Source organism: Equus asinus, chromosome 23 (assembly GCF_041296235.1).
Source record: "Equus asinus isolate D_3611 breed Donkey chromosome 23, EquAss-T2T_v2, whole genome shotgun sequence".
Taxonomy (NCBI): domain Eukaryota; kingdom Metazoa; phylum Chordata; class Mammalia; order Perissodactyla; family Equidae; genus Equus; species Equus asinus.
In genome coordinates, this window is record NC_091812.1 from 19,383,595 (window position 1) to 19,455,683 (window position 72,089).

Below are 72,089 nucleotides of genomic sequence, written 5' to 3' on the forward strand. Positions count from 1 at the left end.
TGCTTATTCATCTGTGCCCCATGCCCCTCCACTAGTGACCACTGACCTTTTTATTGTCTCCATAGATTTGCCTTTTCTAGAATTTCCTATAGTTGGAATCATACGGTATGTAGCCTTTTCAGATTGGCTTCTTTCACTTAGTAATATGCATTCCAGTTTCCTCCGTGTCTTTCCATGGCTCAATAGCTCCTATCTCTGTAGCAGTGAATAATATTCCACTGTCTGGGTGTATTGGTGAACTTTTGAGACTGGGAATGCTCAAAACCATGATCCTTAATTCACCTAGGAAATCTCAAACCCAATTAAAGAAATTTATAATTTTTCAAACTGCTTACAACATCACTCCTAATTTCTGCAATCCCCACAACAATCTTAAAAAGCTAGTGTTGTCCTGTTTTCATTGACTGACGTTAAGAGACATGAACTTACCTGATCTTGATTAGAAACCAACTGCCCCTGGCTCCCCCCCGCCCCCCCCAAGCCCACTGCACTACACCAGGGGGTTGGGACTAGAGTTTTCCTGTTTAGCAAATTAAAATACAATGTTTTATCTGGCGATCCTAGTTGGCATAAAGGGCCCAGACATCTAATAATGGTGGTATCAGAGATACCTTCAGTTTTTCAAAAACCCTAGTAGAAAGTCGATATGTACGATGGCATGGCCAATGATAATGCCAACTTTTGACCACTCTCCCACCCCACCCACTAGTCAATGTATTCTCTCCTTTGTTATCTTATCCTGATTAGAAGTTTTGAGCAGCAACTATGTTTCCCTCTGAAATGGAAAAGAGACAATTAATGATTGCTTAAATGCAGTCTCTTTGGAAGGCTAATTCAAAGATGAGAGTCAATAGCAGATGGGTGAAGAGTGGGAACCAGTGTATGCTAGAATTGCAAGGACAGCCTGTAAGTGGTGGGAGGGACAAAGGTGGGCATCAATGGGGTTCTAAGAGTCGGGGTGTGCTCCAATCTGAGCAACCCTTCCCTGATTCATTTGCATAACAAGATTCAGCCTAAGATGGCATCTGAGGAAAATGGTCTCCTGCTAAAATACCACCTGAAGCCATTGTTCTACTTTAGAATGTGCTGTCCAGTACACAAGCCACTAACCCCCTGTGGCTGTTGAGCACTTGAATTGGGGCTGGTCCAACTTGAGTTGTGCTATGAATGTAAGATACATTGGATTTCAAAGACTTAATACCATAAAAGAATGTATAATAGCTCTAATTTCTATGTTGGGTACATGTCCAAAAGATGTTTTATATATAGTCATTAAGTAAATATATTATTAAAATTAAGTTGACCTGCTTATTTTTTTCAATGCAACTGCTAAAAATTAAAATTATATGTATGGCTTGTGTCATATTTCTGTTGGGTTATGCTGATACCCCATGCTGGGAGATAGATCAAAGAAACTCTAGGACTGGTATGACTAGCACGTTCCCACGCGCAGCTTAGTTTAGATTGTCCACTAGTCTAAGCACGTTCTAGCTAAGAGTAATATCACGTTTGTGTTACTGAGAGTCACTCTAAAACAATAAAAAACTGTTACTGTGCACTCTCCAGGTTTTTCTTTTCCTGGTGTGTTTTTTCTCTCAGTATTAAGACTGACTTCTTTTGGTTACCGTGGCAACCAGCTGAGGAAGGCGGGGCCCTGCCGCTGGCTGTGTTCCAGAGACATGCACAGATGGCAGCCCAGAGCAGGAAGAGGCGGCTCCCAGCTGAAGGTCACCACCAGCGCCATCCTGCCTGGCCTGTCCTTGGCTCTGCCAGCAGCTCCGCAGTCAGCCTGATGGACCACAGGTTCCTCTGAGCCAGCAGCAGCTTCCGCTCTTCTAGTTTTGTTTTTTTTCTTGTAGCTTTCTCTGCTCCGCAGCTTGTAGCTTCTCAAGCTTTACCTGATTCCGACAGAGTTCATGGTCCCGCTGCTGTTTTTCCCTCTTGCATAGCTTCTCCTCTCTTTTCCTTTCTCCAATTCTCTGCCATTTTGTTCTCCTCTTTGCTGCCATTTCTTAATTGAGGCATTATTCAGGTGCTTGGTTGAGTGAAAAGAAACCTTGGGGACTGGCCCCATCTCCGAGAGGTTAAGTTCCTGCTCTCCACTTCGGTGGCCCAGGGTTTCGACGGTTCGGATCCTGGGCACGGACAAGGCACAGCTCATCAGGCCATGTCTAGGTGGTGTCCCACATGCCACAACTAGAAGGACCAACAACTAAAATATACAACTATGTACTGGGGGGATTTGGGGAGAAAAAGCAAAAAACAAACAAAGATTTGAAACAGTTGTTAGCTCAGGTGCCAATCGTTAAAAAAAAAAACAAAAAAGAAACGTTGGTGTTGCAGGTCACAGCCTCACCATCCTCGCCTGTAATGTGAGCTCTAGCCACCCAAGACGCTCAGGGCTTGGATGAAGCCCACGTAACCACGGTACTGGACATATGCCTTGAAGTTCAAGTGTCCCCCGAAACTGAAGGTGTGGAAGTTCAGGCAGGTCATCTCCTCCCCATAGGGGTCCAGCAAGGGGATGTCCACTTTCCCTATCTCCCTAAACTTCTCAAACGCCTTGACTAGAACCTCCTTGCTGGGCTTCTGTGAGCCTGCCTCCTTCAGGGTAACCATTTGCAGGGCAGCCCCTCCAGGCGAATCGTGTCCAGCCTCTCCTGGCAGCATTCATTCATATCTACCTGTGGAAGAAGGTGTCCCAGTTGTGGTGCGTGGGGAAGTCGATTTGAACTCAGTGGCCCGTACCTGGAGTGTGTCAGAGAAGCCCCTGAGCTGGATGGTCTTGGCCACCAAGGCAGGCCAGGAAAGACTTGACCAGACCTTGTTCTCCCCCTCGCCCTTGAAGTCCGGGGTGCTCTTAGAAATCCGGAGGATGGAGAACTAGTGATTGTGTACCATGCCCTTCAGCCTTTCCGGCACCTCCCAGTTGGAGATGGACTCCCAGGCTGCTGCAGCTGTGCGAGGGCCAGGCTGATAGTCATCTTCACCATGGGCTTGACGTAGAGGCTGTACAGAAAGCAGAACTCCAGTGCATGAGACATGTGGTGTACTGTGGTACCTGCTGCCATAGCTGGGGCATTGGTCCCGCACAGGGCTTCAGCTGTGTCCCAAGCCACTGCCCATGTGGCCCAAGCTCGCTGCCTTCTCCCAAGGACCTCCACAGGCACAGCCTCTTCGTCAGGCATCACCAGTGTCAGCCAGAGGCTCGCCTGAAGGGATCCATACCTCTGTCACCCTCTTCCGTGATGGTGCTAAGTGCTGGAGATATGAAGGTAAGACATTAATTTCCGCCTTTGAGAACCTCAGTCTTAGAGACAAAGAATAAGTAGCCAGTTACAAATATGCCCTCTGGGCTAAAGGGAACTTGACTGTCTCATTCACAGTTGTATCGACAATGTCTGGGCCATATGCTGGATAAATATTTGATGAATAAATAGATGAATGAATGCAGAGTACTACGGGAACACAGAATGGAGAGTTAGGGAAGGCTTTCTAGAGGAATTGCTGACTCCAATGGTCAGAAAGAGGTAGCCCCGAAGAGCAGACTGGAGAAAGTATTCCAGAAGGAGAAACGGCAAGGTTGGCTCAGGCGTACATAACAGTTATGCCTGGATTAGAGGCTGGCAGAGGAGATCATGAGAATATGAAGAGACTCCCATGATGAAGAGCCTCATATGCAAAACTACTAACTTAAGATTCTATCCTAAAATCAATGGAGAGTCATCATTGAGCACAGAAGCAACATTATGAAGTTTGTGATGTAGAAAGATGAACCTGAGAGCATAATGGAGGGCTGGTTTGTTATAGAGTGGCTAACACTGGAGGCAAGAAGACCAGTTAAAGAACTGGCAAATAATTCAGGCAAGGGAAGATAAGAGTGTAAGCTAAGGCAGTGATACTAGAAAGCCAAGGAGGAAATAGGATTAGGAGATATCTAGGGGGTAGATTTGACAGGACTTGGGGACAAACTGACTGTGGGGATTGAGAGAGGAGGAGCAGAGGATAATGGCCAGGTTACTGTCACAGGGAGATGGGTAGGTGGAGGAGGCGCTCCTTTCCCAGCTGGAACCAGCCCAGTGGGCAGGAGAGGCGCTGCGTGCTGTGTCTTCTTCACATGTCCTACAAGAGCTGTGGCAAGGGCACCTCTACCTGTCCTCACGACATAGTAGGCCTTGGGGCAGTCCTGCATGCATGTCACATCTGCCAAGGGAAGAAAAGTGTCTGTCTTGGTATCAAGTATGACAGGTTTCCCAACCCTCCTCTATATACTCCCCACTGTGTACCCCTTGGTACACACTGTGTACCTGGTACAGTGTGTACCGGGGGAGACAGGATGCAGGAGGAGTGAGACAATGTCCCTGTGGGCTGATGGATGTCCTTGGGAGCTGAGATGAATGTCCAGGAAATAGAATCGACCACAAAGCCTTTAGGAGTTGAGAGGAAACAGAGGTCAGAGTGGACTGGCCTTGGTGGGCAGGACAGAAACCACAGTCCGTCAATATGAGCCCGAGGATGTACGGGGCATCCCAGGAGTGGGAGTCCACATAAGGCAGTGCTGGGGCAGCAAGTGTCAAGGCTCCACTGAAAAAAACAAAGTTCAGGGCCAACGTGATGACCTGTCCCCACAACTTCAACTTTCTATTTCGAGCCTTGAATGTGTTCCCTCCAAGATAAGATTTTGACCTCGATTCTGCTGTGCTGCCCACACTGTGTGGCTGTTGAAATTAAAATGAAAGGAAATTAAAACTTCAGTTCCTCATTTGTGTAAGCACAGATATAGAAAGTTTCCATCATGACAGAAAGTGCTATGGACAGTGAGTCTGTTTTACCTGGGTGTTTAAAAAGTAGATCAAACCTTAAATTCTCTGCTCTACAAAGCAAGGTGAGCTGGAGTTGAGTTGTTCAGCCTCGCACCACCCCAGTCCTTTCTCCACCCACCCCAGTGGAGTCTCTGATTCTTCCTTCTTCCTTAGGAACATTTAGGGGTGGAAGGTGAGGGCAGGTTGATTAGAAAGTAACAAACTGAGATTTGCTGGCTCTGCAGTTTAGGACTCAGTCCTTAGAGGCAACTTCTTCCCCAGCTTCTGCTCAACCTCGTGGACTGGCAGCCAGGCTCTCCTGCATTTCTAGTGTGAGCCACTGGTCAAGTCTAGACCAGCAGCCAGGCTGTGTCCATGACTCTAGTGAGCATTAAGCACAGGCGCTGATGGGAAAGCTAAGTGATATTAGGGCTGTTGCAGAAAGTGCTGTGGACTCAAACTCTGCTGGGAGACTCTCTGAGCTCCTGAGGACAGGGCCATGTCGTGCACTCTGAGTTCCAGCACCCAGCAAAGGCCAGGGCTCCAGTGAATGCTTGTTTGGTGGTTCTTGTATTAAAGATGTATATTAGCAACGGTTCATTGTCCAGCTGATGTATCTGGTTAACCAGGGGGGAGCCCTAATCTCCTCAAGATGAAAAACCTCTGGATTAGTTTCCTATTGCTCTTGTAACAAATTACCACAAACCTAGTGGATGAAAACAATACAAATTTCTTATCTTACAGTTGTGGAGGTCAGAAGTCTAAAACGGCTCTACAGGGCTGTGTCCCTTTTGGAGGTTCTGGGAGACAATCTATTTCTTTGCCTTTTCCAGCGTCTGGAGATCACCTGCATTCCTTGGCTTGTGGCTGCTTCCTGCATCTTCAAAGCCAGAGCACAGCATATTCTCTCTTTGTTCCTCTGCCCTGTCATCACATAGGCATCAACTACTAACTCTGATCCTCCTACCTCCCTCTTGGGAGGACCCTTCTCAAAATGTAGGATAATTCCCCCATATAAAGACCATTAATTTAATCACACCTGCAAAACCCTTTTTGCCGTGTAAGTGACATTCACAGGATCTGGGGATTAGGATGTGGACATTTGTAGGGGCCACATTGTTCAGTCTACCACAACCTCCAGAGGAATTACCCAGTTTATAAAAACTAACCCTGGTGGGGTGGTGGTGAGGGGCAGGGTGGGAGAACGTGAGAAGATCAGGCCTGAGACATCCTGTGCCCAGCCCTTGGGGGACTACGGCTCTGTGTTATGCACCAGCACCGAAGTCTCATTCTAGTCTAACTCACATCCCTAGTTTAAGGGAAGACCACCTTGTAGTGATGACGTCTTCCTGTCTGTCTGAAGGCTCCTGAGAAGTTCACTGGAGGCACTCTAGATTCAGGCAATTAGGAAAGAAGGTCTGGGGTTGGGATGATATGGGAGATCTGGAATGTTCTCATGAAGCAGCAGCTTCTGGGAAGGATGGTGACTGAGATTTGTATAAGAGGAGGTGAGATGGATGGACAAAGAAGACTGGGATCTTCGATTGTTTTCTGCTGGAGGGGACCAGGAATGGTGAGGAGGATAGCTATCCCTGTGTCTTCGCAGGCAAATGGTGTCCTAGCAAATGACTCCTCAACAAGAAGAGGAAAAATGGCCACACATTTCTACCCTGAGGGTCTTGCTTCTCAGGTCTACTCTGCTGGGCTGGGGAGATCAATGCTGGCACTTTCCTGGTCTTCAACATGTTCGTCCTTCCTTCTCTCTCTCCTATACCCTCCACTGCTCCTTCTTTCAGTTGAGTTGAATTTTGTTTCATTTTCCTTCTCCCCTTCATGTGCTGAGACTAATCATGGCATCCCTGGAGACCTGAGGGCACTGCCCCACGTTAGCGGGAACCACTATGTGGGATCTGCTGGAGGCGGCCAACCTCAGAATGGGCCATACTCTGTTCAAGAAGATTCATTAAACAACAGATGCTAAATCAAGGGGAAACTTTGATGAGGAGCTGACCACCTGCATTTCCAGAAAGTGTCTCTCCACAGACTGCTTATTAATCACAAGGGAATTATAACTGTGCAGTGGAGAAATGGGACAGCGCCCTCAACAGATGACCACAATTAGCATCACTGATGAGAGGCAGCTGAACATGTGGTGTCTCCAGAATGACACAACATCACCCGTGAGGAATTCTGGCTGAGAATGCATTATCTCCATCTAATCGTGGGGAAACTTCACACAGACCCCCCATGGAGGGGTAGGGACTGTCTTCCTCTACAATGTTAATACTATAAATGATGAAGACAGCCTGTGGATGTGTTTCAAATTAAAGGAGGCTAAAGCCACATGGTAACTAAATGCAATACCTGCCCCACGGCTGGACCCTGTCCTAAAGGGGAATTGACAAAATTATAATACAGATGGGATATTGAAATATTGTATCAATTGTAAATTCATTGGACTTGACAACTGGGCTGTGGTTATGTGAGAAAGTATGTTGTTCTTAGAAAATACATTCTAAAGTGTTCTTGGGAAAAGGGCGATGATGTATGTAACATGTCTGCAAATGGTTCTGAAAAAACTGTACCGTAGATTCTGTCTGCAGATACATTGAGAGCAGGGGACCAAGAGCAAGCACATGAGAAAGCAGAGGGGGGTCAGAGGTGAATGGTGGGGACGGGGTAAAGGGCACGTGTGCCTGTTCTTCGCACTGTTCTCACTCTTCCATTTTTTCTGTGGCTTTTTAAGTTTTCCAAACACACAGTAAACAATTAAAAGGAAAGACACCAATATCTACTGGGCACCAAGCATCGTGCAAGGTCATTTCTCAGATGGAGAGAAGGACAAAGCCCTTCTATGAGGAAAAGCAACTCACTGGGAAGAAGGCTGCCCCACAGGTGCGTGTGACACTGGTCCTCCGAGGGCCCCATGCAGCAGAGCACTTGGCTTGACAGGGCTTGCATCCCAGAGCCCCTCACCCCAGCACTCGTTGGGGGTGCATTCCTGGTGGGCACACAGTCCATGTGGTGGTTCAGCCTCAAGCCGTCCTGGCAGGGCATGCAGGTCCCAGACACGGGCAGGTCCTGCAGGACTTGTGGCAATCTGTGGGTGGGATGGGGCTGCCGACAGAGTAGGAGAGGCCATGCGCCCCTCTAGGGAATCAGTTCACTGGAAAGTGTGGCATGAGCCTTCCTCGTTTCTTCCAGAGATTTCCAGGGCTCTGTGCCAAGGGTATGGGGCCATGAGTTGAGGACAGCCCTTGGGCTCTGAGTGGAGCATTCTTGTGACAAAAAGAGAAAAAATGTGTGTTTTGTATTCTCCGTAATATCCAGAGGCCCTTCCTGCAACAGCCCCTCAGAAATTTTAAGACTCATTGCAACTACCCGAGATACAGCAAAGGAACACTAAGAGGCCTTGTGGCAGCATGGCCACACACTGGTTGGTGGCCTTTTCACACCGTGACTCCTGTTCTGCCGTCCTCCACTGACCTCCCAGAATGCCTTGCACTTATCATTAATGTAGCCATTGTCCAGATATGTTATAATTACCTGTTGAATGCACAGCACCTATGGGAGGGCCTGGCGTGTGACAGACAGTCAGTGAGTATTTGTCAGACAAATGAGTGAGAACCATTCACGCCCCCTCAGGGTTTTAGTAGTCACTGCTCCCTCTGCCTAGAATTCTCTTCTCCCAGGTATAGCCTGGTTTGTTCCCTCCCTTCTCAGAGACATCTTCCAGCCTCCTTCTCGAATTTCAGCTGCATCCTGCCCAACATCCTCTCCCCCTTCCCTGCCTTATTTTTCCTTCTGACTTATCTTCTGTAGAGTTGGCCTTGCCCAGTAGAATGCAAGCTCCATCAGGACAGGGTTCTGTGTGTATTGTTCCCTGCTGTTACCAGGCCTGGAGGAGCATGTGGCACATAGGAGGCCCCCAAGAAGCACTCACTGAATGAATAGACCCCTGGTGTTATCGTTGTGATTGTCATCATCTCATCTTATCTATCCAGGAAATTCCTTCTCAGGAAAGGCTGGAGGAGCTCAGTCACTTGGCTGAAAAGGGCAGAGTCACGAGTTGAACCCAGGACCTTAAGAAGAGCTCTCGCTATTTCTGCCCTGGTTCCCCGGGAGAGCTGTGGGACGCTTAGAGGTGTCTCTGCTGTCTCGTAGGGGATAATTTGGGGTGATGAGAATGGATTCCCAGTCCTTGTGTTTCTTAGAGGAAGTCCAGCTTGGAGATGGCTTGGTTCCAGGAGCTTCTCCACACCAGCCAAACCTTAATTTTCAGGTCAGGTCCTTTGTTACTTTTCCTCTCTGGAAAGTCAGGTGGTCACCCTGTTTCTTCCCTCAGCCTCCCCGTGGACTGGTGGAAGGGGCAACAGCATTGCAAGGACAGACTCAAGTCACTTTCCAGCATTGGGTGGGTCTGAGGGGAGCCCCGGCATCTGTGGTTTTAAAGCTCTGCAGGTGACTCTAATGGGCAGCCAGGGGTGAGATCCAGGGCCTTTCTCAATGGGAAAATCAAATCAAGTAAATTAAGGAACCATCCTCTGAGACCTGTAAAGCTCTCTCGATGGCAAGTTACGTCTGTGACTGAGCCCCAGAGAAGGGCCCGAAGTCAGTCCTGAGTTCCCAGCATGGTGCAGGCAAGGTGGTCCTGCAGGCCTTGATGAGTCTCTGAACTTCTCTTGGAAACAGCTCCACAGCCTGCCTCCCGGGCTCCCTCCGCCCTTTGCTGCACTGCACAGCCGCCTGTCTCCAAGCCCATGTTCTTCACAGCTTGTCAGCTGGGACAGTGACACTAGAAGCTTCACATGAAACACAGAAAAAGGTAGATCCCACCCACAGGCTAGAACAGATAGCCTTCCAGGGAACCTATGTCCTCCTGTCCTCCCAACACATGTCCCTGAGATGCCCTAGCACGTGGGTGGCCCAAGGTCTCTCCTGCCCCGGGAGTCACCCTCAAGCTCTCGCTGAGGTTAAGGGCCTGCCTCTGGGTGTCTATCTCGTGTTTGGTTGGAGGCCACAAGGGGTGAGATTCCCACTGAGTGCCGAGCTGGAGTGGATGCTGTGACTGTAGTTAACAGGACAGGATTGTACACATGCACGGTGCTAAGAGAGTAGATCTTCAATGATCTCACCAAAACAAAGGGTAACCATGTGAGGAGATGGGTGTGTTCACTGGCCTAACTGATCATCATTTCACAATATCCATGTGTATCAGATCATCGTGCTGTACACCTTAAACTTACAATGTTCTACATCATTAAAACTGGGGTGGGGTTGGGAGTGGAGAAAATTCCCTTCCCCAGGATGCTTCTCTCACTTGCTGGAGAATTCCTCTGGTAATGGGCAATTTGTTTAATTTTTCTGTTCCCTGATACCTAGTGAGAGGCAAGAACTCACACCCAGTTCAAACATGAGGAGGCATCAGAAGAGCAGACCCCTCTTGACCGTGTAGGGACTGACGTGCCAAGTGGGATGGAACAGGGACCCGGGGCAGCAGAGCTGAAGGTGAGGAGGATGGAGGAAGCTTTAGGGAGGCGACGGTGAAAGGGGACAAGGGGCACCAAGAAAATCCTCTGTGGCTTGGCTTTCCTTAGGCTGCTGGAACCTATTATGGCTTAAAATTTTGGGAAAAATCTTCCATTTTGGGGGGCTTTTGAAGGCTCCTCATCTCCGTTGTAAATCTTCACCTGAGGATCCTTTTGGATCAGCCACTTTTGTGAGGAGGGTCAGCATTAGCCATTGTAATAACAGTTACATGATCAAAGGCAAAGAATGATGCCTTTTAAAAATAAATAATGAATTAGAGCAGAGTCACAATATGCTTCCGTGAGCAGGAGGGAAAGGCTGGGACGACAGCTCGGGAGTGGGAACTGTGCGAACCCAGGAACCTGCTCTGTCTCAGCAGAATCCCATAATCCTGTTAGGATCCGTGGGATGCAGCGCTCAGCCCTGTGCCCAGAAGTCTTCCCCGTGCGGTCCTTAGTCTCTTTTTCATAGTAAGTTCCCGCTGCACACTCATCCAAACACCCCTCGTCGTGGAGAACTGAGGACGCCTCAGCACAGATGTCGCAGTCATCCGCTGAGGGGCCACTGCCCTCCAGTCTTCATGGCAGAGGACACCCTGGCGTGCATCTTTATAGGAGTGGTGGGGACAGGACTGATGGCACATATCCCTGCACAGGAAGGACCCAGGCACGCACTCTGGGGAAGGGGAGAGCAGCAAGCGACCCCCAGTGGGACAGGAGAAAGGAATTCATTCCTTCTGCAGAGGACTGGCCTCTCCTCCCCACTTTGGCTCATCAGACATGAGTGTACCTGCATCTGCCCCTTCCCCACCCTGCTGGGGCTCCTCCTCCATGTGGCACAGGCCCTGCTTTGGGAGAGGAGACCACATATGGTGGCCCGATTGCATGGTGATGGGTTTACATCCTGAAATGATCTTCCTCTTGGAGATGCACAACTTGTGGTGCTGTGGCAGATGAGTGATGGCTGAGATGCTGGAGGGATTCTTCTGAAATCCCAGGAAGCAGTAACAGATTTTTAAAGTTGTACCGAGCCCCTTAGGCTCTTTTTAGTAGGGAAAGCAGTTTAGGAATTCTTGGATTAGTTAATTTTTCATTCACTGGTAGGGTAGACCAATGAAATATACATAGTTGATTAGCATGATAAATGCATTGTAGGTATATTTTCTTTGTGTTCATTCTCTTATTTCGGGGGGAATTCCAGAAAACACTTTGGTTAGACCAAGAGAATCCCTTGGATAAGACAGCACCAGTTATGAGTCAGTCTTATCCTTGGTAGGAAATTAGCCATCCTTTCTTGGGAGATAATTCCAGAGAGAAAGTTCCCAGCCAGAGCACTATTCTCAGAGTCTTAGTTTCCCCCAGCACTTGGGATAGTGCTTGGCACCCCTAAGTGCTCAGTACACATGTGTGGAAGAAATCGGGCAAAAAGGGGCTCTTGTCTGTCTTAACCTGCAGAGTCCACAATGGAAAGGCTTTCTCTCCTCCTCAGCTTCCTCAGTGATGTACACAGTGATGGACACATTTCTGTGAAGGTGGGGAGACTGGTTCCCCCAGTTCTGCTTGGACATCCCACCCTCAGAGAGTCGGCGCCCAGCTGGGGAGGCTCCACAGAGCCACGCTTTCTCCTGGGATGCTCCCAGCTACCTCTGCATGTTTTCTTGTGGGTGCAGTCCTGACACATCTCTGAGCAACACTTGCACACCCCCTCCACAGCCACATGACTCTTGAAGCAGGTTTCCTGTCCCCCTCCCTGGTCCAGGATGAGGCCCCCTTCACAAGAGTGGCTGTTGGTGGCATTTCCTCCACATGTTCTGCAAGGAGAGCTGCAGCGTTCACAGGTGCCGTCTTCTGCATAGAAGCCCCTGTGGGGAGGAGAGAGCAACTGGGGAAGCCCCCACCCTGGGAGAAGATTCCCACCTGGAGACAAAGGAGTCAGGGCTGTGAACAGGAACTGCTGGTGCTGTCGACCCAGACGAACCACCGGATCTCCTGAGGAAGTGTGGTAAGAGATCATGTCTGCAGAAATGACACGAAAGGGACAGGTGTCATCCTGGGGAATTCGATTTGTTTGGAAACAACTCGTGTTAATTCCTATCTAGTTTAGTCACCTTCTGATTTCCCTATTTTGTCTCTTGTTTTTCATTTTACTTTTTTTTTGGTTAAAGTAGAAAATGCTTTTTATTCAATCTAGTACTTTTATAATGAAAAATTTAACAAATTAGAAAAATTATTGTTTAAAGCCTCAAGAGGTTTAATGCCCTATAAAATGGGAACCGCTTTTGCTTCTTGATGCTCTGAGCCAGCGTCTGATGGCTTCTTTCAAACACACATGTAATGTTTACACACAGTATCAACCACATCTGGAGCACCTGTCAGTGGAGTTTGTATTTGTGTGACTGTCTTTCTTCCAGGTGGAATGTGGGGACTGTATGTGTATTGACCTGTCACACTATAGATAACACTCACTGCTGTGTGAACACAGTAAATATGAAAAAGCCCAGCCCTCTCAAATGTAATTGAGAGATGAGGGACGTACAGACGATGTTTCTTTGGAGGGAAAACTGAAGAGAAGAGCTTGTTTGAAGCAGGACAGTCATAAACCAGTTTAGAGAAGATGGACTTCGGATATCATAGGTACCTAGTCCAAATGTTTTCTATAATTCTCCTTGTATTTCTCAGCTGTTGCCATAAGAGTGCTGTGCAAGAAAACACCCCAAACTCGTTATCACTCATGTATCCGTGGGTAGGCAGAACTAGGCTGAGCCTGCACTCAGAGAGGCACACGTCCTTGTACAGGAAGAACTCAGGCATGCGCTCTGGGGAAGGAGGCCTGACTGCAAGCTGCACACTGGGTCTGATCTTCACATCCCTGTATCCTCTCAGCACAGAGGACTACTGGGGCATGTTCTCTTAGCTATGACAGAAGCACAAGAGGGCAAGTTCAACCAGACCAACACATTTTAATCCGCTTCTCTCCTGCTAACATCCCATTGGCTGAAGCAAATCAAACAGCCCAGCCCACAGCCAAGGGTCAGGGAAGGCCATTCCACCTCTCCTGGGAGGTGCTGCAAAGTTACAAGCAGAGGGCAGGGCTGCAGGGAGGGGTGAAGAATTTCAAGGAATAACTCAATCTCCTAGAGTCCTCTGTGAACCCTAAAGCCAGTACGGGACTCCTCCTCTACGGCATCTGTACTTGATGTTTCAATTAATCAACTCATTCACATCCATTTAACCGCTATTTCAGTCATTAATTTCTTGTGTTTATTCAGTAAACAAAAATGTATTGGATGCGTCAGGAAGAAATAGGACAGGGGTGAATAAAAGTCATATTTCTAATGTCATTTTAAGAAAGAAAAATTGAGGAAGAAGCAGTTTACGTCGAAGAGGGGGAACTGAATAGTAACCAGATGAAAGCTAAGACCAAGCTTCCTCACACAATGGCATCCTTAGCTTTGGGACCACGATGGAGAACACTTGAAGAACAAAGACACTGCTGCTTTGTCCAACCAATATCTTAAAATGAATTTGACTTTCAGTTCTGTTCCATTGATCTGTGTGCCTGTTTTTGTACCAGTACCATGCTGTTTTGATCTCTCTGGGTTTGTAGTACATTTTGAAGTCAGGGATTGTGATACCTCCAGCTTTGTTCTTTTTTCTCAGGATTGCCTTAGCAATTCGGGGTCTTTGATTGCCCCCTATGAATTTTAGTATTCTTTGCTCTATTTCTGTGAAGAATGTCATTGGGATTCTGATTGGCATTGCATTGAATCTGTAGATTGCTTTGGGTAGTATGGACATTTTAACAATATTAATTCTTGCACTCCATGAGCACAGTATATCTTTCTATTTATCTGTGTCCGCTTCACTTTCTTTCCTCAATGTATTATAGTTTCCAATGTACAGGTCTTCCACCTCCTTAGTTAAATTTATTCCTAGGAATCTTATTCTTTTTGGTGTAATTATAAACAGGATTGTTTTCTTAATTTTTCTTACTGATGGTTCATTGTTAGTGCAAAGAAATGCAAGCAATTTCTGTATATTTATTTTGTACCCTTCAAATAACTGAATTCAGTTATTAGCTAGATCTAATAATCTTTTGGTGGAGTCTTTAGGATTTTCTATATTTAGTATGGTGTCATCTGCAAATAATGACTGTTTTATTCCTTCCTTTGCAATTTGGATGCCTTTTATTTCTTATTCTTTCCTGATTACTGTAGCTAGGACTTCCAACACTATGTTGAAGAAGAGTGACAAGAATGAGCCTCCTTGTCTTTTTCCTGTTCTTAGAGGAAATGCTTTCAGGTTTTCACCACTGAGTATGATGTTAGCTGTGGATGTGTCATATATGGCATTTATCATGTTGAAGTATGTTCCCTCTATACTCAATTTGTTGAGGATTTTTATCAGAAATTGATATATAATTTTATCAAATGACTTTTCTGTATCTATGGAGATGATCATATGATTCTTATCCTTTGTTTTGTTAATGTGTATCATGTTGATTGATTTGTATATATTGAACCATCCTTGCATCCCTGGAATTAATCTCACTTGATCATGGTGTATGATCCTTTTATTGTATTGTTGAATTTGATTTGCTAATATTTTATTGAAGATTTTTGGATCTGTGTTCATCAGGGATATTGGGCTGTAGTTTTCTTATTTTGGAATGTCTTTGTCTAGTTTTGGTATCAGGGTCATGCTGGCCTCATAGAATGAGTTTGGGAGTGACCCTTTTCAATTTTTTAGAACAATTTGAGAAGGATGGGTATTAACTCTTTTTTAAATATTTGGTAGAATTCACCTGTGAAGCCATCTGGTCCTGGCCAGTTGTTTGTTGGGAGTTTTTTGATTGCTGTTTCAATTTCATTACTCATAATAAGTCTCTTCAAATTTTCTATTTTTTCATGATTCAGTTGTGGAAAATTGAATTTTTCTAGGAATTTATCCATTTCTTCTAGGTTGTTCAATTTGTTGGCGTATAATTGTTTGTAGTAATCTCTTATGGTCCTCTGTATTTCTGTCGTATTGGTTGTGATTTCTCCTCTTTCATTTCTGATTTTGTTAATTTGAGCCCTCTCTTTTTTCTGGATGAGTCTGGCTAATAGTTTACCTATATTGTTTATCTTTTCAAAGAATCAAATTTTAGTTTCATTGATCTTCTCTCATTTTTTTTTTAAGTTTCTATTTCTTTTATTTCCACTTTGCTCTTTATTATTTCCTTCCTTCTGCTAACTTTGGTCTTTGTTTGTTCTTTTTCTACTTCCTTCAGGTATAAAGTTAGATTGGGTATTTGAGATTTTTCTTGCTTCTTGAGATAGGCCTGTATCACTATAAACTTCCCTCTTAGAAGTGATGTTGTTTTATCTCATAGATTTTGGGCGATAGTGTTTCTGTTTTCGTCTGTCTCAAAGTATTTTTTGACTTCCTCCTTGACTTATTGGTTCTTCAGTAGCATGTGGTTTAGTCTCCACATGTTTTGTGTTTTCTCCAATTTGCTTCTTGTAATTGAGTTCTAGTTTCATGCCATTGTGGTTGGAAAGGATGGTGGGTATGATTTCAGCCTTCTTAAATTTACTGAGACTTGTTTTGCAGCCTAACATGTTATCTGTCCTGGAGGATGTTCCATATGCATTCAAAAAGAATGTGTATTCTGAGGTTTTTGGGTGGAATGTTCTATATATATCTATGAAATCTGTTGGTCTAATGTGTCATTTAAGGGCAATGTTTCCTTGTTGATTTTGTCTGGATGATCCCTTGATGTAAATGGAGTTTTAATGTCCTCTACTATGTTTGTGTTACTGTTGATTTCTCTCTATGTGTCTGTTAATATTTGCTTTATGTATGTAGGTGCTTCTATGTTGGGCACATAGATATTTGCCAGTTTTGTTTCCTCTAGTTGGATTTTTTTCTTTATCATTGTGTAATACCTTTCTTTGTCTCTTGTTACAGTTTTTGTTTTAGTCTATTTTGACTAAAGTAAGTATTGCTACCTTAGCTTTCTTTTTGTTTACTTATGCATGGAATGTCTTTTCCATCCATTCACTTTCAATCTCTGAATGTCTTTAGATCTGAAATGTGTCTCTTATAGGCAGCATTTTTTTAATCCATTCAGCAACCCTATGTCTTTTCAATGGACTTTTTCATCTATTTACATTTTAAGTAATAAGATATGTTCCTATTGACTTTTTTTTTTTTATAGATTTCTGGAAGTTTTTGTAGTTCTTTGCTGTTCCTTTCTTCTCTTGCCCTTTTCCATTGTGATTTAATAAGTTTCTTCAGTGTTATGTTTGGATTCCTTCCTCTTTATTTTGTGTATTTATTAGAGTTTTGGTCAGTGGCTACCACAAGGTTCATATATAACAGCCTTAACATCTTACTGTAGAAAGAGTATAACATTCTTAGTACTTATGTTAATGTAACATGTTAATAAAATATCCCTCTAATTCAAGAAAGTTGTTATTTCTGATGTTTTGTTTTATAGACAATAAAGCAATTAATTTGTTGAGCTGTTAAGTTGTTGCTCATGGGTTTTTTCTCCCCTAAATTTAGTACCAGAAATGAAGAAGGAAGTAACAGGTAGACTGTTTATCCACACTTAAATTCTCTACCTTAAGTTCTCTTGTTTCAGCTAATGCACTTTAAAAGAACAATGGAACCTCTAGAAATGTCAGGTACCCAGAGACCCTAACTTATTCTGTGGCCAAGTCAATTGGTAACTTCATCATACTTTTAGATAAGAAATATTTCTTTTCTTTTTTGTTTTGGTCTCTTGAAAGCCCATTTTTATTCTAGGTCAGTATTTGGGTCTCTGTGTTTCTCCAGAGTGTGGCCACTGTGATAGGAACACGTGATGGGACTAGATCAATTCTTACAAACACCTTAAGTGAAGGTGCTCATATACATGACACAATGCATTGGTTTGGCCTCGGCCACCTCCTGTCATGCTCCCAACAAACTTTTTGGACATGTACTGCACAGGGTTGTAGGTCCATTGCTGGTTTTACAAGAAGAATGACAAGGCTGGTGTTTTCCCAAAATGCCTGTGTAGGGAAAGACACAACAAATCAGTCTCCTTTGAAGTGGTTCATGGTATTACAGTGTTGGATAAGGTCTCATGGGTAATCTGGGCTCCCTTCCTGCTCAAAATAGAATCTCTATAATTTTACATTAGCTAAATGTTGGCACCCACTCATTGCCTACTGTGTGGACTTCATTCATTTATTTTTTTCTCTTACTTCTTCATTTACAGTTGATTATCAAGACTTTCTTTGCAAACTTCTATTGACAAGATAGCTTGAAATACTAGGGGGATATGTTCTCTAACAAATCTTACATCTTTCATAGATTAAAAATGTGCGAGTGGGGGCCGGCCCTGTGCCCGAGTGGTTAAGTTCACATTCTCCACTTCAGTGGCCCAGGATTTCACTGGTTCAGATCCTGCGCATGGACATGGCACTGCTCATCAGGCCATGTTGAGGCAGCGTCCCACATGCCACAACTAGAAGGACCCACAACTAAAAAAATATGTACAACTATATACTGGGGGATTTCAAGAGAAAAAGCAGGAAATGAAAAAGAAGGTTTGCAACAGTTGTTAGCTCAGGTGCCAATCTTTAAAAAATAAATAAATATATAACTATGTACCAGGGGTGCGGAGGGCTTTGGGGAGAAAAAGGAAAAAAAAATTCTTTAAATAAATAAATAAAAATGTGGGAGTGAGTGTGTGTGCTTGTGTGTATGCATGGATGGAAGAATTTTCACATCAAAAATGATCACTTATTTCCCAAGATTCTCAGATGACCACTTCTCTTCCCTCCAAAATGATGACTGAGAATTCATTGTGTCTTTTGTGAAGAAACATATCTTCTTTTTTGTGTCCTTTGGAACTAGATTTTATAATTGGTCAATGTTTTGGTCTCTGGGTTCTTCAGAGTAGGTACTGTGGAATACAACTGAAATTTATCTCATCTTAATTTGTCCGAAATCATCCTTAAACATCAACATAATGGAGCTACTCTTGAACTTTCTTATTCTTCAGGTGATAAGCAGGCCATCCCAGGTTAGTGATTATCAACCTGGGAAATATTAGAGCTGTTTCCCCTCTCTCTTTCTCTTCAAGAGCATTCGATGGGTAGACTTTTCCAGGAAGTCAGCAACTCTACGGGAAGCTTCCAAAGACACACATAACAGCCTCAGTGACATCACTTAATCAATACACATTGAGATCTTAACTAAATTTTATTAATTGCTCCGAATCAGTATGACTCACACAAGGGAAAATTAGAAAAGATGTAGCTCAGAATGTGTGATACGAATGACCCTGACACTCAGTCAGTTATCTTTGTTGGCATCTTACCATTCTCTTCTAATACCTCCTTCCTCCCTTGCCTTTCATTTCCTCCCTTCTCTCCCTCAGAGTCAGGCTGGCAGAGTTGGCTTTCTAGTCAGACCTGCCTTCAGACCCCAGCTGTGCTGCTTATAGGTAGGGTAACCACAGATACAGTAACTCTCAGAGTCCTGCTTTCCATGTCTCTACAGTGAGAGAAAATGATTCATCCCTTATGGGACTGGTGTGAAGACTAAATGAGAAGATGTGTGTAAAGTGCACACACAGTGGCTCAGTAAATGGCCATTCCTTCTGCTTCCTTTCTCTGCTCTCCCAATTTCCTCACTTGTTGCCATTCTACCCCATTTCTGAGGCTTTTGCTTTATTTTCCACTCTCTTTTCTCTCTGTTCCACACCTGGAGTGACACCAGGAAGTATTGCCTGGTTTCTGTGATGGCACTCAAGTTAATAAGCCTTTGAGCCTTGCTGCAGAGAAAACTAGATTCAGAGGGAGGTAGACCTAGATCTCGATGATAGTGATAGAGATGAGTAGAGATGGACATAGAGAGAAGTGATTGTCCATCCTGCCGTGCTGGGTGGCAGTTTTCTTCCTAGTTTAGAGAGAAAAATCTTCTCTTGTTATCCTGTAGACTGACTGACTGATGTATTCATCCTGGGGGATATGATACAAACACAGTTAGCCTTGGCAGAGCAATGCTAGTCAGGGGATTGTCCCAAAAGTGGTCTGCATGACACCTGACATGAGGGAGTCCTTCCCTGAAGGCCTTTTAAACCTGAGAAGTCCACTTAACCCAAGAGAGAAGGCAGCAGAGAGCTAAGCAACAAGTCTGTTGCCAACATCAGTCCTCACTAATCACCAGGGAAATGCAAGTCAAAACCACAATAAGACCTCACCTCATACCTCTCTGAATGGCTATTATCAAAAAGCAAGAGATAATAAGTGCTGGCGTGGATGTGGAGAAAAGGGAACACTTGTGCTCTGTTGGCTGGAAGGTAAACTGCTGCAGCCACTATGGAAAACATTTTGGAGGTTCCTCAAAAAATTAAAAACAGAAATACCATTAATCCAGCAGTGTCACTTCTGGGAATATATCTGTGGATATCTGAGCCCCCATGCTAACTGAAGCATTATTTACAAGAGCCACCTCATGGAAATAAACTAAGTGTCCATTGATGGATGAATGGATAAAGAAAATGTGTATATTCAATGCAATGGAATATTATCCAGCTATGAATAAAATGAAGTCCTGTCATTTGTGACAACCTGGAGGAGGGTTAAAGGCATTATGCTAGGGGAAATAAGTCAGACAGAGTAAGACAAATACTGCATGATCTCACTTATTTGTGGAATCTAAAAAAAAAACTAACTCATAGATTCAGAACAGATTGGTGGTTGCCAGGACTGAGGGTGGGTTGGAGGTTGGGGAATGGGTGAACTTGGTCAAAGGGTACAAGATATAAAGTAACAACTAGTTGCCCCAGTCCATACAAAGTAGTTAATTCATCTTATCAGTGTCAATCAACAAGCAAGTAATTTCTCCAAGCCCAGTCCATTTTAAATCCCGACAAACTTGCTCTTCCCTTGTAGTACCCTGAAGGTATTCCAGGTCCTTATCACTCATTAAGTGGGAGAGGCAAAATTATTGTCTTTATTTTTTGGACCAGAAAATGAAGCTCAGAGAAGCGACTTGCCCAAGGTTCCTCAGCTAGAGTGGAACAAAGCTAACTTACAATTCAGCTTCTGATTCCTAGTGCAAGATTATCTGGTACTCTACCATAACACCAAAGTATTTGCCAACATTCTAAATTCCTATTTAAATTTGATTTAATTCCTAAGTCTGAGGAACTTTGTTTTCATGTATCAGAAGATATCTCTGCAGTTGGTCAGAATTAGGATTGAACTCTCCTATCACATATACACCATCAAGAATACTTACCACATCAGAAACCTGAGCTTAGTTTCATCCTTCACTTTACTTTCTGAGTCTCTAACGCTGGGGCCTGAGAGATTCTCTTGGGTGGCCAGAGGCACTCAGGTTTCACCAATGTCAATGGGATGGAAACAACCCCCAGGGGATTGGGAGGTGTTCAGGCTAGAAAACCAAATGGCCAAGTGTCTATTTCTGCCTACTTTATTTTATGCAGTGTCAGCTTGCTGTATTGGACTACACACACTCCCTGCAATTAAGAAATCCCATACATCCACCCTAAAGCGCCCTATTAAATGTTGCCCTCACCACTGCTACTTGTTAACACTATGTCCACGACTGAGGATAATGCATCACCAGCCTTTCCTCAATTAGACCATGAAAAACTTAGTCTTTATTACACTAATATTCCTTCAATATCTTCTAGAATAGTGTTTCTAATTCTCAGTACAGATTCACACACGATAACGACAAAAGTTTCATGAAGTATACCTTCCATCACTCTGTGTGATACCCTCTGAGATGTCCTCTTCTCCCTTTTAATGAGGGTTATCATGCCCTGAGTGACTTCATAACCCACTAAGGGGTCCTAACCGACAGCTGTAAAATACTGTTCCAGAAAAGCAATGTACACTCCCATTGCATTTATCCAGTAATTCGACAAATGCCTGTCAAGCATCCTCAGTGTTCCACGTGCTGGTGCTGTAGGGTTCACACACATCCATTTTCCAGGAAGTTGTAGTCAGTAAAGTCTCCATAACAAAACGCAATCAGAGAAGACAGTAGGAAGAAAGTGCAGAAGATGCCTCCGCCTGAGCAGATGCAAGAAGGCGTCATAGAAAGCAAGAACTGAGCTGTGCCCTGAAACCTGAAGGGAGCTGAGACCTGGACATGTGGGCATGCCTGTGGGAAGGAGGGGACCGGAGGCCTTAACCAAGGGCAGGGGTGGTCTGAGCTAGGGCCAGGGTCCTGTGAGGTCCTGCAGATTGAGAATCTTCTATATGGGATGAGAAGTGCTTGTTTTATAAATGCTGTCCAGTGGCCTGGAAGTGGCAATGGTTAAATGTACAAGTAAACTCCTTCCATCCAGCCTCTAGCAGGAGAAGGAGAGGCTTCTGTTAGATGTGTCATTGAGGAAAGAGGCACCTGCAGGGAAGCCAGGTCTCAGAGCAGGTGTGGAGGGGACCAGGAGCATCCCAAGAGAAGTAGAGGACAATCGTTGTGGGTACAGCCCTGTGGCCTCTCCATACTCACTTACTGGTGGACACCTTTCTTCCCGGAAGAAATGATCAGATACAAACATTGCTCCCACACTACTTGTACAAATTGCCGACCCAGATGGGCCCTCTGTCCCCCTGTTCTTGCAAACATCCGTTTTCCAACAGATGGAGAACACGTTCACGATCCTGGAGGTTGAGCCTCAGGGGGAGGGACTCTCCTCTTTGTGTTGGTGCTGCCAGCCTGCCATTGCTTCCCCATCAGGAGACCCAGCAGCCACTCTGAGCATTTTGCTCCGAGAATCTCTCGATGCAGGTCAGTGGCACCAACCCCACAGCACAACTATAAGCATTATTTCTTTAAGTTGTCTCACAAAGTCAGCTGCCTCAACCTTGGGTTAAAAGCAGCCTCTCAGCCTTGGGTTCGAGTCCCAAGGTTTGTGTGTTGGAGCCTGGCTTCTGGGTTCAGGTCCTTGTCTGGAGGTGGCCTGGCTCAGGAAAGTGGAGTCCCAAAGTGGTTGGAAGGATTGTGCAACTTGGCCACCCCGGAAGAACCGATGCTCAGCTCTGGCCAACTGGAGCCATCCCTGCTAACTAGTCACTGGGCAGTGAGGGCTTGAAGCCCATTTGAGTTTGTCACTGCTGGCACTTGAAGCCCCTTTGAGGGCCCTTTGGTGTTTTGTATTTTGTGAGTGACAGAAGGAGTTGGTCTCTAGACTCACTGAGTCTTATCTTGTAACTGGAACAAGGCGGAGTTAGGTCCTTACAGTCTGAATGTTAACCTTTGAGCTGTGTGGAACAAAGTAGCTGGCCACACCCAGCAGAGGATCCTCATAACCCTCTGTTTCCTCAACAGACAGGCTTCCAGGCCTCTGGGATCTCTCTGTCTCAGTTTCCTTACCAGCCGTCCTTGGGGAAGCTCGATGCCCCTGTTCTTCTTTCCCCCTCACTTCCTGCTGGAGAGGTTCCATCGGCCTCTCCTCTCCCAGATCGGACCTTCCCAGGGTCCTTAGTCTCCTTAACCTTCCTCCTCGAGAGGGCAGCTTGGCTTTTGCTGGTGGAGGAAACAAGGCTCGGAACTTGAGAAGACGTCTGTGGTGAGTCACGGAACTCGTGCATGACAGGGGCCAAGGTACTTGCCCTCCTAGCACTTGGTCCGGTTTTTCTTTTACTGGATATTGGATCTGTCAGGGTTTTTTTGTTGTTTTTTGCTTTGCACTAACCTTTTCCAACAGGACCTGCTAAAAATGATGAGCTTTATTTAAAATGATTACATTTCTTTTGCCTAATTATATTTTAAATTAGACTGTGGGGATTGTGAGCACATATAAATCCACCCATCAGGCAATGTTAATTAACCATGGTAAGAGAGACCTCACCTTATATTGGCCAAAATGGGGCAAGCTCATTTGACTGAAGCTGGTGTATTTGCATATGTAATTAGAAACAAAGCGGGCCATGAAAAATTAAACAACCAATGGGAAGTCTATTTAAATTGTTTTCTTTTTTGGTGAGGGAGATTGTCCCTGAGCTAATATCTGTGCCAGTCTTCCTCTATTTCATATGCAGGATGCCACCACAGCATGGCCTAATAAGCAGTGTGTAGGTCCACACAGGAGATCTGCACTCTCAAACCCCTGGCCACTAAAGGGGATCATGTGAGCTTAACCACTATGCCACCAGGCTGGCCGTGCCTATTTTGATTTTTGAGGCTTCTAAACAAGAAAAAAAAATCCCATGCTGCCTCTTTAAGAAAACCTAAATAAACAAATGTGCTGGGGAAAGAAGACCCAATCTGCTGCTCCTCCCTCCTCTCCTGCTGGGCTCCCCCACTTCAACTTCCCCAAAATTCCATATCTGAAACTAAGGAGTGAAAATAGGTAAACTTTTAAAATATTTTAAAACTGTAATGGCCATTTTGGGAAAATTTTGTTCCAGAAAAGTCCACCTTAAAAGTGAGGATTCCAAACCTCTTACAATGGCATGCATTCTTTGATTAATACACAGACGCTGCTAAAAGAGAAAATGACCTTAAAACCAGCTGTAAAAAAGGATCCTTAGAGCAAAAAGAAAAAAATCTTTAAGACAAATCTTTAGCCATCTGAAGAGGTCACAATTTGGATCCAGCATTTTTTATATTTTGTTCCTGAGACATGGCTGAAATTTTTAAAGTTCTGTTTCTGATTGTCCAAATGTCTCTGCCTGTGTGTCTGGATTGTGTCATTTCTAAAGGAGGTGTATTTAATTGACTTAAAATAAGCACTTACGTAAATTATTTCTAAATGTGATAAAAACTAGCCCAGATGTCTTTCCAGTTAACGTGATCTAAAATGATCTTTGGTAAATAAAAACTTGTTTAAGTCTATTGGTTTCATTAAAATAGACATGTCCACAAGTTATCAACATAGGATGTAATATAAACATACAGCCTTTATGAGTCAAAGAAACTCATGTTGTCTCTCTTACAGAATTTGTCAACAAAACTAATAACTTAAAATAATAGCTAATTTTGTCTAATTCATAAGGTTTTTATAGGCAATCTAAATATTCATTGGAAACAGGTAAAATAAATAGATGTGAAACGGTAAAAGCTTTGGGGAGAACTTTTAACAATAATCGTGATTTAATATACGTATATACAACAACTTAAAATGATGGCGAACTGCTCTGGTGTCACATAGAGACTTTGTGAGTAATCTGGACATGATTGTTAAAAAAAAATGGCTTAAATGTAAGTGAGGTAAGAGTTTATGGATAGAATTTTAACAATAATTATATTTTATAACATATGTATTTAGAATAGTTCCAAAATCTTTTTTGTAAGTTAAAACTTTGAAGTTTTACTCGATTAAATTAAATGATAAAAAATTCGTTAAATAGCAAGATAATTTCTAAAAGAGATAAAATGTCAGATAAAGGTTAATCTACTTTTGCCTTCTTACTACAAAACAACTAAAAGATGTTCAGGTCTATTAGTAAACACGTCTTATGTTATAAAAGATTATACTATGAAGTATCATGTTCCTAAATCTTATAAAAAGTATTTATAAATATGCCGACCTACAGAATACTAATGTAAAAGATAGTATATAATTACTTACTTCTTAGTTTTTGCAAACACAGTCAAAGTCCATAACTGCTAAAAGTTCTATTAATACATATGATTAAATTTGGGCCCAGCTTTGTGGCTGAGTTGTTAGAGTTCCACAAACTCCACTTTGCTGGTGCAGGTTCATGGGTTCAGATCCCAGGGGCAGACCTATTTTGCTCACCAGCCACACTGTGGAGGTGTCCCTCATATGAGAATATAGAGAAACATTGGCATATAGAGAAAACATTAGCTCAGGGCAAATCTTCCTTGGCCAAAAAAAAAAAAAAGCTACTAAAAGTTAGTAAGGAAACATCTTTGTATTCAAGGAAAGTAAAATGTACGTTTTCAGTAAAGAAGACATAAAGACTAGAGATATTTTTATTTGTTTTGTTAAAAAAGATAAATTTGTTCTACAGTACTAGAAAAAAAGGGAAGAAAAACATGGAACAAATTCTAAATCTAAGAAGCAAGTGACAGAAAGTTTGTGAAAGTAAAAACCCAGATAAAAGAGTTTTACACATAGTTAAGAGGACTAAGATTAAGACAAATTCAATTAAATAAATGAGTTTCTATATCAAAAGTAAGTTAAAACAATTAAACATTTGACTTTCTCCCTCTTAAAAGGATAATCTTCTGAAAGCTTTGGTCTACTCTTGACAAAGAGATTATCAAAGGTAAAATTTCTTTATTTTTGAGTGAGTCTACTTACAAGACAGAAAATCTATGTTTCGTTAAAATAATTTCCTACGCTTAAGGAGGCTGAATTCCCTATTTTAGAGTCTTCTTTTTAGACTGTTCCACTCTGTCTGTGACAATTTCTGTTGTCACCCTGATTAAATGGATAACTAAACATTATTTCCAATGTGACCAAGTGTTTTAAAACCTCTTGATTTTTTTTGGCTAATTTCCCCAAGGTTCAAATCCTAAGTAAAGTCTTTTTGGGGGTTTCAGTGGGACTCTGAGACTTCTCAAAGAATTTGTTCTTTCTATAAAGTGGGAGATTTTAGACTAGTTAGGCTTATTGCATGTATTAAATTACTTGCAAAATTATCAAATAAATAATAATAAACCTTTATAGGTTATATTATGTGGGTAAATGTCACTGATATAAGTGGTTCTTGATACCTGTTCACTTCTCAAAGTGCTCCAGATATCTGTAGGAAACTCCAAAAACTGACAATAGGGCCTGATACCAGTTCTATGCAGTTAGTGGAGGTGGCCTTCAGGGTGCCCAACACCAGAAATATGATAGAAGAAATGAAAGATGACCAAGAGATGCAGAGGCAAGCTACTCTGCTTTGGTTGACCCTCCAGTCTGCTGAAGGTCACCTGAAGGAGAAGAAGAAGATGCTACTGGTGAGTGACCCTAGCCCCTACCATGGGACCAGAAGGCCACCAATGAAGTTGGGGCTTAATCAGTGGCAAGTGCAGACAGGAGGGACATGGGGATTGTCCGAACCAACCCAAGAGAGGGAAGGGATCAGACAAGACCAAGCCATGGCAACTTCCCATGACTACAGATGATATGTGATGGGGCCATGGGGCTCCCCAGTTGGCTCCAGGCAACCAGTCCTCAGCTTCCCAGAAGGGCCCTGGGTAACCTTAGTAGTGGGAGGAGAGCATGTTGAATTTTCGCTCTATACTGGGGCCACACTCCTGGTGTTAAATACCGAAAAAAGGAACCCTTTCAAAAAAGAAAGTGTGATGTAAAAGGAGTATCAGTAGTGGAGAGACCAGAAGGTTTCTGGAGCCCTTGACCTGTGAAATAGGATCCAAAACATTAGGACGTGCTTTTCTATATCTGCCAGAATGCCCTGTTCCTCTCCTCGGAGGGACACATTATCAAAACTAGGGGCCTCAATAAACTGGGAACAAGTCAAAATAGAAATCCAAGTTCCCAAAAATTGGGAGGTCGAGCTCATGGCCTCGTTAGAAAATGCACCAGTACCTGAAAAGGAAGAAATTCCCCAAACATTCTAAGCTGAGTCAACTCAGAGGTATGGACACAAGGACAAATGGGACAGGCAGCTGGTGCCATACCTGTAGGGGTGGACTAAAAGTAGATAGACCACTGGCCTCTCACATAACAATGCCCCCTAACGTCAGAAGCCATATAATTCCTATAATTGAGAAACTTCTAAAACAAGGAATAATCGGGCCATGTAGCTACGCATGTAACACTCGCATTTTACCCATTAAAAAGCCAGGAAAATGGAAGTACAGATTTGTTCAAGACCTTAGGGCTGTCAACAAAACAGTCCAAGACCCACATCCTGTAGGACCTAATCCTTATACCTGCTGGCTAATCTCCCTGGGACAGCATGTTTCATACAGCGCTAGATTTAAAAGATGCTTTATTTTATGTCCCATTGGACCCTGAGTCCAAAGAGATTTTTGCCTTTGAATGGGAGGACCCAGACTCCCACCAGAATCAACAATACTGCTGGGCTGTCTTAGCCCGAGGATTTAAAAATTCCTTTACAATTTTTGAGGAAATCCTGGGCCAAGATTTAAGGGAATTAAAATTAAAACAAAGCACTGTCTTACAGTATGTGGATGGCATCCTAGCAGCTAGTCCTTCTAAGAAAATCTCTGATGAGAACACGGTGATCATTTTGAACTTCTTAGCCAGTAAGGGATATCAAGTGTCTAAGGGAAAAACTCTGGTATCTCAAGAGACTGTAAAGTATTTGGGGTTTATTATTTTGAAGGGGCAGTACCACCTTCCTCAGAGAGGAAAATGGTAATATATCAACTTCTCTACCAAGAACATGTAGTCACCTATAAGAATTCGTGAGATGGCTGGGTTCTGCCACACGTGGATCCCTAATTTGGGGTTGATTGCTAAGCCTCTCTATGACAAATTACAGGGGCCAGAAACGGACCCCTCTGAATGGGATGAGCTATGTGACCAAGCTTTCAATAAGCTTAGAAACTTACTAATAGAAGCACCTGCACTGGTCTTTCCAGACCTGAGCAAACCATCTGACTTGTACCTTCATGAAAGACAAGGGATAACTCTGGGAGGATTAGCACAAACATTGGGATCCTTAAAGAGAGTGATAGCCTGTTTCTCAAAGCAGCTATACACCGTGGCAAAAAGACAGCCTCCATGCCTGAGAGCTGTGACTGCCACCTCTCTGTTAGTGAGGGATATGAACAACTTAGAGCCATGCTGGTGACCCACAGAATTACCTTAGACCAGCGGGAAAAATTCTACTCCTCTACCAGCCCCTATGACAATGCCAATGCTCAGGAGGAAGTAATTACACAATATGGACCTTTGACCCATGCCCTCAAGAGTGAGGAGCAGGGTAAAAGTAGAGGAGGGATTCTGTCACCAGCCACGGACTCCAACCCGCTTTTCTTGTCCTGCCTAAACTCTAATCTTTTGTGTTTGACCTGATTCTTTTGTCATCTTGAAAGTTACAGACATTCTTCTTTCCAAGAACTTTGGGGTCTTGAGCGTATGTGGTTTCAGCTATGCACGAGGAAGAAGCTCTAAATGACAACCACCCTGGACCCAACCACTTTGAACTGGACCAGACCGGCGGAGACCGCAAGCACAGGAATGCCACCTATGCCAAAAGGCGAAAAGCTGTACTAAAGTAACCTGCTCTCATTTATATTGTAAATTCTCCCCTGGGAGGGGCAAAGCAGCCATTTTGAGATCACGCGATGCATGTAAAAGCATGATTTCAAACCACGCATGTGTAAGCTTCTGCCCACCTCTACATGCGATGATAAAACTTCCCCTTTGAATATTCATCCCCTACCCCAAATAAAAGTACCCACCTCCCCATACTCAGGGAATCATAACTTTTGTGAGTTATTCCCTATGGTCTCCATTTTCTTTCCTGCATGCCACAAACAAAATTTCTGCTTTGTGTGACAACTACTTCTGGTGTAGGTTGATTAACTTGCCAAGAAGGGGACACATGTTTTGTCCAGTAACATACCCACCACCCCATAACAAAACTCTGGAGAGAAACAAAGACATGCTAACAATTCTAGAACTTTCTGGGAAAGCTATATTACAACCTACTAGTTAATAGTTCTCATAGCCATGAAATTCTACTTTATGTTTCAAGTACCTAGTGAAGTCTGTCAGCCCCCCGCTAAAAAGTATGGTGAGCGAGGACAGGGAACCACCAGCTTACTCAAACTTTGTGGAAACAGAAGAGATGATAGTTCATTGGATTTTTACTTTTTTTTTAAATCAACATTTAATAACAATGTCTTAAAAGCTAATGGAGGCCCTCATAGTCCAGTGAGAAACACCCTCGTCCTATAATTTGCTTTCAGCTTTTGGTTAGTTCTCCATCTTCCCTGCTCCATTTCCAGGAGCACGTTTTCTCATCTCTGTAACCCCTCAAGGGCTGGCACATGCAATTCACCAAATCACATCCATTCAGCAAAGCCGGATCCAATACATGGCTGATTTTAGTCTAAACTGAAATGAGTTTCCCATTTCTATATTGTAGGACACACACTTCATGACTTTGGTCGTTTGCTTGCTTGATGTACAAAGCCCCATCCAGCCTTAGCTGCCAGTTTATTTCATGATTTTGGTGTTGACTTCTGCCTGCCTTTTTGCTTTTGTCTTCTTTCAGGTATCTGGAAAGGAAGTATGGTATGGTTCGGGATTTTTGTCAAAAACACAAAACCACCCTTCGATACATCCTCTGGGGCACCTTATTAGCTGGTAAGTAGCAAAGGGGATGGGATCGAGTGTCTCTTTTCAAGGATTCCCAAAATAAGAGCTTTCTGTGGAAAGAAAAATAAGTCTTCCCACTTCCCTGGACCTCATGGAATCATCTAGAGAGGGAGAGAATCAATCAGGAAGCCCCTCAGGGGCGGTGGGGTGGGGGGGGCGTCTCAGCGTGGGACACCTGTTCAGAGCGGTTCCCTATCCAGCTTTTGTACCAGCAGCTAACTTTTTAGGTTCCCTACTGCTGTGGCCTTTGTGACTGTGGTGTGGATTTGAGGGCTGGTTCATCACATCCAGGTAAGTGGAAAACATGGTGATAATGACAAGGCAGAAACCTAAGAGTAGGGGAAATATAAGCAATTAATGCTCTACGCAAACACAACACGAGGGGGAGCCTGGGCCCAGGTAGCCCACTCCTCTTGCCTGAAGGCAGGACTGTACTGTCCTCACAGATGAACAGGTCCGCAGTTTTTCTCTCTCCCAAGCAAAGGGATCTGCAGCCCATTTTAAAGAGCACTCATGTCTATAAGGTGGGACCCTCCCACCCAAGTCCAGAGATGTTAACCCAAGACCGCTGCTCCCCGAGGTCAGTGGGACTGCTGGTGCTCACACTGCACGAACAGGGATCAGCCATAAACTATCTGTGTCCCAGGCCAAATGGTGTCTCAGGCTTTGCACGCAATATGGTGAAACCCACATAACTCTACCTTATGGGACAAAAGCACACAGTGTGGCTGTGTCCCCATGAGACTTTATTTGTAGAAGACAGATACAAACGTGCAAATACAGCTGTACTTGCCACCTATAAAGCATGTGGCAGCCAGATTTAACCTCGGACCATTATTGCTGACCTTTAACAGGAAACCTTGTTGTTCTTATCCTACAACCTCCTCTTCAAAAGCAGCCCCCTTGGTAGTTGCCCCACCCTGTTCCCTTTCCTGTAGAGATACCGGGACACTTAGAGATTGTTGGTGGGCCTGTTTTCCTACTCAAGCTTAGGCCAAACCTGAGCTGCAAACCAGGAGAATCAATACCTTTAGTCAGTGGTTGCTTCAACTCCTGGCCTTTCTCTGACGGAAGCTCCCCTGCCGAGTCTGAATGTCAGAAAAAAGTGGTTAGTGCTGAGTGAGAGGCCCGGTGATGAAGTGTCAGGATTCGAGAACTCAGAAGTTTCTATGAGAGAAAAAGACCTAGCATGCTGTCCTCCTAGCGTTCATGGTGACACTGTGAGGGACTTGCTTGGAAAAACAACAGAAGCCCCCAAAATCCACTACTTATAGTCAGAGGAGCCCACAGCCCTATCACGAGCTCTCCCGCCTTCAATGCTCCCTTGACTGAACCTCCCCTTGGCGGAGCTGATTGGTGCTGTGGCTGGTCTCCAGCTGGTGCTGATGGTCCCCACCTGTGTCTGCGTCCTGGCAGGTTACCTGGCTATGGTGATCGCCGCGTGTGGGCTCAACTTTCACCGAGCCCTTCCTCTCTTCGTGATCACTGTGGCTGCCATCTTCTTTGTGGTCTGGGATCACTTTATGGCCAAATATGATCATCGAATCGAAGAGCTCCTGTCTCCTGGCAGAAGGTTTCTGGACAGCCATTGGTTCTGGCTGAAGTGGTAAATGCAGTTGGTTCTCTTACTGCCGTTGAGAGGGATCTTTGACTTTTGAACTCTCTTCCAAAACTGTGTTCTGAAATTGCTTCCTCATTTGTGGGATATTGAAGCTAGAGACAACATAGGGAATAATCTGCTAAAATGCCTTCATTTTGCAAACAGGAATCAAGGCCTCAAGAAGGTAATTACTCATTGGAGATATGTTCAAATGTCCCTACAAACTGCCTTAATTTCAAGTGCCACTAAATGATAAGATCTTCTCCAAAGGATGGGATGGTTCTCACTTGGGGAGGTAACCCTCTGCTCTAGGCACAAAGCTGGCTCCCTTGGGAGGAAAGGTCTGTGAATTACTAAAGCCAACCCTCTCCTACAGGAGCCCGTGGCCTGCAGGTGACCACTCAGGGCGTTCCTCACAGCCTCTCTGTGGGACCTCCTCTCCCTCCAGGTGGCCTTGCTGGGTAGGACCCAGGACCCATTCTCCCCAGCATTGCCCAACTGGGATCTACCAGGAAACTTCACACATCCTTGGCCTAATAAACCAGGGTTGTGCCATCCCAACACAGCACCCTTTCTGGTTCTGCCATCCAAGCTGTGAATCAGCCTTGTCATGCCCATCTGATTCCTCAGGGAGTTGAATCCAATCTAAAGACCCACTTGACTCTCTGGGGCTCAGGTGAGGTCCCCCAACTGCAGAGAATGCATTTCAAGCTCTCCCTTAAAGGGAAGAAAGTAACGCCTCACCCATCTTCCAAACTGGAGATGAGGACTCTCCATAGATTTCTCAAAGAAATCATCAGACTTCTTTCCAAACATCCGTTCTTCTCTCTGACCCCTTTAGATGTCCTTGAAGGGCCCAAGGGTTGTGGAATGAGGGGGACACATTGCTTAATGTTTTGGCTATTTGCCTTTATAGCCGCAACAAAAGAGGGTCTCTTGCAATTTCTAGAAGCATAACCTCCTGGTGCCAGAGTCTGTTACCTGTAATATTTTTGCTTGTTAGTTGAAACCTGATTATGATTTTCAAGCTAGTACTTGAATGTGACAAATGTTGCCACAAATACAACAAATGATACCCCCTTTCTGGTTCTCTCAGGGTGATTTGGAGCTCTCTGATCCTGGGAGTTGTTTTCTGGCTGATCTTTGACACCGCCAAATTGGGGAAATGGCAGCTGGTGTCCTTCGGTGGACTCATAGTGTACGTTATCCTGCTATTTCTATTTTCCAAGCACCCAACCAAAGTAAGTATCAAATTGATATTTTTGGGTTTTTCCCCCTTTTTTCTCATGTGTAAATTGCTCTGAATAATAAGTGTGAGAGAATTTAATTGTTATTCAGTATTTTTCTTACCTTGCTGTGATATTTTGAGTGGCTAGGGGGCCCTTCTTCCTGAACTTTCATAGAATTGTCACTTTCTCATTGTTCATTCTCAGTAATTTTCCAGTCACACGTTCAGTGAGATGTTCTGTCCGTCAAGTCCAATTTCTGCTCCTGTACCCTCCTCTCCCCGTCAAATACACATTCAAAGAAAACTCATCCATTTTCGTCCAGATTTCCCCCACAAGCAAATAATCTAATATTCTACCATTGGATCCTTCAGTTTATCAAATTTCCTTTTGCAATTTTGGCTGTTTTACTCCAAAACTTTGTCCTTAAACAGTTTTGTTCACATTAAATTCCCTTCTCATCCTTGTTCTGTCAGTCAGTAACCCAATACATGGGCAAAATTCTGAGACATTGATTGTTCACATATGAATCATAATGACAAATCCTGGAAGACTTACTGGCTGAAAGCTTCACCCCTCAAAACAAGGATTAGTCAGAGACCAAAGTCACCTAATGTGATCCAAATTCTTTGCCCTGTGAAGATCTCCGCTGTGTTCTATGCCTCCAATCCCATAGTTCTTTGCAGCAGGCTCCTCTCTGCACCAAAAATGAAAGAAGCTGATTGTCCATGACTCTGCTCTCCCTGGGTATGTGTTATAGATAATTGGTTGCTTTTACAGTGAAATGAGAACCCCTCGACAGGGTGGAATTTCTTTCACTTGATTCACTTACATTTTGTCAGATCAACAAACCTAGGATGCACAGAGAAGTCATATTTTGCCTCTCCATCTTCCAGAAGGGCAAATAATTATATGTATCAAATATTTACAGCATGACCATCAAGGCTAGATCCTTCCTGCTAAGACTACTCTTTGGGTCTGAGTCATTTTACATAATGGTTCCATACTCCCCTGAGAGTGATGGCTTCAAACTCAGGTTTAGAAAGAGGGAATACAACCCTGAGATTTCTGCATATGAATCTATCAAGGGACTCTCTGCTCAAGACTGCTTGGGCCTCCCAGATAAGGGGGGTCAAAGGCCACGTGTGAGAAGCTTCCAAGGAAACAGTGAGGCTCTGGGCGTTTATGCTCAGGTCAGCATTCATCCTCTAACAAGATACGTCTCTCTCCATCTTTCTCCATAGGTACACTGGAGGCCTGTCTTTTGGGGAATTGGGTTACAGTTTCTTCTTGGGCTCTTAATACTAAGGACTGGCCCTGGACTTAGGGCTTCTCAGTGGTTGGGCAAACAAGTTCACGTAAGTTGGGTTCAAAAGAACATCTTACTTTTATAGTGCTTTCAACATTTGAATATAATCATCAATATATGTTGGAAATAGGTTTGTATGTCTGCTTGAGTTGACTCAAATTTTAATATCATGGCATGAGTTAGACAAACAATTTTATGTGAAAAATGTTAATCTGTCCAGTTTATTAATATTATTGTTGCCCCTCGCCCATACCATCCACTGCATCACTCCCCCATCCCAGTTGCCCCCTTCATCCTGCCCAAGGGTGGCACACTTCTAAGGAGGTTCCACAAACAGAGACACAAGCTCTCTTTGCATCTAGTGGTCAGCAGTGACACCCATGTGCCACCTATTGCTTCTGGTACAAATCACCACACCCAGCTTATTCTTTAGCACCCTGGAGTCACATTAAATGTTAGAAATGCCGGGAAATCTGTGCACAGTTATAGTTCAAAAATACACTTCCAGGCCACCCACTGGAGGGAGAAAAGCTGAGAAAATTAAATCTCCAAGGCTATCCAACAAGTTTGCTGGGTCCTCACTCTCTCTAGAGCCTGATGGGTTCTGGGGACATTAACCACCGCTTCAGGGGTTATAATGGTCTCCTCTTGCCCTTCCTTTATGTCAGACCTTCTTGGAGCACACTGACGCTGGTGCTTCCTTTGTCTTTGGCGAGAACTACACAGACCACTACTTGGCGTTTAAGGTAAAGCCAAACCCTTTTCTATGGAGTCACGTCCTTTTCAGTAACTTCTCAGTCTTCATGGATGTTCGGATAGAACCCAACAACCAGAAACCAGGCGTATAGCTACTAGGCATGTGATAGGTGCACAGCACACCACTGTCCTTTCTCATTGCAATTTTATCTGAAGTCGGTGGATTGCAAACATATTGCTTTGTTACTATAGGATTAAGGGAAACATGTGGAGGAGTTTGAAATATTCAAATACCTTTGGAGGGCTTTAGTGCTGTATGAGATACTTATGAAAAGTCATATGGGGCAACAGTATCTGAGATTTCAGGGAAAAGAACGTTAGATACCTGGCCATGAACAGGCATATGGCCAATAATGGCTTCCAGGTCCAGGATCGGTGACAGGTCTGCACTCAGGAAACCCTCAATCTCAGGCCAGCCAGGACAGCTGGTCACCCACATCAGCCTCTGTTCTTCCAGAACCATCCTCGTGCTAAACCATTCCCATTTTCCTTCAGCACAGCCTTTGCCTAGGGAGGCCTGGGGGCTGGACCTTCTCCCAGCCAAAGAGGGATGTTATTTTGCAGAGGAAAAGCAAACTTGCCCCGTGCCTGGGCCTCATCAATTGCCCCCCTGAGGATCCCACAAACCCCAGGAAGTCACTGTCCTCTGGGAAGTCCCTACAGATGCCGGTTGATGAGTCAGAAAGATGCATTTGGCTTGTTCTTCAGCTTTCCTTTTTGAGGTGTATTATTGTTCCTACACTTCTAAACTGTCTTCCCACCTAGGTACTCCCAATTTACCTCCAAATTACCCCAGGTTCAGTTAGGCCAACTGATAGGCTGGATATTTTCCTAAACTGCTGTTTTGATGCCTTAGTGCTGAGATAACTAAGCCATCTCTGAAAGGTCAAGTGTTTACATATTGACCTGGAAATATGCTCATATTGTGATCTGAATCCTGAATTGGAAAAAACTAAAGTCACAAAGAAGGCATGACTTGCTGCCCAGATTCCACCAGTGTCTTCAGACCCCCCTCCCACTCCCCCCAGGGCAGTAGCCTCCATCCTCTCTGCCAGCACAGAATCCCTGTGGGCACATTCGAGAGATGAGCCCCTTTGACTCCCTGATACTTTCAGGAAGGCTCCGCCTGCCTATTAAAGCCAAGAAAAGCACATAAGTGCATGAGCTCTGAATGATGGCGCAGAAAGTCTTTTCACATATAGTGCTAATAGAGTTTCCTAAATTGGATCCTGTACAAATTGTCCTCCATCATTCTGAGCCTCTGGTGGCAGCTTGTCCCTGGCCATTTAGCTGGGGAGCAGAGGGGAAGGGGTGTGGAGAGGTAGGGGTGGGGAGGGACTGAGACTGCAGCTCTGTGTGGTTTCTGCAGGGGAGAAGCGGCTCCCTGTAGACACATAGGCTGTACTGAAGGCACCCAAAGAGCATCAGGAAAATAGGATCTAGGAAAGGATAAGTGGTGACGCTAATGGCTGTTTAATATCAGAACAAGAACATCTGCCAGTGGCCTTCAGTTTAATAAGCCTAATTACTACAAATTCCTCCAAACCTTCACTCCTTCTCTGAGACACTAAAGGAAGAAAAGATGATTATAGCAGAGGGGGAAAAAAATGTCATTTCTGATGAAATATACTCAAGCTTATCCAGAGCAAATTAGAATAAAAGACTGTAGATGCGGCAGCTGCTTGATAAAGTGTTGTTTAGTTCCAGAGGAGTTTCCAGTACTTTTATGACATTTCAGAGGGGAAAAGGAGGTAGAAAGAAGGAGACTGATCTGAAACCTACTAATACTCCTGAGGCCAACGGTAGCCCATGATTGCTTTCATCTCCCCCTCCAGTTCCTGCCAATGCTGGTTTTCTTCAGCGCCGTCACGTCCATGCTATACTACCTCGGACTGATGCAGTGGATCATTAGAAAGGTACGGAACCAGAAGGATGGGTGACAGCTGTAGAGCTGATTATTTCAGGGACAAAGTCCTAAATACCTTTTATTCAGGGTTTTCCAAAGTGCCTTATCTTCGTACCAAGACTCACCATCCTCCCCCAAGTTACTGGATTCATATCCAAAAATCCTACATGTGTCCCTAGAAGGAAGTCTATCTCAGGGACTTCTGACAGGGCTTTGACTTGCAACCCACTTACATCTTTATGAAACCTTAGCAATTGCTTCTTTAGCCACAGAATTGACTCCCACAGGTCCCACACCTGCCGGGGAAAGCAGCACTGTCCTTAACCTTGGGAGCATCCTGTGCCTTATTCAGAGTCACTCTTTTCCACAGGAGGTTCCAAAAGGGGGCACTCTGGTCTGGATGCTGCTAGAGAATCAGAGCAAGAAGGGGAAGCTGCTTTTCTCCCCTGAGGGAGTTTTATAAGCAAACTAAGTTCTTTTTAAATGTCTAAAAAGTCAAAATCATTTCTTCTGCTGCAGCAACCATCAGTCCTACAGTCATATATTAGATCAGAAACCTATTAAATTTTTAAGCTAATTTGAATGCGCGTGAGAGCAATACAGTGCACACAGGGTTTGGGAACATCTTTTGATCCCTGTCAATAAAGAAAATGGAGAGAGAGAGAGAAAGAACAGAAGACTGGTGGAATTCACATTTTCAGCAAGAGCACCAGGGCCCATAATTTTCCAATTGTCTGTTTAAACATTCAGAATTACTGTGCTCATGTCTAAGGAGAGGGAATGCCACAGGAAGTCCCCATCCTGAGGTGGGCACCACAGTCTCCGGTTGGAGGGGCCACTGCAAAAGTGGGACCATAAACCATGTTCGATTGAGTGTTAAGTAGAAAAGGCCAAATGCCAACTACACCCCACTACTTATTAGCTGGGTGGTTTTTGACAAAACAACTAAACTTCTGTGCCTTGGTTTCCTCTTCTATCAAATGGGTATAATTATAGGACCTCCCTCAAAGAAAGAGTTACTGTGCGGATTAAAGCATTACTCAGATCAAGGGCTCAAAACTGCCTGGAATGCAATAAACCTGCTGTGACTGTTAGCAATTATTATAAACTATAACTCATCCACAACGTTTCAATATAAACTCATTTGCATGATGTTGAGAATACCTACAATGACTCAGACTTAGCCCTCCCATAGGAGGGTGTGATTGGCCTGCTCTAAGGACTAGGTAAGATGTCCTCACAGTTAGTACATTGCTGGCATGCCCACAGTTATTGAAGCCGCAGCGTTTTCCTGCAAAGATTTTGTCCCTACTGTGATGTTTTGTGTATATAAATAGCTCTTCACTGACTTTGTCCCTTGTCCCCGTCTAGATTGGATGGCTCATGCTGGTTACTATGGGATCATCTCCTGTTGAATCTGTAGTTGCTGCTGGCAATATATTCGTCGGATATGTAAGTTGTAATATCAAGAAAACAAAACAAAACAAAACAGCTCTGAAATGGACTCTCTTTTCTCAAAGTAGAATAAAAATGTATGATGGTTTTATTTCTTTTAGTGTAGAGGACAGTATGGCAAAATAAGGAGCCCTCAGGATTGACAAAGTCCAGATTCCAGAGAAAAATAAAAGAGAGAAAGAGAGATCCCTTCCAAGAGTCTCAGTGCAAGAACGTGGCATTGGGGTTCTGGAAATTTGATGGAGAGGACGAAAGATTGAGTCATTTTGTCAAAGTATCGGACTTATGCATAGATGCTCAACCAATCCTTTCTGAGTTTATAGAGTTGTTGAGGCCTCTGGCCCACCCTTCAGAGGTGAGCAGCTCATTCACTCACATGGAGCTCACCACTATCTCTAGCCTGCAAACCCATAGCAGGCAGCCTCACCTGCTGTAGTGTAAGGCCGGGGCGATGAAAGAGACCAGGAAAGGCTCCCACCGATGACCGTGCAGCTGTATAGATACCTGAGTTCATTCTCAACTTGTCTGAACTGGCCAACAGTCTGTCTTTGCTGAGCCTGAAGAACAATGCTGACGAGCAAAAGCATTTTCACTCCCTGATCCATCCCATGGTTAGATGCTCTTTTGCCTGAAGTCCATTTAAGCAAAGAAATGTGATGCAAAAGGGGTGTCTCTCAAAACAGCAGCATTCCTAAGGGGCGGATGAGTGAGAAATAGTCATAATCATCCTCATCACTCCGCACATGGAGCTTCATGCACAATGGAGTCACGTACCAAGGAAACCAAGTGTGACGGCTCGCTAGCATGGCTGCCCAAGGAAATTGGATTTGAAGCAAAAATAGTCGCCCCGAAAAACACATGGCCCCAGATCCCAGGCTTACGACTGGCTCCAGACAGCTGAGCCTACTTATCGGCCAGCCCAGCTTGCTAACCTGGAGCACGGGCTTCAGAGCAGGGCCCATGCTTCCTTCTGTAGGAGTTCAAATTGTTGTAATTACAGTCATAAGATCTCTCCAGGCTAATTAGGGCACAATCTTGAGTTGATTCCTCCTACCTGTGGGATAAGAGGGCTCAAGTACTGAATTTCTATTCAGTCCAAAAATTGACGCTCAACATATTCACTCTTGTAGAACAATTAGAAATAATAGGGGAAAATTGTAAAATTGCACACATGCTCCATTTGATACCTAATATGCTAAAGTTCACCTATTATTTATGAAGAGCCCCAGGCTGCAGGCCACCTGCCCTACTTGAGGGGACTCAAGCCTTTACAACAGCACTCTACCTGATTCCTTTACACTCAAAGAGGAAGAGTGAGTCTCAGTTAGGAAAAGGCCTCTGGACACCTGTCCTTGTTTGCTTTTTCTGCTCATGTCTCTATTTCCCTGTGGTGTCAGCAAAGAGGTTTAAGGTCTGTCGAGATGAAGCTGGAAGACGGGAAGTCACAGAGGCTTGGGAATCCCCAGTTCTCAAGGCCAGGCCACTGGGCAGAGTTACCTGGCCAATGGTGTTCCAACCTTAGAAAAGTGTCCCCAGCCAACAGAGTCCAGTTCCAGGCTAAGTGGGGGCCTTGTGTGAATCGGCCTTGCACACTCTGCAAACTTTATGCATGATTCTGCACACGCACTCACCTAGAGTTCAAATGACACGGACAGCTAGGGTGTAGGCTTTCAAACTCCAGCATGCATCAGAACCACCTGGAAGGCTGTTAAAACAGGATTGCTGGCCCCACCCCCAGAGTTTCTGATTCAGTAAGTCTGAGAATTTGCATGTCTAAGGAGTTCCCAGGTGATGCTGATGGAGCTGGTCTCAGGTCTTCTCTTAGAAATACTGCTTTAGAGGGTGGAATTTTGAATAGATTGGCATACCCTCCTAAGACTTAAAAGGGAATGCTTAATCAGGTCACTCTGTGTTTCCAGACGGAGTCTCCACTGCTGGTCCAACCGTATATACAACATGCCACCAGGTCTGAACTCCATGCAATCATGACTGCTGGGTTCGCTACCATCGCTGGAAATGTATTAGGCCCATACATTTCTTTTGGGGTGAGAATGTTTTGGTACCAATTTATGGGAAATACAACCTCTTCTTTCTTTGCTATTGTCATTTTTTTTCTTTACCATTGCTGCTGGATAAGGAGGCCAAAAGAGTGTCCTTTTTGCTATATGGTTGGTCACAGTTCCTTTGGCATTTGAATGGAGTGCCCAAAGGAGCTTTGGGGCTTCACTTTTATATCCCTGCCACCTAAATGTGAATCCTATCCAACCACAGCAGAATACAATCACATTGTGAGGCTACTTTGGCTGAAAATATAAATCTGTAAAGAAACAACCTATTACTCTAGTAAAGGTAATCTAAACCAGAGATCAGCAAAGTATGGCTCATGGGCATATTCCAGATAATTCCTCTTTTCTTATAACTGAAGTTACCCTGAAAACCGGCTACTCCTATTTGTTTCTCTATGGCAGTTTTCATGCTACAAAGTTGAGTAGATGTAAGCCAAAAACACAAAAATATTTACTCTCTGCTCTTTTACAGTAAATGTTTTCTGACCCTGATCTACAGCAGTGGTTCTCAAACCTTACTGCGCATTAGAATCACCTGGGAGCCTTTAAAAGCCCAAATACCCAGGCCCATCCCCCAGAGTAATTAACCCAGAATCACTTGGGGTGAGACCCAGGCATCAGCATTTTTTAAAGCTCCTCAGATTCCAATGTACAGACCGTTGAGAGCTGGTGGTCAATAGCATAGGGATGGAGAGACTTATGGTAACTGGTGCATGTGCCCCAAGCACAGAGACGACAAGCCACACATAAATGTAACCCCCATGGGAGAAATGAGATCAACAGCAGCCGGGTGACCCAGGCGACTGGGCATTCTTACAGGATAGGCGAGTTTCACTCCAGGACTTCACCTGGGCCTGGGACGTTGATGATCAGGAAGAGGGAAGAAGGAAAAGGGTGAAGGAGACCTCAGGAACAGCACTGTCACTGGATCCCCAGATGATCCATTCTGCCGCCACTGTGGGAACGCCGCCTGCAGAAATGTGCTGGGTGGAATGGGAGTGGGGAGGGGGTGCTGATTCTGGAATTCTGAAAAGATAGGGAAGAGGATCCAGAAACAATAAGGGTGTGGGGTGGGGAGGACCTGCAGTGAGGAGAGCAGAGATGCTCACAGATCACAGGGACTCTGCGTAAATGAGTGTTACGTAAAGGCACAAACTTTGAGCAGAGCACAAGGAAGACGGAGAGGGTTGTATCCATGCCTGCAGCCCCAGACATTCCCGTCTAAATCAATGATGTGATAAAATATGGGCTCTATGGACTGTTTGAACATTCCAAAGGACCATAGAGAGGTGGAGGGATCTGTGAAAGCTCCTACAGCAAAGGATCCTCTTCTGAAATGATCTGACTTTGGTTTTCTGCTTCTCCCCCAGGATGTGGTCAATTCACAGATTCCTTCCTCCTCCCTCTGAGTCTCATGGTGATGCCAGCTTGGCTCCCTGAGTTCCTCCAAGCCTCCAAAGAAACACTGTTTTCTGGCATAGACGCAGTTCCTGCCCTTCTCTTCCCTAGTGAGGCTTTTGGGCCATTCTTCCTGAACACAACAGAAAAGCTAAACCTAAGTTGGCCTTCTTTCTCCTAAAATCACAGATTTCACCTGCCCACTTATTAACTGCTTCAGTTATGTCAGCGCCTGCGTCATTGGCTGTGGCTAAACTCTTTTGGCCTGAGACAGAAACACCTAAAACAACCCTGAAGGATGCCATGAAAATGGAAATGGGGTAAGTGAGACACATTCACCTCATTAATGACTATACAAGCTGAGGGGGGTGGGGAACAGGTCCAACTTCAAAGAACAGCAAAGAATTGACAAAGAGCACAGTGAATTATGGTATTACAGTGAATTTAATTCCCACCGACTATTAGACTTCACCCCCAAAAATCTTGTTTCAACCCTTGAAAACCATTTTTTATTGAAATATAGCTGATATACAGTGGTATTTTCCGGTGTACAACATGGTGATGGACCTTTATATACATTATTAAATGATGACTATAGCGAGTCTAGTAACCGTCTGTCACCATACAGTTATTACCATATTATTGACTGTATTCCTTATGCTGTACATTACATCCCCATGACATTCATTTTATAACTAGAAGACTATACCTCTTAATACCCTTCACCTGTTTTGCCCACCCCCCTCCCCTCTAGTGACTATCACTTTGTTCTATATATCTATGAGTTTATTTCTGTTTTGCTGTTTACTCATTTGTTTTTTAGATGCTACATATAAATGAAATCATACAGTATTTGTTTTTCTCTGTCTGACATTTCACTTTGCATAACACCCTCTAGGTCCATCCATGTTGTTGCAAATGGCAAGATTTCATTTCTTAAGGCAGAATAATATTCCACATCATTTTCATCCATTCATCTATCAATGGGCACTTAGGTTGCTTCCATATCGTGGCTATTGTAACTAATACTATAAGGAACATAGGGTTGCATATATCCTTTTGAATTACTGTTTTCACTTTCTTTGAATAAACACCTAGAAGTAGAATTGTTGAATTGGATAGTTCTTCTATTTTTAATTTTTTGTGGAATCTCAATACTGTTTTCCATAGTGACTGCACCAATTTACATTCCCAACAACAGGGTACAAGTGTTCACATCCTCGCCCACAGTTATGTCTTGTCTTTTTGATAATAGCCATTCTGACAGGTGTGAGGTGATAACTCATTATAGTTTTGATTTGCATTTCCCTGATGATTAGTGACGTTGAGCATCTTTTCCCATATCTGTTGACCCTCTGTATGTCTGCTTTGGAAAAATGTCTATTCATGTTCTCTGCCAAGTTTTTAATTGGATTTTTTGTTTGTATCCTATTGAACTGTAGGAGTTCTTTATGTGTTTTGGATGTTAACCCTGAATTGGATATATCATTTGCATATATCTTCTCACATTCACTATGTTGCCTTTTGGTTTTGTTGATGGCTTCCTTCATTGTGCAAAAGCTTTTTAGTTTTATGTAGTTCCATTTGTTTATTTTTGTTATTATTACCTTTGCCTGAGGAGACGGATGATCCATAAAAATATTGCTAAGACCAATGTCTAAGAGCTGACTGCCCAAGTTTTCTTCAAGGAGTTTTATGGCTTCAGGTCTTACATTCAAGTCTTTAATTCATTCTGAATTTATTTTTGTGTATGATGTAAGAAAGTGGCCTCATTTCAGTCTTTTGCGTGTAGTTGTCTAGTTTGCTCAACACTATTTGTTGAAGAGATTGTATTTTCCCCATTGTATATTCTTGTCTACTTTGTCATAGATTAATTGACCATGTAAGCAGGGCTTTATGTCTGTGCTCTCTATTCTGTTCCATTGATCTCTGTGTCTGTTTTTGTGCCAGTTCCATACTGTTTTGATTACTATAGATTTGTACTATTGTTTGAAATTGGGGAATGTGATGCCGCCAGCTTTATTCTTCTTTCAAAAGATTGCTTTGGCTGAAAACCTTTCTAAATACCTGAATGTCATTACATTTCCTGGACTTCACTGAGATATTTTATTTTAAATATAGGGTGGTGTTCATTTAGCCTTGATTTAAGACTGTTGCAAAACCATTGGATGACTATTTCTGGAAGTGTCTTATATGATAGAGAAATAAGGTGTGATATAGGTATACTTAATCCCTCTTTAGTTCATTTTCTTTTGCACTGTGCAGAAGAAAGAAGAAGGGTGGAAAAGACTAAGGGATTTAGGATGTTCAAAAGTGTTTCCTTAAATAACAGAAGCCATCAACAAACATGTTTCTGAGATTCACCTCTTGTTTATATGTGGGTAAAGTCATAACCATGAATGAAAAAGCAAGTTGTCAAAGAATATATATATATATATATATATATATATATATGTGGAATATGTATGATTCCGCTTATAAAGTTAGCAAATATGTCAACCTACATGACATTATGTATGGACGCAGACATGTAGGGAAATTGAAAAGAAAGGGAATGAGAAGCAACTTCTAGGGAGTCAGTTACCTCAGACTAAAGAGGATGAGATTAAGGAAGGGCACTGAGGGGAGGGGGACACAAAGGTGAGGGTGACCTTCCATTTCTTAGGTGATGGATGTCCTGGCCTTCCTTGAATTATTAGAGCTTATACCATGAATATTTTATAAATATTCTCTGGTAGCTACTTGTAATTAAATATAATTTTAAAAACCTATAATATTTTATCTTTCCTTAACTTTTTAACTATAAGTGCCCCCAAATTAAAAGAGTAGTAAAACAGTTATATACCCAGAAGCCTATCACCTACACTCAGTAATTATACATCCCATCATGATTTCATGGAATCCAGGTGAGGGCTTTGACCAAGGCATGGGCCTGAGAGTTTGTCTCTCCATCCGAATGAGCTCTGATTACACCATATCTGCACCTGTGATGTCCATCTGCTGACAGCTCCTTGGTAATTCTGCCATTGCTATTTTTTGATAAAGTGATTCGAGGAATCTCCTAGAAGCTGCATCATATGGAACATCGTCATCCATCTCCCTGGTGGCAAACATCGCTGTGAATATGATTGCCTTCCTGGCCCTGTTGTCTTTTGTCAATGCAGCCCTGTCCTGGTTTGGAAACATGTTTGACTATCCACAACTGAGTTTTGAGGTATATTCTATCACATTTTTTCTCCATCTTGTTTCTGTTCATCTTTGTTTAAAAACAAATTAGGTTGGGGTGTTCCCGGGAGCATACTGTTTAAGTTAACATGCTCTGCTTTAGTGGCCCAGGATTTGTGGGTTCAAATCCCAGGCATGGACCTACACACCACTCAAGAAGCCATGCTGTGGCAGCATCCCACATACAAAATAGAGGAAGACTGGCACAGACGTTAGTTCAGTGACAACCTTCCTCAAGCAAAAAAAAAGAGGAAGATTGGCAACAGATGTGAGTTCAGGGCCAATCTTCCTCACCAAAAATAAATTTTAAAATTCATAAAATAGATTTGTGAATCACCTTCCCTAACTGCCTCTAGTGCACTCTTACACCAGCACAAACCTAACATGTGTCCCCTATCTTCCTACAGCTCTTTCTCTGTCTCCTGTCACCCTGCTTCCCCCAATGTACAGTCATTCTCTCCATCCCGAAAATCCAGGTTAAATCATATGACTAATTCCAACCTTGACTCCTAATGGATGAAGATGGACAAGGACATGTGAAGGGATTTCAATGCCTGCAGGACACACAGACGAGGAGGGAACAATCTCGTCAGGAGGGTGAGGCATAATAATGGGAGCAAATCACTACTTTAATAAAGTATCTATTTTTGGTTTTTGTAGCTAATATGTTCCTACATCTTCATGCCGTTTTCCTTCATGATGGGAGTGGACTGGCAAGACAGTTTTATGGTTGCCAAACTCATAGGTTATAAGACATTCTTCACTGAATTTGTGGCCTATGAGCGCCTCTCAAAATTGGTGGATTTAAGGAAAGAGGCTGGACCCAAATTTGTGGATGGTGTGCAGCAATATATGTCGGTGAGTAAATATTTTGATTTTTCAGTGCACTTCTCTATCACATACACATACTCATCAAATAGTTACTGGTGCCTCTGTGTGAGGCCAGGCGCTTAGGATAAATCAAAGAACAAAACAGACCCCAAAACCTGGAGCTCATAATAAACATAGAACCTCATAATTTTCAATTATATTGAATTAATCATTGTGTGTGTGTGTGTGTGTGTAGAAGCACAGCTAATCTTTACCACTGCGATCATTTACTGTTGAGCACCCTGGATCCAAAGCCAAAGTCATGTGAACTGGGACTGGAATCAATCCATCAACAATTATCTAGTGCCTTCTGTGTGCAATGCACTAGGAACTGAGGCCACAGCGTTGAACAAGTGATGAGGTCTCTGCCCTCGTGGGGTTCAGAGTCTAATGATCAGGAAGCTCTCTCCCTTTCAGCTTAAGGAATTCGATGGACTCTGAGAAACTGTCTACAGGCAACCTAATTCCCGAACATCCTAACAAAGTAGTGAGACACAATCGCTGCTCTCCACAAAGATGAGGGAAGAGAAACAGCGCAGGATCTGTGGTCTGAACCTTTGAGACAAGCACCCTAGAACTATGTCAGGACTTCAGGTCAATAGCCTGCAAGGAGATGCTCATGTCCCCTTGGCCTTGGATGGGATAAGGGAGCTCAGGTGAGGCTCTTCCTAGGGCCATATTTGCAGCTGAGTCTCCAACTTCTATTTTCCTAAAGAACAGAATTGGCACACAGGGAAACTCCCAGGGAAATGGTGAACATTTCTGACCGCCACCATTATTCCTGGAGACAATCCATTTGGAATTAATGTCCTAGGCACATATTGGGCTTTAAAAGGAAAGGGGAGGGAAAGCATAATGCCCAAGCTTCTACCTGAGATGGCCCACCTATGAACAGCCCCCACTCTCCAGCCTCCCAAAAACCAAACATGCACATTTACTCCCACGTGTTACACAAAATAACAGCATACCCCAGGACAGTGCTGATTTGTATGTTCTAATCAGGGCATTTGCCCCATGCATCTGATGTGCGCAGTGGCTCTGTAGGTCTCCTTTTTCTCAAGTGTTCATTCTTCAGCTGACCACACAACGGGGCTTGGCCGAATGTCCTCATTGTCTGGATGCCACCACAAAGCAGATTGCTTCCCTGCCAAAAGTAAACTGTAGGTTCAATTAAGTGAAATGTTTTTCATTCCCAACTGCTGGTTGCCAGGAGAAAGTAGTTTTGTTAACAAGCAAAGCAGGCTCACAGGTCTGGCAATGCTGAGCAGATTTGTGAGCAGGTTAGTAAGAGGAGAGAGACAGGCCAGTAGAGCTGATTTGGGTTGGGGGTGAGCCCGACCAGGGGCAGGTGCACAGAGGACATTTAGGAATATGAGCTCAATGGCTTCTGTCATTGATGGCTTACAATAGAAAAGCATTTTGTTTGTCCAAATTTTTATTTCTAATCAACAAAATGGAGATGAGTCCCTGCAGTTTCTGTTTATCAACCAAGATTTGGTGGGGGTGTCCCCGTAGTCTCCTGGAAAAGGTACCACATGACTGAAGTGTAAGATCTGGATCCATGAGGTAAAAACCCCGTGTTATCCATTAAATTATGCTCAATGCTGACTCCATCTGATGTAAGGGTCAGATTGTATATGTCACACTTTATTACTCCAATTTTCTCTTTCTCTCTTAGAGTTAAGATAATACGTTGCATGTTTGCTCATTTGTTTATATGTAATACATTTCATGGCACAGAAATCAAAATGTACAAAAACGTATAGAGAGAAAAGTGAGTCATCCTCCCTATTTCTCTGGCACTTAGCTCTTCTCCCTGTGCCATATTATGCTCACTATTCTTAGCCTTGCTGTTTACTCTTAACAACATAGCTCAAATGTCTTTCCGTATCAGTGCCTGAGACATCGTATTCTATGTACAAGCACACCATAATTTATTTTAGCCAGTCTCATGTTGATGAACACTCATTAATTTTTTTCTATTGGAAGTAGTGCTACAATGACTGTCCCTGTACATATGGCATCTTTGCTCATGTGCAGGAGAGCTGTAGGATGTACTATTAATCTCCTAGTGCAGTTCTTTCCATCACGTAGTCTTGCACGTTTATGGGCAAAGACAAAGTGGAATCATCCCAGCCTCCTTTTCCTCTTCTTATAAAACCCTATGTGGCCCCATCTGTGTGCCCCCCTCCGCAGATCCCCAGAAAGGAGAAAGAGGACTCTCAAGCACTTCATGCCCTCTCCCTCCTGATGGTCCCCTAAAAAGTTGCCTGTTTTTGAAGCCAATTGAACTAAATGAAAAGCACTAGACAGAGCAGGGGACGAGGATGAGCTTTTCCAGAAACAGTGGACTGCTCAGATGCTTGAAATATTTTTTTCCCTGCCTGCTATATGCATGCTGATTGAAAACATCAACAAAGGAGTTCTCAGAAACCATGAAAATAAGAGGGCCCTTACCAACAAAAACTTATTATGACCACTTGAGTCTTGAATGACAGCTTTAAAAAATCCAGTTAATGAAAGAAAAAAAAAGACACCACCAGTTTTGCATGTAGCATTGGCCTGGTTTATCTTTTGAGCCAAATCATAGATTTTTCAGGATTTGGGGGAAAATACTTATTGCCTCAGTTGTGAGGGTGCCTTTGCCAGATTGGCTGTGCCTCCGGTGAATAGTGAAGTGCCCTGGCTCTTCCAAGCCTCTGGAGTCAGTCCCTCACCCTGAGAAAGAACCATCTGGCCTGAGCAGCACCTCTTGCCTTCAGAATAGAGACGGAGGGCCGTGCTCACATTTGGACGAATTCACCTTCCATCCTCTCGAGGCCCTGTGAGAGGACAGTCTGTTCTCCTACTTCCAAGGGGTACCTCATGTTCCTATGGGCTGCTCAGAGCTGAGGAGCAAAGAAAGGCAAGCACAGCCAGATGGAAGGGACTCCTGTGATAGCTGTAGAATCCTTTCTACTGATAGCATTCCTTTTACATTACATCATTTTTACTGAAGTATAATTTACATAGAAAACAGCCCATTTTTGATGTACATGTGAGTTTTGACGAATGTGTCACCTGTGTAACCACGACCACAATCAAGATGTAGAACATTTCCATCTCACCTAGAAAATCTTCCTCAGGGCCAGTTGTTGTCAACAGCCCCCTCCCCTACCCCAACCCAGTCCCAGGCGGCCACTGATCTTTCTTTCACGATAGATTACCTTTGCTTCTTCTAGAATTTCCTATGAATGGACTCACTTAGCATTCATGTTGTTGCATGTATTAGTTCTTTTCCTTTTTATTGCAGAGTAGTATTCTATTTTATGGTTATCCACAATTTGTTTATCCATTTGTCTGTTGAAGAACATTTGGGTTGTTTCCAGCGTGGGACTGTTGGGAATAAATATTCATGTACAGTCTTCTTGTGGGCATAGGTCTTTATTTCTCCTGGGAAAATTCATTAGGAGTGGGACTGCTGGGTCATGCAGGCAGTGGATGTTGACTTGATAAGAAACTGTCAAGTATGTATGTATTTTACAAACAGGCTGTCAGGTTACATTCTCACCAACAATGTATGAGAGTTCCAGTTGCTCCACATCCTCACCAACACTTAGTATTGTCCATGTTTTCAGCCATTTTATTGGATGTGTAGTGGGATCTCATTGTTTTAACCTGCATTTCCCTGGTGACTAATATTATTGAACATCTACTCACGTGCTTATTGGCTATTTGCGTGTCCTTTGTGAAATCTTTTTATTTGTTTATTAGGCACTTTTCTTATTATTGAGTTACAACAGTTCTTCTTGCATTTTGAATAAGTCCTTTGTGAAATAAATATGAATATTTTCTGGGGCCAATTTTGTGTCTTCAGCAGCTGGTCCTGTGCCTGGCACATTGTAGCAGGTGTCCAGGTCACATTGAAGATTAAAAGTTGTCATTGAGCAGAAAGTAGCATTTGTAAAGGCCAAGATTACCAATTCCAAGTCCTTTATAGAGTCTCTGAATCCACACAGCCCCTCCCTCTCCATCTAAATTCAAGGGAAAACAGAAAAAAGGGTCTAGGAAGCAACAGGTCTTTGACACCATGCACTTAGCACTTATTTTTCCCTATTGATTCTGTCATCAGAATAGAAAAACAGGTTAGGATGTCAGATTTACTAAGCTGGTCATACCATGTATTCATCTGTGTGTTTATGTTTATTTACAGATTCGTTCTGAGACAATCGCCACTTACGCTCTCTGTGGCTTTGGCAGTGTCAGTTCCCTAGGATTAGCAATCAGCACTCTCAGTAAGTAAAAAGAATATTCTTCAACAACAAATGTGATGTGAACATGCTTCAGATCTCCATGTTCCTCTGTAACATTATTCATGTCAGGAAAAGAAGGCCCTGCAAGAGCAGTAAATCCTTTGGTGTCTATTTGTTATCCCTGCTCGCAATGTAGTTCCCTGTGTAGACCCAAGCTAACATCGGGAAGAATTTGCCCAAATGCACAGGTGCTTCTCCAGCCAGGGGTGACACATGGCTTTCACTTCACATGCCAATTCCAGTAGACTTATAACAGCCACGTGGAGAAGGATTCTGAGGTCCAATGGAAGTTAAGAGGGAAAACGCTGTGATTAGTGAGTGATGCCTGCCATAGGCACAGATGTGGATGGCAGATGAGTTGCAGATGTTTGGGATCCTCCCTTGTGTTGCATTTGCCTTGCTGTGCCCTCAATATGCTGTGTGCACCCTTTGGATGAAACTTAGGGCTTGTTTCTTCTGTGGAGAATGGAAGCCTCTGGGCCTTTCAGTGTGGACAATCTTCTTTTCCTCCCACACCAGAGGACTTCTCTGGACATGGAACTCATCACTAAGCTCTTGAATCATGAATTTCTGAGCTAAGTTTAAAAAAAAGAAAAGTCAGCTGCTCTGAGAATCTAGTCCCAGAATAGTTATCAGAGGTGGGGAATTTGGAATTCTAATCAATAAGCCTCAACATTAACCTCATATCTGCTTCCATGTTTCCAGCATCCATGGCTCCTTCCAGGAAGCGTGACATCGCCGCAGGGGCAGTGAGAGCTCTGATTGCAGGGACCATCGCCTGCTTCATGACCGCCTGCATCGCAGGTACTTCTTCTGTTCTTTGTGTCCTGTGTCCCTGTGCCCACAGCTCTCAGGGGGGCGGTGCCTCTAACCTGCACATTCAGCATATGCTGTGCAGAGAGCTGAGAGGCAGAGCCGTGTTAAGCATGTCATGAAGTGAAATGTGTGGAGCATGGTGGCGTGGCTAAGAACAGAAAGAGACTTCAGTGACCTCGTGAATTAATAAAATCCATGGCACTCTGTTCCACTTCTAGGCATCCTCTCCAGCACTCCTGTAGACATCACCTGCCATCACATTTTCGAGAACACCTTTGCCTCTGGCTTATCTCAAAACACAACTGACGTGGTGTCATGTTGCCAGAGCCTACTGAGCAGGTATTATATTCTTGATCATAACTTCTTTGTATCCATCATTAATTTAAAAATTAGACCTAAAGACCCCTTCTACTTATTTTTAAACTTCATAACTCTTACTTTATTTAAATATGAGAACCTCTGTGGCAATCTAACCACCTTTCATTTTGACGTTTCTCAGCTGAGACTAGGACCCATAGCCATCTAGTGTCACTCAAGCATTTCACAGGACCCCACTATGTGTTGGGCACTTGGTGTGAATTAGCTCGCTCACACCTTGCAGATACAGTGTAAGTTAGGTACTGTTGCTTTTTCTACGCATTATATAAGATCAGGGCTTGGGGAGGCTATGTCACTGACCCAAGCAAAATGAGCTCAAGCACAGTCAAGACAGAAAGACCCAAGAAAATCTGGGTCTTTTTGCTCACAGAGCCCATTCCCTTAACTAGTACTGTAGTACTCTAGTACTAGTTACTAGGTGCTGCCTCCCTTTCAAGGGCATCAAGCAATTCAGGCTGTCCTGACAACACAGTGATGGTGATGGGCCATGGTGGATGAGGGGCTGCCAGTGCCGCATGCTGGCCACCCCCTCCCTGTACAGTTTCTATTTGCAAAATCAATACCCCTAGCCCATCTGCCCTTCTTAACATGCAAGGGTTTTATAAGGATTAGTTCTAGCTTTATTTGTTTATTCTGGAGTATATAGGGAGAGTCCTTGAGGCCAAGAGGGTTTGAGAGTCAAAACTATTTCACTAGGGCCTCTGTCCTTAACCCATGCTAGCCAGAATGTGAGGGGGGAAGTCAGCTCCCTGTCCTATGCTATTTTTAATATGTCATCTTCTGCTCATCTACTGTTTCCATCTTCTAAGGCTCAGCTAACTGTTTCATTCCACTTTCTACCAGCACTGTTGCCGTGGGTCCCGGGGAGGTCATCCCAGGAGGGTACCACAGCCTGTCTTCTTTGAAGAACTGCTGTGAATTGTTGAAGCCATCAACACTGAACTGCACTTGGATTCCTGAATAACTCTGAATTCAGCCACTTCTCCAACAGAACTCTAAGTACAGATACTGAACTTTCTGCTTCTGGGAGAAAAATAAATGCTATTGTCCACAGATTGGTACTTCCATCATGGAGTCAGCTTTAACTGGAAAGAAGAAACACAGGAGTGAACCCTTCAGATCTAGAGCATCTTCCTCCCCTCCTCAGCCCTGTCCCCGCTGAGAACTACTATAGTGTCCCAAAGTGAGGTGTTGTCTCCAGTCCCGCAAGTGTCTTCTGACCTTAGAATTTCAGGACATTTAACCAGAATGCAGGTACAAATGACAGCTGACAACAACTGGGCTGTGACTCTGCCATACTCAGTGTGAGTCTCTGAGTAATCCAGAGTGACCCACTTTAAGAACATCTCAGGTGAGGTCTCTGCTTTCACCCTGGCTGAGCTGAAATAGCCTTAACGTTAATCTCAGGTGGAGGAGGACCAGTCACATATCACCCACTCATCACCTGCCCTGAGGAAGTCCCACAGAAATCAGGAGTCCTTCAGGAGAGCGCCTAGACCATTCCAAAGCTAGGTTTTAAATGCCGTTTGCTTAGGTTATACCAGTCACCTTAAGCTGAACTATGCTGCAGTAACAAATGATTCAAAAATCTTGGTGGTTTACAAGTTTATTTTTTATTCATAGCATGTGTTTATTGAAGCCTAATTTTGGCCATATTCCATGTTGTCTTCATTTCCAAGACCCAGGCTAAAGGAGCAGCCCCTATGTGGGGCATGTTGGTCTTATGGGAGAGGGAAAAGAAAAATGAGGACCACCTTATGGTTCTTAAAACTTCTGCTAGGAAGTGACACCCTTCACTTCCACTACATTACATTACCCAAGGATAGTCATGTGACAAGCGTGAGTCAACGTCCACAGATGATTTATACTGTCGTGGGGAGGGATAGAGAATATTTTGAAGAAATAATATGACATTCCACATGCGTACATAATATCCATGTCTGCCTTTGAGAAGTCAACCTGGTATACAGCATAACTGTAAGCCTATTCATGTGGGAATTTGGTTACGTTCCTGGTGACAAGACTGGAAAATGGTGCTACTCGTTAGTCAAAAAGCCATGTAAGGACCACTTGAAGAAGAAAACTTTCCATTGCTACCTCCAGAAGAGCATCAGCATCAACTTGCTTAGTGGGTATCAAAGAAGAACCTTAACGGGTTATGAGACTTAGTGTGTTTTGGAAGAAAGTTCCAGAAACAATGGTGGGATGCCCTTTGATGCTCATCATCAATGCCCTTAAAAGCATAAAGAGCATATTTTGTGAGAAAACACATACAGTAATGACTGGGTTAAAAGGTGATTCACACAAAAGAATGCATGTGAGAAAGGTTTTGGAAACTCTTAAGTAATTTATTTATATTTTTCACTTTTGTTCATGCACAACAGTAATTTTTTTAAATCCATGTGTAAATAGTTGATTTCTGTTTTGTGATGGTGGTGGTGGTAGTGAAGGAGGAAGCTAAGGCCCAAAGATTTAGCTAAATCTCTGAAGTACATTGTACTAGGATATTTCTACTTATTGATCACTTGTATCAAATTTTTCTTGGAACTCAATGTGTTCTTTCAGTATTTAGACTTTGTTTTAGGAAAATATATTTACCTGTCTTTCCCTCTGTTCTCAGTGCTCTGGCGTCAGCCTTCATTAAAGCCTGTGGCAGAGTGTGTCAGGGATGCCAGCTATTCACATGTTGGATCTCCTTTGTCTTTTATCATTGTTATTTTTCTAACTCTTTTTTTCTCATTTTAACTCTTTGCTTTTTTCTACTCTGTTTTATTCCTAAAACTCTCTTTCTGAGAAAATCTCTTTGCTGTTTCTAGTGGGCCTCTCCGGCCAATTAATTTTCAAATTCTGTCTGTTGCCATTACTGTTCCTTGGATGTTTGTAGCTCTGCTCTGAGCTCTTTGTTTCTTTTTTTTTCCCAAGGAAAACTTAATTACTGCCCCCCCCTTTCTTTTTTCACTATTTTCTTCTTTTTCATCAAAAAGTAATGTCCATTTTTAATAAAAAGTAACAATGTTTTACACACACACCTTTCTCCCTACCCTGTTCACCTCAGTTCTTTCTAGTACCACACACCCCTAGATTATTATTATTAATTAGCAGGTGCATCTTTCTCCAAACTTATGTAAGAATATGAGGAATATTGTTGTTTCTACACAAATAGAATGAGCCTCTTTATGTACCACCTTCAACTTTTTTTCACTTGGCATTACACTTTGGAATTCCTATAAGTCGTTATATATAGTTCTAGCTCTATCCTTCCCTTCCTCCTAGAGTGTGTGTGTGTGTGTGTGTGTGCGCGCGTGTGCAATTCTACATAAATGAGACAATATACAAGCTGGGGATGGAGGGAGATAGACATTTTATTGTCCTTCTACTTGCTTCCCTCTTCCTCTCTCCTGCCTCTGGCCCACCACACAGGTAACCCCGGTTAAATAACTTGCTGTTTTTTTAAGTCATTGCACTTTTTTTCTTTACTTTTTGGTGTTCAGGTGGTATTTTACACACATGTCGATCTATTGTGGATTGGGATGGTAGTTTTACAATACAGATCTACCCCAATTCACAATGGTGTTGCATCCTGATAAACCCCTTGTAAGTTTCAAATATCATGTCAAAAATGCATTCAATGCTCCTAACCTACAGAACATTATAACAGCCTAGCCTACCTTAAACATGCTCAGAACAATTACGTTAGCCTACAGTTAGGAAAAATCACCTAGCACAAGGCCTATTTTATAATAAAGTATTGAATATCTCGTGTAATTTGTTGAATACTGTACTGAAAGTGAGACATAGAGTGGTTTATGCACACAGAATGGTTGTATGTGTATTGGTGGTTTATCCTCGTGATCGCAGGGCTGACTGGGAGCTGCAGCTGCCCAGCATCACAAGAGAGTGTCGTACCACATAGAGTATCACTAGCCTGGGAAAAGATTAAGATTCAAAGTACGGTTTCTACTGAATGCCTATCAGTTTCACACCAACATAAAGCCAAAAAATCACAATTCGAACCATTGTTCAGTTGGGGGGCACCATCTGTCCTGGGATTACTCACATTTCTATGCAGTTTACTTTTCTTCTATAATAATACTGTGTGGATAGTCAAGTCTGCTGGCAAAACTTTCTTCTTTTCAAAGTCTTCATAACAGCCCATGTGGTGTATGTATATGTGTGAGCCGGTCCTTTGTGCACAAGGATCCACTTTGTTTCCAGTTTGTTTTTGTTTTTTGGCTACTTTGAACAGTTTGTCCATTTACTGTACATACTGCTGCTTTGATTTTATTTAGCAGTGCTGTCTGATCAAAATATGTTGCAAGTCGCATGCAATTTAAAATTTTCTAGTAGCCTCATTAAAAAGTACAAAGAAACTGGTAGAGTTAATTTTAACAGTATATTTAACTCAATATATCCAAGATATCATTTCAATAAGATATTTTACATTCTATTTATTAAGTCTATAAAACCTAACATATTTTATACAAAGCATATGTTGAGACTAACTTTTCATTGGCAATACTTGATTTTTATTTAGATTTCATAAAATTTACAGTCGAAAAATAAATTTACATATCCCAGTTGTTCCAAACATACTTAAAAGTTTTCCAATGGAAACTTCCATTTCCAACTAAAATGAGTATCACTTTTAGGTTAAAATTTGGGGTCCTTAGTTCCATATATGAAATAGATCCATATTTCAAGTATTAGTGGCTACCATATTGGGCGGTGAAATTCTACAGCATGATTTCCTAGGTGAATTGATGTCTGTGTAGATATTTCATATTAATACATGTTGTCAGATTGCTTCTTAGAAAAATATGTTGTCTTAATTTTCATCTGCTTCCTGGTATAACCTTTCTGATGTGTTTTATTCACGTACCTCTGTGTGTATGTGTGATATTTTTAATGCAAAATGATCACCTAAGTCCCATGCTGATTTCTTTTTTTAGTTTTGTCCATCCTTGAGCCGAGGATGGTGTTACTATTCCTGAGCAATATATGAAAAGATAGTAAGGGTAAGGACCAAGTGAGTGAGCTGGTGAACACGTTGGGCTTGTGGCCTCCAGAACCTTCTCAATCCCCTGTGAATGTTGTGAGTGGCTCTGGGCTGGCTAGAAGTTTCCCACCTCCCAGTGAAACCACCTGATGGAGGTTTTTGGTGGTGGTGATGTCTTCACTCTTCTCTAGCAGACACAGAAGGTGGAGGGCTGTTTCCTCCCCCAAGTTCATCCTCCACCCATGTGCCATCATCTCCTAGGATGGCAAAGATGGAGTGTGTGTGTGTTTCCTGTGTGTTTGCTTGGTTGTTGTCTGAGGTCATCAGGGCTGACAGCAGGTTGCTGTCCATCTATGCACCCCGACCTTGTTTAAAGGCAAGGTTGTGACATCTATTTTGAAGAATTCTGTAATTTGTCTAGTCTGCCCATGACATTTGAAGCCCCCAGCCTTCTCTCTGTGTCTATATTCACACTGGTACAGTTTCCACTAATCTGAAAACCCTTTTTCAAACATAGTATTATGGGTCTAGATGCAATGTTTTCCAAATTTCAATGAAGAAGGAAGTTTCTTTACTGTCTCTGTTCTCCTTGTTGTTCTCCACTGGTTTGCAAAAGGAGAAGGAGGCAGAAGTGGCGTTTCTCTCCCAAATCCAGAAACCATAGTTATACACAAATTCTCTGACCCTGTAGGGACTCTAAGTCTCAGCCAAGAATAGACTTGAGTCATGGGATGTGGAGAATTTTCTTTGATTTTTTTTCCATTGGTCAAATCAGCACATCCACACAGTTCGATCTCTGTGAGAAGGTCTCTGTAACTACACACATCACTAACATGCATTCATTTTGCAAATGCCTCCAACTAATTGCTCCTCTATTTCTGTAGTCTAACTAGGCTGGTAGGCCACTGTGAAGAGCTTAACACGTGCAGTGAGGGCGACATACAAATGCAGAGTAATTCTGAATCAGGCACGCTCATGAGGAAGGTGCTGCAGGACAGTGTGCCGGGAAGGGTTAAACTACCCGAGTGCACTGGAGCAGGGGAAGGGAGGCAACCACGCATGTTCAAACAGGCAGGAGCGCAGGACTTAAGGAAGAAACACCTGGTACGGGGCACCAAGGGGAGCTAATGACCCATATGGTCCTGAGAGAAGCTACTTTTTGCCACTGTTACTTAATTAAAAAAATAAAAGTTAAAAAAAAAAACAAACCTTGTTTTATGCTAGAGCAGGAAGAAAAGTACACATTTACCCATTCTTCTTCCGGCTCTAAAGACAGCAGGAGCTTATGATAATAATTATCCTTTCATTTACATTACAAAGGCAGTGTGACTGCCCCCTGGATGTAGGGGGACTGCTTTCAATCCTGGTTGTTGGTGGGCTACTTGGCAATTTCATTTCAAGAGACTCTAGAAAGTAAACAGAGTCTGCACAAAGCCCTCTTACACATTATGCCTTTTGCAAAATGCGAAGACAGTGACTGATTTTAGGTGACAACCAACTGCTTTACAATGAGAAACTAGGATAAGGAAAAAAACTGATGACTTACAAGCTATGTCAACATGGAGAATCAGCCCTACATCTTCCGTGCTCTGGGCATGCTTCTGGAATACTCATGAAATAAAAGGATGGCAGAAACCTAGGTCATTCAGAAATGCTTCAGCTCCTCTCAACACCCAGTCATGTAGAGCCACCAAACCCATGGCTAACAGCAGAGCTGGGGCAGAGTCCCTGGGTCTAATCGGAATCCCTTCAACTGCAGAGCGCCTGCCTCCTTCCGTAATTGTCCATATGTCTGTCTCACCACTAGACTACTAATTGCTATCTGTCTCCAGTACCTAGGATCTGGCATCTGGTGGACATTCGGTAAATGATTACTCCGTGAATGAATGAGTGAATATTGCAATCTGGCCAACCTTCACACAAGCAGGAACAGTTACTTAGTGCACTGTTAAAAACTTTTTAAAACTCTCATCTAAAATGCATACTCATAATAAAAATTGCAAATAATATGCAAGCAAATAATTGAGAATTTGGAAACTTCCTTGCTCGTCAATCTCATTCCCCGTAGTTGGCCACTGTTAACACTTTGGTGTCACTACTAATTTTTCTGTACATCTTATAAACAACACAGTAAGCTACAACTATCAAGCTGGAGTGGATGAGTCTTTTTTCCAGCCCAATGTCTCAATCACTTCCTCCTTCCATTTCTTGGCAACCTCAGGCATGTGATTTTGCTTGTCTATAACATTAACTGTGTTATACAGTGATCAGCAAACACAGTTCAGGAGACTGGCCTTCCTGATCGTCTATGAAGCCAGCCTGCAGTTTAGTAGTGTTGTCTATATCAAAGCTAAATAGAATCTTTAAAAGCATCCCACATCCGACATAAATAGGTGTATTTTAAATAACCAGAATTTTATGCTTATATGGGCAATTGTCTCATAACATTTGGGAAAGCTCTTAACAGGAAACAGGAAACCACAAGCTGGTGGCTACTTCTGGCATGTGTGGAAGTATAACTCAGCAGCTAAGAGTCCAGCTCTGGAGCTGAACTGTTAATGTTCAAATTCTCGCCCTAAACACCAGCTCCATCACCTTAGATATTTAGGTAACCTCTCTGTGCCTCAGTCTCCCCATTTGTAAAATGCAAATAAACATATCTCCTCTCCTAAATTTCTGTGAGAATTAAATAAGTTAAATCATGCAGAGCACTTAGAACGCCTCACAGAGAAAGGCTGTAATGTGTACTCTTCATTGAGGTAAAATTTATACACAGTAAATGCACAGATTTTAAGTATACAGCTTGATCAGTTTTGACAAATGTATACACCTATGTCACCATCACCCCAACCAAGATGCAGCACATTCCCATCATTTTAGGAAGTCCCCTGTGCCCTTCGCAGGCTATCTCACCCCCCGTCCTCCCACGTAAGCCTGATTGACTTTCTTTCCCCCAGAGATCAGTTCAGATAAATGGTTCGGAGAAAACTTTATAGAAATGGAGTCACACGTGCTCTTTTGTCTCACTATCTTCTCACTCAGTACAAAGTGTTTAAGTTTTATCCAGTAGGTCGTTCTGTTTATATTGCTGAGTATTATCCCATTGTATGAAGAAATCACCATTTATGAATCCATTCTACTCTTGAAGGACTTTTAGAGAGTGTTAGTTTTTGCAGAATGTTTGCCTTTGAAAGAAGCTTCTATTTGCCGCCATTGTTTGGGTGTTTCAGAATATTTTGACCTTTGGAAATGTAAACTGGAACGTGAAGAAGGCATGGTGCCCTCATGGGGGCTGCTACTTATCCCCCTTTCTCTCCCTCATCATCTAGCCAAGTCTCTTCACTTACATATTGTTCTTCACAGGGATTTTCAAGATCATTCATTGGCTTCAGGCCACAAACCTGAAGATCAGTGACACTGGAACCTCAAAGGGAACACCAGGGAAGCTGGAGCACCATGACGCTGCTCTTGGTTGAATAGCACGTTGATAGGCTTGCTCCCAGATGCTGCAAAAGGGCCCTTCCTCATGCTATGTTCTGAGAAAATCACTTGGCTTTTCTAAGTCTCCAATAAATTAAGAGTTACATTAGCATTTGACCCCATGGCGCTATAGAGCAGGAATATGAATTTAAAAAATACAAGAAATATAAAAAATCTCTTTTTAATTTGAAAGCAGCATAGGAAAGCATGATGCGCATGCAAGGTGAGCTCTGATCATAACAGACTTGCAAGGTATAGAAGCATCTGTCCGCTGGGAACTTTGTTGCTTAGGAGCTACAATAAATTTAATCCCATTTACAGGAAAGGTTGTCCAGTTCTTAAAAGCACTTGTGTCTAGTAGCAAAGATCCTAATTTTCATCAGAGTTCACCCATCAAAATTCAACCTGCCCTTTCTGAGAGGGACATCTCAAACAATTGAAAGTAATTTGCTCTCTTTGATCATCCATTCATCTATGTCTAGCTGTGGAAAACACAGTATCCATAAAGTGAGGGTTTCTGCATCTACTTAAACCAAATAGAACTAAACAGAATGAAACAGTATGTTTTGGGGGATTCAGGAAAGTCCTCCTGTCACAGTCTGACTTGTTTTCATAACAATACAGTCCAAAATCCTCAGACAAGCACAATGTGGTCCCAGAGGCTGCAGCTGGACCCTCAAGAAAGTTTTCTTAAAAGCTACTGAAGGGCAGTGATGTCAGCAACATGGCGGAGTGAGCAGTTTTGTTTGTCTCTCCCCCTTCGAACTACAACTAATTGGACATTCATCGGTCAACAAATCATATCCACACAGCATCTCAGGATGCCTGAGAGACCCATGCTGCTATACATTGGAAGGTGGATGGGCTGCCCTCCGGGAGGAGGTGGAGATAGGTGAAAACTCTCCCACCCTTGGACAGCCTAGTACCTGCAAGTGACTTTCTACCAGCTCACATGCTCATAGCATCACCACGGCACCAAGGGTGGGCATGTGCATGCATCAGTTTAGCAACGGTGGAAACAGGTGACTACAGCCCTACTTAAGCCCCCCATAATTGCTCCTTAGCCCAGTGGAAAAATCCACAGTCTCACAGCATCCACAGGGAAAGCCTCTACTTGGCCTTAGTGGAGAGGCCCCACCCAGCATTCAGAATGCTGGGAGACCCTGGGGCAGTGGAACCCAAGAGTTGCAACAACCTGCCAGCTGCCTCTGACACACAAAGTCCTGCTGTGCCCCAGAGGGGACAAGCAAGACCCAGAGGGACCGTGGGAGTGGGGTAGTGGTAGGTTGGAGTCCCAGCAAGCCTGCACGGTGGTCCAGGGGAAAATCCATGGTCACACAGCAGCCACAGGGAATGCCTCTACTCAGGCTTAGAGGAGAGGCCCCACCCAGCATTCAGAATGCGGGGAGGCCCCGGGGCAGGTGGAGCTCTACCCGGTGCAGCAACCCCCCAGCCGCCTCTAACACACAAAATCCTGCTGGGGCCCAGAGGGGGCAAGGGAGAGCCAGTGACTAGGCGGTGGCAGGTTGGAGCACCAGTGAGCCTGCTCCGTGGTCCAGGGGGAAAATCCACAGTCCCACAGTAGCCACAGGGAAAGCCTCTACTCAGCCTTAGCTGAGAGGCCCTGCCTGGCAATCACAAGGCTGGAAGGCCCTGGGGCAGAAGGAGCACAGCTGGGTGAGCTAACCACAGACTGCAGTGGATACACATAGCTCTGCTGTGGCCCATAGTGGACAAGTGAGATCTTGTGGGCCCTGACAGTGGCAGAACTGTGAGTCTAGGTGAACAGGCTCCTGGCCACTGTGAAAGCCCATAACACCACTGCAGACCCTAAGGATGGAGAGCGTCTAGGTGGTCTGTGACAGTAGGCACCAGCAACCTGAGGCCTCCTTGCAATTGTCCCCACAGCTGATGAGAGACCCCACAGGGCCACTGTGACCACGAGGAGGGTCCCAGGTCCAGTCAGCAACAGCTGACAGGGATCCTGGTCAGTGCAGATAATACAGCTGCTCCACCCACACTCCAGGAGAAGCAAGTGGAATCAGTAACTAAACTCTATGTCTGTGCAGAGGCACAAATCCACACCATCAAGCAGTATTCAAAATATATTAAATCTCCAGAACAGAAGGAAAGTGACAAGTACCCAGAAAAAATTCCCAAAGACACTGAAATCTATAACCTAAATGACAATCAATTCAAGATAGCCATCATTAAAAAACTCAATGATTTAAAAGAGAATACAGACAGACAACTCAAAAGAGTTCAGGAGCTATGTCACAAAAGAGCTTGATACTACAAAGAAGAACCAATCAGAAATGTAGGAGATGAAGAACACAATAGAGGAGATTAAGAAAAATCTGGACTCTCTGAACAGTAGGCTCAATAATATAGAAGATAGAACTAGGAATTTGGTGGATAGGAATGTAGAAATGCTGCAGATAGAGGAGGAGAGAGAACTAAGACTAAAAAGAAGTGAAGAAATTCTCCAAAAAATATCTGACTCAATTAGGAAATGCAACATAAGGATTATAGGTACCCCAGAGGGAGAAGAGAAGCAGAAGGGGGCAGAAAGCCTGTTCAAAGAAATAATGGCTGAGAACTTCCCAAGCCTGGGGAGAGAGATGGAACTCCATGTGATAGAAGCTAATAGATCTCCAAACTTTATCAATGTAAAAAGACCAACCCCAAGGCATATAGTAGTGAAGCTTGCAAAAGTCAATGACAAACAGAAAATACTAAAGGCAGCAAGGCAGAAGAAAGTAACCTACAAAGGAACCCCATGAGGATGTCAGCATATTTCTCAGCAGATACCTTACAGGCTAGAAGAGGTGAAATGATATATTCAAAACTCTCAAGGACAAAAACTTGCAGCCAAGAATATTCTATCCAGCAAAAATAACCTTCAAATATGATGTAGAAATAAAAACTTTCCTAGATAAACAAAAGTTAGGGGAGTTCATTGCCATCAGACCTCCCCTAAAAGAAATGCTCAAGAAGACCCTCATACCTGAAAAATCAAAAGAAGGAAAGGGGTTACAGAACCAAGAGGATGAATGTGGAATGTTTGGCCCATAAATTTCACCAATTATGATGAAGAGAAGGAGAATACTGCCTACTTCACTCTTGTGCAAAGAAATGCAGGTACCCAGAGGGTTAAAGATAATGACACTTCAAGGAATAGCCTCTCCATTACCCTCTGAAGTAAAGACTTCTCCACATGCAGAAAGTGATGTTCTCAATGATTTTCATAATGGGTTTGAGACAATCTTAGTGAATTTTTCACTAAGCCAGTTTGAAAGGGAATCTCTGGGCTGTCATTCCCCTGAAACTGGCCTGCGGAGGCGAAATGTCAGATGAGACCAGACTTGAACTCCAGTTTAGCCGCTCTTCTCTGAGCCTCTGTTTCCTTCTCATCAGAAGAGGGATAATCATGCCTCCTTCTCCTTTTGACAAGTAACGAGATGGTACCATCACAACAGTGGCCAGCACTGCGCCTGTGACATAATGTGTGTTCTAAACGTTAGCTACTCTCATTGTTATCATCACTACATTCTTTGTTGTAATCATTAAAGATGATGGCTATGATTGGCTGAGGACAAATAAAAGGAGGGTAATAAACACCAGAATTGGAAGGAAAGAAAGAGGGAAATAACAATAAGAATATTAAAACCAAAGCTATCCAAAAAAATGAGACGTATTGGTGGAGGGACAGAGGGACACACAGATGGACAGCATGTGATAAAGTAGATAAAATAAAATGTTGACAGTAGAATCTAAGCAGTGTGTTTCTTTCAGGTATATTTGAAAAATTTTTCATAGTAAAATTTTGGGAAAAATTGAAGGCTACCAGCTCTCTCTCCTTCTAATCCTCATTTTACCATAACCCCCATAAACCCTCAAAGATGAAGGAGGATGGATTTTTCTGTCTTGATATTTCTGTAGAGTGAAGACCTTGTAACTCCCCTCCAGGCCTAAATATCAAGCTGTCTTTGTGACTGGGATTCACTCCCCTCCCTTCAGATCCGTGCTTCTTATTTCCTGCTGGTCCAGCTGACAGCTCCAACTGACACACATGTGCCACCAACATCACTCATGTCCCAGGAGCCCCCGCTCATCCTCTTTCTCTCAGGCCCCAACTCCCAGGGTCCAAACAGCTTCCCACCCAGAAAAACGCAGAGAGAGGTCGGGGCCTGGGACTGAACCCTGTTTCCAGGCACTTGGAACATGGAAGACAACCACAGCTTCTCCTGTCGCCATGACACAGGTGACCCTGTAGAGGGGCCAGCCTGCACACTGACAGATGGGGACAGTGTGAGCTGGTTGTCATGGTGAGCGGGGACCTAAGGGTGGTTTCTCCAGGCCCCTGGTGCCTGGTGGGTCAGGTGCTCTGAGCTGCCAGAGAGCTAAAAGGCCTCCTCAAATCGTTAACATTTAGGCAGGAAGGCAGCTGTGCACTATTGGGCGGAGGTCCTGCTCCACAAAAGAGAGTGTTGGACACTCCGAAACCTGGAAAATTAAGTATTTAAAGCAAACTCTGTAGGTTTTTTGAAATGACTTGTTCATGTTCTTTTTCAAAAGAAAGTTTAACTCCATTTTGAAATGTTTATCTTTGGGCAATCAGCATCCTCTAGTCCAGTATTTGTCAAAATGCTGTTCCCTGAGCTAGGGAAGCAGAATCTGGGGGGTGGAGCCCAGGTCACTGCAGTTTTAACCACCTCCCTAAGGTCCTGGGCAAACTGAAGATTGAAAGTACAGCTCTAGTGGAGCTATAGAACTATAAAGTCTCCTGACAAACAATCCTAGCCAGTACCTCCCAGCCTTCTCACTATTCTGGGTCTTTTAGTCACGTCCTTCCATCCTGTGGCACCTCAAGAGCTGCATTCTTTGAGAGAGATTTGTCTACCAAGCAAATTGCCTTCATTGAATAATAATGATTTTCCCCTTTTTATCAAAAATGTATGTAATGCCCAACTGATTGGCAGAGAGAAGCAGTGTTAAGATGTTGCATTGATAGAAAATTCACTTCAAATCAAGGAAAGTGGATCCGCCCACACAGCCTCCACCCTGGTGAGTGTATGTTGCTCCTCAGGCTTCAGAGATGCAGAGCTCGAGCTCAGCAGGACCACCTCTGAGCATCCCAAGGTGGGAACGGTTAAGGCCTCCGTGGCCTCAGAGCCCGTTCTGAGATTTGGACTCGTGTTAGACAGAAACAATAACAAGAGCCATTCTCCTTCTAAGAATATAAACTTATTTATTCCTTCATTTACTTATAATAGCCCCTCCCCCAGTATGGACAGAATTTAAAATAGTTCACAAAGATTCATGAAATAAGCAAAATTACAAATAGATGTACCACAGCCTGCTACTTGTTTTTCAATGGCCCATCTTCCCTTCCTCTACAGTATTAAGACTCCTCATTTTTCGCTAAAATACATAGCTACCCACATTTCTGAGCCATGCTTATAGCTAGGTATAGACATGTGACTAAGGCCTGGTCAATGGGATGTAAATGGAAGTTGTGTGTGCAACTTCTAAGAAGTAATTTTCAAAGGGAGGCTTGAGTGTGTCCCTCTTTTCTCCCATTCTCCTTCCTGCTGACTGGATACAGACATGATGGGGAGAGCTCAAGAAGCCATCTTGTACCATGAGTTGAAAGCTGTGTGTTGAGGATGGCAGAACAGCACATTAGAAGTCTGGGTTCCTGATGGCCATGGAGCTGCCATCCCAAGCTGGGACCACCTACCTAGAATTTTACCTGAGAGAAAATGAAGCCTCTATCTTATTTAAGCCACTGGTATTTTGGGTTTTCCACTCCTCATAGCCAAATCTAATCCCTACTACTAACATAAATGAGAAAACAAAAGATGGAAACATACAGAGTGAGAAATAAATTTAACACAAAAATATATACCACAAAGTCATACATTTGCTATGAATAAGTCGCAAATTTTGCTTCAAGCATTCTAGTGGTTAATGCCACAGTAAAAATTTAAGGACACAATTCTCATTGTCATAAAGTTTATTTTCTTAATTGCCCAGGAGAAACACAACTGTTCCTGATGCTAAGAACAAATTAATTTATCCTGAGTCTTCATAAAGAGGACATCCATGATGTAATGTAATTTAAAACAAATGCAACAAATTCTTACAGTACAATGTATTTCATGATGTTCTTCAATATAGGCCAGGAAAATGGGAGTGTCCATAATCTGAAATTGCCCTGCCTACCAGTGTAACGTACAGTCGTGAGCTGCATAACCACGTTTAGGTCGACAACAAACCTCATATATAATGGTGATCCCATAAGATTTTAATGCAGCTGAAAACTTCCTATCACCTAGTGACATCATAGCTGTCATAACATCATGGTGCAACACATTACTCACGTGTTTGTGGTGACGCTGGTGTAAACAAATTACCACACTGGCAGTCATATAAAAATACAGTGCATACAATTACAGTCATGCACTGCACAACATTTCAGTCAACGATGGACCATATGTACAGTGTTAGCTCCATAATATTAGTACCATATGGCTGAGATGTGTAGTAAGCTGTACCATCTAGGTTTGTGTAAGTACACTCTATGACATTCTCATGACAACAAAATCACCTAACGACACATTTCTCAGAACGTATCCCCGTCATTAAGTGACCCATGGCTGTGGTCCACTAGATTGACTGCTTCCTTTCCCATCCTCAGACACACTAGCTAGGCAGGACTTATAGAGGCAAATGGTTCAAGAATAAGAAGGTAGTTTAAAAAGCCAAATTGTTATACACTGAACCATATCCAAGTTGTCTACCACCAGCACCAACACCATCCACGAGAAATTAGCTGAATTCACCCATTCTCCCTTTCACCAGCCCATTCAACCGTTCTTTTTGTGACTTGTTTTCTCCTTCAATACATCCTTGAAGTTATCTGAATTTAAATTTTGTAAGTTATTTCAAACCTATTAAAGCTGTGTGTGTGTGTTGTGTGTATGTGTACATACTGGGGGAGGAATTCAATGTGTGATTTTTCCAATTCTAGTCCCTACGTATCTCCGAATATACAATACAGGTAGACAGCGAATAAAATTCAACTATGTATGGCCATCATTTACCTATAAAACACAGGGAACAAAAATGTAAATATTGAACCTATGGGTCATGTGTCCCAACTGTGAACACCAAGTGGTGAATGTCAGGGATTTATACGTCACAGAGGAAATCACAGTGGTTTCCAGCACAGCATTCCTGTGCTGGGGCAGCAAGGCCAGCACCCCTGAAGCCACAGGATACTTTTTCAGAATCCCTAGTGAGATGCTTACAGATAGATCCCCATGTCTGTGCCATTGATTCTACGGCGTTTCAGCAGGCCTCCAAAGACCTGCCAGTCAAACCCGTGTCTCTTTCTGGATTTACCTTGTTGAAGGAACAATTTGTGAGCTCCATGCATGGAAATGGGTGGTGAGTATGCAAAACCTAGGCCAGAGGATTACATATTTGCATCCCACATGGTCCCTTATACGTTACAGCTAGGTTTTATTAAAGTATACTTCTGTAAAACCCAATATTGGCTTTGACAAAAGAAGGATACATTGTTTTTTGTTTGGCTGGGTTTTATCCCAGGCATTCCTTATTTTCATGATTAAAATACTGCACTTACATTGTGAGATACAGATGAGGATATGCCTTCGGGAGACCCAGTCATTCCAAGTGACTCAAATCTCACGACACTGGACACAAAATGAAGTCCTCTTTATCCCTCAGAGAGAATCACTGAACACCTTTTCTTCTCCCTTTAATTTAAATTAAATTTAACTAACTACACACCAAAGTCTCAAAACTTTATCACCCTGATCTAGTTGTTGTCCCCCAATGGTCCAAAGCCACCTTTTCATTTATATATGGAATTCACAAATTCCATATATATGCACAAATAGGATCTCTAATTAGGATCAGCTGCATTTGAAACTGTGCAGCAAATGGGAAAATGAGAAGATTAGAGAGCATCATTAATTAACAACTGAAAATAACCCTTAAATCAATCTGGATATGTCTCTCCAAGAAGTTGCTCTTCTCTTCCATTTAGGAAATAGAAAATTTTGGCCTGCCATTGGCAATAATCTCAACAGCATGCATAATGATAGCCACAATGGTAATTTAAAAGAATGTCAACCACTCCACTCATAGGTGGAATTTAGTATATTGATATGGAGATCTGATCGGTGGTTACCAGGGAAAAGGGGGGGTGGGGAGAGGGCACAGAGGGGGAAGTGGTGTACCCACAACATGACTAACAAAAATGTACAACTGAAATCTCACAAGGTTGTAATCTATCATAACATTAATAAAAAAAAAAAAAAAAGAATGTCAACCAACATCTGAGTAGGATCTTTTTCATTATCAATTCTTCCAGTTGCATTATCTTCTCCTTTGATCTTGCATCTGCTTTGTGTGCAGTAGAGGAGGTGTTTTTACTTCATTTCACAGACACAGGGCAGAGGGGTTACCGGGGAAGTCAAGTTACTTAGTTTGGGTCTCAGTTCTACCATGTATGACCTGAGTGACCTTGGACTAATTACTTAATGTCTCTGAACTTCAGTAAATCTATAAAATGAGGATAAAAATAGTACCTACCACATCCGGATGCAGTGATAAGCGGTGACAGACATGTGGTAACCCGGGTAAAATGCTGTAGCAGTTAGTTGAGGACAGAGGGGTGAGTCGATCTTCCCAAGGATGAACAGTTTAATCTGCAGACCCAGGAAGAACCTGGGCCTTACCTGAGGCAAGAATTGATTTAGGAGCAGAACCAAGATCGGACATTCCCAGCACTTAACCTTTCCCATTTCTGCCAGCCCCTCTGCAGGAGAGCGCTCTGAAAGAATGAGAGGATTACTGACTCTCCTTTGCGGCTGGGGTGCAACAGAAACATTTGATGATCAATAGAAGACTCTATAAATAATGAACAGAACCCACAGAACTGTGCTTGGACTCCTGAAGCCTGGAAATGCCTGCCACATATTGCGTCTCCGCCAAGACTCAGCCTAGGGTGGCCTGTGCACCTAGGGACAATGCACAATGCTGAAGCCCAAACTGGCCACAAAGGTGCAGGAGGTCCCCAGCAAGGATGCTCAAGCCCAAACCTCATGCTGGAGCAAATCAGGCTGGGGTGCTGATGACGTCTGATGCCAAAGACCAACTGAAACATTCCAACCAACATCAACCCTAAACCTCAGTTAGTGCCCAAAGTTCTGCAGATGCCATTTCTCTGCCTAAAGCTCTCTGTCTTTTATTCAAGACAGGGAATTGGGCACCTCCTCAATCTTCACACACAAAAAGCAACTGCAAGGTGATCACAAACTTATTCCAACACAAATGACTACTTCTGTTTGCATGAATCCCAATTTCAAATGTATAAAGGAATTGAGAAACTTTGGGGAGCAACACTCCAGAATCCCCTGAACCCTCTTATTACAATTTTTTCTTATAAAAATAAAAATATCTTTAAAAAAGGTGAAATCTAAATTATTTCTATATAACTCAATTATGATCAACATTTTAAAACCTCGATTTTCCTACCAACCTAAGTGTTTCTGAGCTATCTTCTCTCTTTCACTCTCTACAAAAGTGAATGTTTAAGGATTATAGAGTAATCTAAATAATTGCCTAATGATATAAAGGGTTTTCCATGGACATATATTGTTTTAGGGTCAATGGTAATGGGAGATCAGCTACTTTCATGCCCTCATTTTCCCGAAGAAGAAATTAGTATTGCCAGGAGTTAATGAACTTGCCCAGGGTAACACGGAGAATCAGTTCAGAACTGAGACCCGAACTTTTGTTATCTGACTTTCAGGATAATTTGGACTAATTTTGATGTTTTATTCACTGTCCAGAAAGTCATGATTTTCCTCTACCCTATTGAATAGTAAACCCACTAACTAGGAGAGAAATACCAGTCCAGTACCGTGCCATGTGACTCCAGCAGCTCTGCTGGCTCTGCATGAGAGATTCAGTAGTAGTTAGGACAAAAACTGCCTGAGAAGGACTGTGATTACTAAAAGCAAAGCCCAGAAATAAAAAATAAAAACCATAACAGATGATCCAGGAGAAGTCTCTACAAAACCTGGAAAAGCTGGCAGGTCACAGCTGCTCAGCTTGGATAAGAGACTGAATAAGACTCAGGCACAAGAACAACATACCTCTCCCGGGACTTTGGAGACCCTGAGGGCCATTTCACAAGGTGTGACTGTCACGTAAGGTGACTGATTTTAAAGGAGACACAACCAGAGCTCACATATCCCAGTGAGCCCCGTGTGCTGCAAAGCAGCCGCTTCGGGAAGTTGCCTGTTCATCCGAGATGCTGCAGCAGCTCCACCGTTCACTCTTCTCCAGGACTAGCCTTCAGAGCTTCAGCATGTTCTGCCAAATATCGACCATGAGTGTAGATCTTGGTCACTTGATGGTAGAATTTTTTCTGGAAAGCCTCCAGCATCAACCCTCAGCAATAAGGTGGGTGGTTAAGGCAGATATTAATATTCTGGGATGAAACTGAGTTGCATATAGTCAGTAGGTCGATTTCCCCTATAGCTTATAAATTGGACCACGTGGTTCATCTAGAGGAACAGATTCACTGTCATGTAGTCAGTCACGAAAAATCTTAAGGAATTCCTAACTTGTGCATTATTGACTTCAAAATAAAGGCTTCTTAATTGCAGGTCTTAATCATTTTACATCTATTGATGAGTTACTGTTCTGTCTCCCAACTCATGTCTAACCCCTCTAAGGGAAAGACCACTTATTAGGTTGAGTCTAATTGCTGCCATTTGACCATATTCGACCTACAAAAATCATATGGTTCAAGCTAACACATTTGACATCTTACTATTTTAGCACGGTGGTGAAAAGGAGTTCACGGTGTTAAGTGCTATCACCATGCTGAGTCGGACGATCCTGAAGGTCAGTACTGAGTTGTCAGAGAATGCCCCAGCACATGATGCTGAACGACCTCACAAGAGGTAAACGTCAGTTTCTTCCATGACAGTTCTACTGTTTCCACATTTAGGTTTTTTCACTAACTAATTTAAACTGCACATCATAAGGGTGAAAAAGTCTACCAAGCGAATCAGCAATCAGCCTTTCACAAACAGGGCTGTTCTGTAATAAACATCAGTTTTCTCCCAGGTGATCATCTGCATGTCATGACCAAAATCCACGCATGTGGGAGCAGCTTTGCTGACCCGGTCTCTCTGGGACCCGGAGTCAGCTAGACTTGCCAGATGATCTGAGTTGAACTTAACCAATTGGCTAAGGAACAGAGTGCACCCTGGGCCTTCCCACCCTGTCCCGCAGGGCAGACGTGACCATGCAAGTCCTGGTTGAAGTCATTGTACTGCAAGCCATCTCTCCCCTCTGGCTCTTCCTCGTCTGGATCTTGGTTTTGTTTTTCCTTATCCTACATTTACCATCAAAACATGATGAGAGAAGCCCCTCCCCTGTCCATTCATCTGAGTATTCAGGAGTCATCCAGCATCTCTAATCTGCCTGGGAGAAGGGGCCCATTGGTTTTAACAGAGAACTTTCTGGTTATTATTTCAGTGTAGAATATCATTTAATGTTTGAGGGAAAACTCTGTGCCATCCATCTGCCTCTTACAGAATACTCCTCTCAGGAAAAGCTTTGAGCAAGGAAAATGTCACTGATAAAACCTGGCCCCGAGGTATTTGCCAGGTGATGGGCTAAGCTATCAAGACCTGTGTTGAAGGTGCTTCTGATTTAGAACAAAGCATGTCCAGCAGGAACAGCCTGGCTTCACTGCCTGCTCGTCCCAGAAGCATGCCCTGTGCCTCCATCCCAACAGTTCCCTCCCCTCAAAAGTCATCATCAGTAGGAAGTCACTCCGCAAGTTCAATTATATTGTGACCAATTTTAAATCTTTCACTTTCACCTCAACATGAAACACGTGGGTGTTGGTGTGAAGATGAAGATGACAATGTAGGCAGACTCTGACCTCACCTCCTCCCATGCACACAACCAATCTACAACTACTCTTGGAAAAATTACCCCTGAGAAAACTAAAACCTGGAGCAAAAGAACCCTCATGGCAAGGGACAGTCCTGATTGAGGTAGAAGAGGTGGAAATTTCATTCTGGAGATTAAAAAAAGCCACCTTCATGAGCTGCAGTGCTTCAAGGCCAGCTGGGAGCAATTCCAAGATACACTGCCTTCTCTGGAGTAGTCGGGGACCAGAATGGAGTAGTGTTACTACTATATGCTTCCTTTGGACTCAGCACAACAGCAATGAGTCTCATAATATCTGGATTGCTGGGTATTAGCAACAATGGGGAATAAACCCAGAAAAGCTATTGGACATAATTGGAAAAAAATCAGCTCTGCAAGGGCCCACACAAAAATCCACCTGTTTCAGAAAGCAAGCTAAAATCACCATAAAGAAAGGTGTACAGTCCTTTCTTGAAAAGAGACTCACCTGATAGCCTCTGGTTGCCTCTCCGTGAGAGGTGAGACCTCTCCAGGGACTAAGACATTGGTTCCAGTCATTATTGTGACCTAGTACAGGCACGCTGACATAGATGTTAGCAGACACCATTGGTGATCAGCTCCTGGCCTGTTATCTGGTGGTCTGTCCCACTCAATAGAGCACTGATTTGATCCACATCAGCAGGCAGACA

General features: G+C 43.4%; 1 protein-coding gene, 1 long non-coding RNA gene and 1 pseudogene across 2 annotated transcripts; 2 read left to right on the top strand and 1 right to left on the bottom strand.

Moving 5' to 3' along the window:
* Positions 1–1,754: 1,754 nt before the first annotated feature.
* LOC139041666 (A-kinase anchor protein 17A-like) lies at positions 1,755–3,188 on the bottom strand (annotated as a pseudogene).
* On the top strand, positions 2,689–10,311 carry LOC139041667 (uncharacterized). Its single transcript, XR_011497261.1, has 4 exons — positions 2,689–3,275; positions 7,549–7,697; positions 9,495–9,627; positions 10,185–10,311. It is a non-coding gene; the product is annotated as an uncharacterized lncRNA (long non-coding RNA).
* A 12,334-nt stretch (positions 10,312–22,645) lies between these two features.
* On the top strand, positions 22,646–55,798 carry LOC106831010 (solute carrier family 28 member 3-like). Its single transcript, XM_014840982.3, has 17 exons — positions 22,646–22,922; positions 28,343–28,524; positions 29,530–29,621; positions 31,050–31,239; positions 32,330–32,474; positions 33,704–33,817; positions 34,437–34,514; positions 36,360–36,440; positions 37,802–37,882; positions 39,805–39,930; positions 41,539–41,669; positions 44,395–44,563; positions 45,235–45,432; positions 49,637–49,718; positions 50,442–50,540; positions 50,771–50,891; positions 51,774–55,798. The coding sequence occupies exons 2-17, from the start codon at positions 28,400–28,402 to the stop codon at positions 51,892–51,894; spliced, it is 1,953 nt and encodes a 650-aa protein (XP_014696468.1). The 5' UTR covers positions 22,646–22,922; positions 28,343–28,399; the 3' UTR covers positions 51,895–55,798.
* Positions 55,799–72,089: the final 16,291 nt, after the last annotated feature.

What these genes read in the sequence shown, in the direction of transcription:
- LOC106831010 (XM_014840982.3), top strand. Translation starts at nt 28,400, where the DNA reads ATGCACGAGGAAGAAGCTCTAAATGACAACCACCCTGGACCCAACCAC. An exon ending in GCCCATACATTTCTTTTGGG is followed by an intron (nt 39,931 to 41,538) that starts GTGAGAATGTTT and finishes CTAAAATCACAG; the next exon opens with ATTTCACCTGCCCACTTATT. An exon ending in CATGACCGCCTGCATCGCAG is followed by an intron (nt 50,541 to 50,770) that starts GTACTTCTTCTG and finishes TTCCACTTCTAG; the next exon opens with GCATCCTCTCCAGCACTCCT.